The sequence below is a fragment of the Dromiciops gliroides genome, chromosome 5 (genome assembly GCF_019393635.1).
Source record: "Dromiciops gliroides isolate mDroGli1 chromosome 5, mDroGli1.pri, whole genome shotgun sequence".
NCBI classification, from domain to species: domain Eukaryota; kingdom Metazoa; phylum Chordata; class Mammalia; order Microbiotheria; family Microbiotheriidae; genus Dromiciops; species Dromiciops gliroides.
Window position 1 is genome coordinate 289052598 of NC_057865.1, and position 69349 is coordinate 289121946.

The 69349-nt window shown below is 48.3% G+C and overlaps 4 protein-coding genes across 5 annotated transcripts; all 4 read left to right on the forward strand.

Annotated features, from left to right (window-relative positions):
* Positions 1 to 5221: 5221 nt before the first annotated feature.
* Positions 5222 to 32183, forward strand: SH3BP1 (SH3 domain binding protein 1). The gene is made up of 18 exons (XM_043967464.1): positions 5222 to 5490; positions 8188 to 8230; positions 8671 to 8775; positions 11819 to 11895; positions 12111 to 12222; positions 16463 to 16539; positions 18062 to 18197; positions 19381 to 19449; positions 19788 to 19878; positions 22381 to 22526; positions 23531 to 23642; positions 24835 to 24916; positions 25402 to 25482; positions 25624 to 25740; positions 26311 to 26408; positions 28656 to 28788; positions 30350 to 30447; positions 31270 to 32183. Exons 1-18 carry the CDS (start codon positions 5429 to 5431, stop codon positions 31656 to 31658), a joined length of 2028 nt encoding a protein of 675 aa, XP_043823399.1. The 5' UTR covers positions 5222 to 5428; the 3' UTR covers positions 31659 to 32183.
* Positions 32184 to 35163: 2980 nt separating this feature from the next.
* Positions 35164 to 45292, forward strand: LOC122729873 (pyridoxal phosphatase). The gene is made up of 2 exons (XM_043968983.1): positions 35164 to 35821; positions 43883 to 45292. Exons 1-2 carry the CDS (start codon positions 35269 to 35271, stop codon positions 44197 to 44199), a joined length of 870 nt encoding a protein of 289 aa, XP_043824918.1. The 5' UTR covers positions 35164 to 35268; the 3' UTR covers positions 44200 to 45292.
* A 7623-nt stretch (positions 45293 to 52915) lies between these two features.
* LGALS1 (galectin 1) lies at positions 52916 to 57468 on the forward strand. Of its 2 annotated transcripts, none has more exons than XM_043967379.1 (4): positions 52916 to 53175; positions 54797 to 54876; positions 56573 to 56744; positions 57242 to 57468. In XM_043967379.1, exons 2-4 carry the CDS (start codon positions 54800 to 54802, stop codon positions 57386 to 57388), a joined length of 396 nt encoding a protein of 131 aa, XP_043823314.1. In that variant the 5' UTR covers positions 52916 to 53175; positions 54797 to 54799; the 3' UTR covers positions 57389 to 57468. The 2 variants fall into 2 exon arrangements, with proteins under 2 accessions (XP_043823314.1, XP_043823313.1); XM_043967378.1 differs by having other exon boundaries at positions 52921 to 53080.
* Positions 57469 to 65284: 7816 nt separating this feature from the next.
* Positions 65285 to 67527, forward strand: LOC122729055 (galectin-1-like). Its single transcript, XM_043967719.1, has 4 exons — positions 65285 to 65418; positions 66220 to 66299; positions 66715 to 66886; positions 67381 to 67527. The coding sequence occupies exons 1-4, from the start codon at positions 65410 to 65412 to the stop codon at positions 67525 to 67527; spliced, it is 408 nt and encodes a 135-aa protein (XP_043823654.1). The 5' UTR covers positions 65285 to 65409.
* The last annotated feature ends 1822 nt before the right edge of the window (positions 67528 to 69349 follow it).

Genomic DNA, 69349 nt, shown 5'->3' on the forward strand with positions numbered 1-69349 from the left:
TTCATTCACTCAACAGGCATGAGCCAGGTACAAGAGATTGAGAAGGGAATGCTGTCCAAGAGCTGCTTCCCCTAGGTCCTGGTTTAGGAGATGAAAGAGCAGAACCACTACCTGGGAATTCTAGATTCCAGCTTTTCAGTCTCAGGAGTCAGTCTATAATGGACCAGGATTTCACTGAAGGACGTAGGGTACCTGGAGTCACTCTTGGGCCCTGGTACTACGGGATTTCTTCCAGGAAGCCATATCACAGTGTGGAGATGGCCCTGGCTTCTTTTTTTTTTTTTTAGTGAGGCAATTGGGGTTAAGCGACTTGCCCAGGGTCACACAGCTAATAAGTGTTGTTAAGGGCTAAAATTCTAGCTAAACTGTCTAAAATATCTAATGAGTGGTCGCCAATAAATTATAAGCTTTAGCAAGAGTTAGACTTTTAAACATTTATTAAGGAGAATAAGAATTTGGTAAAGAGAGAAGAAAAGGCCTAGATTCCTATCTATTAAAGGGAGAGCACATTTCTAGCTGCCTTCTCCACCAGCATCCCCAGGAAAGAGTCTGAGAACGAGCACCAGTCTCTTCCTTCCTCCTCCCACTAGCCCGTGTCACTTCCTGACGCCAAAGAAAAGACTCCTGGTCTTGCCCTCAAAGACCTTCGCTTCATGGGCGGAACTCTTCTACAGTAAGTCTCCAGCAGGTGGTGTCATTCCAATTGTTACAGTGTTAAGTGTCTGAGGCCGGATTTGAACTCAGGTACTCCTGACTCCAGGGCTGGTGCTCCATCCACTGTGCCACCCAGCTGCCCCTATGACCCTGGCTTCTTATGGGTTGATAATGGTTATAACACCCACCTTCATTTTTTTCTGATAATTTCCTGCAAGATTCTATGTGAATATATATATATATATATTGTGTGTGTGTGAGGTAATTGGGGTTAAGTGACTTGTCCAGGGTCACACAGCCAGTAAGTGTTAAATGTATGAAGCTAGATTTGAACTTAGGTCCTCCTGAATCCAGGGCCGGTGCTCTATCCACTGCGCCATCAAGCTGCCCCTTATGTGAATATATTTTGGATAATAAAAGGTAGTTGAAAGTCAACATGGTCAAATAGGGTAAGGAGGGTCTGGGTTCAAATCATGACTCAGACACTATTATGTATACTGAAGTGCCTACTATGTGCTGGGGAATACAAGAACCATGCTCAAAGAGTTTCCATTCTCTCGGAAAGGTTGCCAGCTCGCAATAGAAGATGGACTGACCAAGTCCCTGAATCCTGGGTTCTGACTCTGCATATTTCATCTTTCCCCCTTCCCCCACCCTGGTCTCAGTTTCCCCATCTGTAAAATAAAGTACTTGGACTCCATCTTTTATTGTGGTTGGTTTTCTTTTGTTTTTTGTTTTTCCCCCCTCAAGGCAATGAGGGTTAAGGGACTTTCCCAGGGTCATACAGCTAGTAAGTATCAAATATCTGAGGCTGGATTTGAATTCAGGTCCTCCTGAATCCAGGGATTTATCCACTGTGCCACCTAGCTGCCCCCTACTTGGGCTCTATTGTAAGGAGGGCCTCTCCATTCTAAATCCCATGATCCTAAGTTCTTGCCCCTGGCCACAGAGTGAGGAATGTGCTCTCTGAAGCCAGGCACTGAGGGCTCCGTTAGTGGGGAGAGGACCCTTCCACACCCACAAAATCAGAAACGCTTGAAGTAAGCCATGAATCTCAGAGCTGGAAAGGATCAAAGAGTTTACTCCTAACCTGGAGTTGGTGAGCTTAAAAAAAAATGACAGCTCTCTAAATATAGCAGTTTCCCTTCGCAATCCAATGTATTTTATTTGGGGCATTTAAAGACATAATTTTGGACAGGCTTCAGAGGTTTCAGCTGGCTGGCTGCCAGAGGGGTCCAGGCCACCAAAGAGATGTGAAGAACTCCTTTATTCATCCGAAGCCCAGAGAGGAGAAAGGACCCACTTGTGTCCAAGATCCCACAGCCCGGGAAGGAACAGAGTCAGAATTCAAACCCAGGTCCTCGACTCTAAATCCCAGCCTCTCGGTCCGACCATGTGCCTGCAAGCAGGGTTTATGACAGAGCTAAAGCCTTGGGGAGGTGGTTTCAGCCTCCTGGGGAAGTTAGCTGGGACCCGCCCTCTCTTCCTTTCAGAAAGGCCTCCTCTATTCTTGGCTTCCACCCTCCACTTTTCAGTGGGGGAAGGGGAATCCACCAGGCGTCTTGGGCTCCTTGCCGGGCCTGGGCCTGAGTTTTTGATCCTCTGCCAGGAGTCCCCTTGGCCCCCCGGGCTCTGTTTTCACACCCTTTGGAGAATTCTGGGGCTGGCAGGAAGTAATTGGTCTGTGACAGCCCTCTAATCAGCATCGGACGCCTCCCCACTGGGGATGCCAGACTTCCACCGAGAAAAGCTCCAGGGTTCCACTCTGCTTTTACTATTGACCGGGTGATTTCGGGCCAAACACATTCTCTCTGGGCCTCCGTTTCTTCATCTATAAGATAAAGGGGTCTAACTAAATGATTGTCATTCATGGAAGGGATTCATTTGTTCCAACCCTCTCATTTTACAGCTGGGGAAACTGAGGCCCATAGAGGCAAAGGTGACTTGCCTACAATCATAGACTCACAGAATGAGAAGCTGGAAGCGACCTCAGAGGGCATCTAGTCCAATCTCTTTCTTTCACAGAGAAGGAAACTGAGGCCTAGGGAAATTAAATGTCTTAAGCAGGGTCACAAAGTAGTAAGAACAGGGGATTGGAGCCAGACTGTGACAGAAGTCGCAGAGAACCCTTTCCACTGTGTTGTCTATGCCTAAGGTCTCCCAGATCCCTTCCAGCTCTGAACACAGGACACCAGGATCCTTCCTCTGATCCAGGAAAGAGAAAAGGAAGAGAGGGGAGGAGAGGGGAGAGCCTGAGAAGGAGCAGCTAAAAAAAAGAGAGAGAGAGAAGGAGCAGCTAGGATTCTGCAACCAGACAGATGAGTATCAGGCTCACCACTTTATCACCTCAAGGCCCAAAGAACCTCTGGCCACACTGGGCAGCTTTCACTAGTGCCAGGTGTGATGGTGAGAGCCCTGGGGTTTCCACTAATTCACTATGTGCCTCCCAGGAAGGCATTGAGGTATTAAGTGCCTTCACTGAATTTTTCTAGACCTTCTGTTCCTCCAGCCCTGACCAGTTACCTATCTTCTTGAAAGTCAATGAGGCTTTAGGGCAACTAGGTGTCACAGTGGATAAAGCACCGGCCCTGGAATCAGGACCACCTGAGTTCAAATTTGGCCTCAGACACTTGACACTTACTAGCTATGTGACCCTGGGTAAGTCACTTAACCCTCATTGCCCTCCCCCCCTAATTAAAAAAAGTCAATGAGTCATTAAAAGGAAGGAGCATTGGCTAGATCCCTGTGAACTAAAGGATGGGTAGATTCTAGATGAGGTTTGGGGGTAGGGAGAAAGGAATCTAGCTCCCACTTCCCTCCCCAGGGGCCCTGATGGGAAGTCCCCTGGGGTCAGTGGTATATTACAGTGAGGCCCACTTCCTCTTCCTGGTACTTGGTGCACACCCCAGGCTTCTGTTGCTTCCCTGCAGCCCCAGCAGCCCCAGCTGGAAATAGGAGGAGGGGGCAGCTGTGGCTGTGTGAGTAAGGGGAAGCCCAGCTCTTCAAGAAGCTTGGTATCCCTGAGCTGCTGTGAGATTAAGTGTATACCCATTTGACAGATAATGAGACTGAGTCCCTAGAGAAGAAAAATGACTTGCTAAGGAGGAAGTGGCTGGCAGTCTGGTCTAAGAACCTGGTCTCCTGGTCCTGTCCTCTTTCTTCCTTTTTTTTTTCTCCTTTTTAAGGTGTTCCTAGTACTAGACTCATCACAGAAGCTTCTGTTTCTTTGGTAGCCACTTAAGGCTCCCAAAGCGCTTTCTTTGAAACAGTCTCCTGAGATAGGGAGATAGTGTAAATATGATTCTTCCCATTTTACAGATGAAGAAACTGAGGTTCAGAGAGTCATAGCAGCCTAGATCTAGAACCGGAAGGAAACTTGAAGGACACCAAATCCACCCCCTTGTTTTACAGATGAGGAAACCGAAGTCACACAAGCAACAAGTGGCAGAAGTAGGTTTAGAACCCAGGACCTCTGACTCCAATTGAGCTCCCTCTGTCCAGGGTCCCAGATTTGGTGTTTATGTAGCCAGTTAGTCAAGGCCAGAGTGGAGAGTCTCTGGGGCCAGAGGCCCTGAGGAATGTAGGAATGAGGAATGTAGGAGAGCTTTGGTGGTTTTCACCTCTGATATTATCCGGGAGATGAAGCCTGGGTCCCTCCTTTTCCCATTCCTCCTTTTGTCGCAGTCAATAGTACTTAGTCAATGAATGCCGGATCTATGGGGTTTGAACCACAATTTCTTCTCTGCGAAAGAAGGCAGGTTGGAGGAGTCCAGGAGGTCTCTATCGCCTCAGAGATCCTCTGGCTCCAAGCCAAATTGGCTCTCTCCTCTTCCGAGGCTGCCCCGGGGTTGCTTCCAGTCTCGATGGAGGTGCGAAAGCTTTCCGCCTGAGGGTCTGGGAATGTGTGTTGGGGGAGGGAACAGCAGGATAGAGACCAGATCCCATCCTGAATGAAGGAATTTTGGTCATTGAATTTGAGCTTGAAGAGGCCTTAGAGTAGGTCTAGAACCCTTCATGTTTACAGATGAGGAAATTGAGCCCGAGAGCGGGGCGAAGACTTGCCCAAGGTCACACTGAAAGTGCTTCGGTGGAGCCTCCAGCTGTCACTCGAGCGCGCTCTCTGCTGCCCAGGGGAGTTGCAGGTCCCAGGAGGCGCCCGAACAGGCCCTTAATCGGAGGGAGTGGATGAGGGTGGGGGAGCTCGGTGCCCGGGTCAGAAGCAGGCCCGGGCCTCGTGCGGGCTTGTCCCCTCGTTTCCCCCTTTCAGGCGGGGCCCAGGAGTTCTTTATGGCCGCCGCAGGTGCGGACAGGAACAGCTAGGGGCACTCGAAGGCGCGGGCAGGAGGCGGGGCGGGGGAAGTGAGCCAGACAGGAGCATCGACAGTTAGGCAGACGGACTGACTTACTGACTGACTGACGGACCGGCAGAGGGGTGGGGGTGGGGGCGGGGGTGCGGTTAGCCGAGGAGGGTGGCGACCTGGGCTAGGGGAGGAGAGAGAGAGAGAGAGAGAGAGGAGAGGCCGGGCCAGGGGGAGGGGGAAGAGGAGGAGGAGGAGGAGAAGAGAGAGAGAGAGAGAGAGAGAGAGAGGCTCCGCCAGGAAGAGACTGCCTCTCTCCTTGCCTCCCCGTCCGTCCGTCCGTCCGTCCGTCCGTCGGTCAGTCCATCTGGCCGCTCGTCGGACTGCCGGGGCAGAACGCAGACTCCCATGAGCAGTCCCGGGGGCAGCGCGCTTCCTCCACCCCTACCGCCAACTGCCCACCCCAGCCCTTCAAGATGATGAAAAGGCAGCTTAATCGGATGCGGCAGCAGCTGTCCCAGACCGGGAGCTCGGGACGGTGAGCGCAGCAGCCCTGGGCTGGGGGCGGCGGTGGGAGATGTGAGCTAGTGTGCGCTAGTGTGTTCCAGTGTGTACTTGTGTGTGTGTGTGTGAGAGAGAGAGTGTGTGTGTTGGAATTAGGGCTAAATCCACTGCCTCAATCCCAGCCAGCGCCACCCCCAAACCCCAAACCTCGGTTGGAACCTCTTCCCTTTACTTTGCTTTCTCTTTCACCCCCCCTCCCCCACTACCCAAAGAGGGCCTCCTGGGAAGGGAAGTCTCGTGAGGTGAGCCCAGGCCCCAGACTCTGTAGAGCCAGAGCCGCACCCCCTTTCAACAAAAGGAGGGGTTTGGAGTCCTCTGCCCATCCCCCCCAGATGTTAGGGAAGGGGATCTGGCCTGGTTGGGAAGAGGGGCAATCTCCACCCATGGAGGAGGGGCCTTGATCTTGGATGGAGGGGACTAGGAACAGAGAGCCTTAACTAGGAGAGATTTTAGAACACAGGAGGTCACAGTTAGGAGGGGCCTTAGAACAGAGAATGTTAGACCTGGAAGGAGACAGAACACAGAATGTCAGAGCAGCCTGGCGCCTCCCAACCCAGATCGTGAGAGCTGAGAGCCTTAGAACAGTGAAGGTCAGAGCTCAGAGGGGTCTTAGAAAAGGGAACTTTAGAGCTGGGGGGCCTTCGAACATGCACACACAGAGTTGGGAGGACTCTTAGAAAAGAGATGTCCGAAGTGCAAGGCATCTTAGAACTTGGAAATGTCAGAACTGGGAGGTCCCTTAGAACAGTGCACTTCAGAGTCTAAAGGACAGGGAAAATTAGAGTTCTGAGATAAGAGAATAGATCACCTAGTTTAATCCCCTCCTTTACATCTGAGGAAATTAGGAACTCTTCCCTGAAGAGACCTCCTCTTCCCTGCCCCCTCCAGGTTTCTGTGGAGTTTTAGAGGCTGGAGTGGGGCTAGGCTGGAGCTGATGGACCGGAGGGTCAGGGACCAGCATAGCTAGCTTCTCACAATACCTGGGACCCTGGGGCTAGTTTTATCCATCCGCCACCCCGATCCCGCCTCAATGATCCAGTCTGGATCAGGTCAAGAATTAAAATTTCAGGACCCTCCCTGGACTCGGAGACTTGGGGGGAGGGGCAAGGGTGGGAAGAGGAGGGTCTAGCCTGACCCTGGTTCCCTGGAGAGAATGACTCCTGGGGGACTTTTTAGGAGGGGTAGAAAGCCTTCCATGGACTGCTCTTCCCATATGTCATTGCTTTTCCTGTTTCTTTTGCCCTTCCCCCTCAGGATTTCAGTCTTTCTCTGAATTCTGCTTTGCTCTTTCCCAGGGTCAGGTAAAAAGCCAGCCCTGTTCCCAGGCCTAAGTTTCTAAACATCTGCTTTACAAAAACCAAAACCAGATGGCCTTGCCCTGACTCCAGAGCCTTCTCCTCCCTGTCCCCCCTCCCCATCCCCTCATGGGACCTGGAGTTTTCCTCTCATGTAGTAGGGGGGAAAATAACTGACTGGGAACCAGGACACCTGGGTTGTAATCCTGTCTCTGCTACTTACTACCTGTGAGACCTTGGACTGGTGACTTCTCTCCAGACCTGTTTGATCATCCGTCAGATGAGGTGGTTAGACTCAATGACTTCTGGCCTTCTAGAATTCTGTGACTTAAACCTGCATTAGATAGGCTGTGCTGGAGAAGCTGGAGGTGAGGGGAGAAGTGAGGAGAAAAGAGAAAAGAATCAGGATTTCATTCTGAGAGGGACCTTAGGGACCATCTAAGCTAAGCCCCTCATTTTTTTACAAAAAGGGAAACTGAGGCTTAGAGGGGATCATGGCTTTCGAGCTGGAAGAGTCCACCCCACTCATTTTACAGAGGGGAAACTGAGGCCTGAAAGGAGAAGTGGTTTAAGACAATCGGAGCATCGATGTAACACTGGCAGGAACCTCAGAGGCCACTTTCCAAGTGAGGCAGTTGGATCGGAGGGCAGGCTGGCCAAGAGCACAGAGACCATATTCAGACCCAGCGTTCACGCTTTGTGCTCTTTCTTTTATCTCCAAACTGAAGCCACATGGATCTGTCTGCCTAGATATGACCCCCCTGCCCCCATCCCCCTCCAACCCCTTCCTCCACCTCAGGGCTTGACTTCAGCCGCTCCCTATCTCCGCAGCCCCCACAGGTTTGGTGTTGGCTCCTGAGAAGCTCTTCCTGCTGCCCTGCCCCGAGTTCCCAGGTGCAGCTCTGGGTGGAGAAGGAAGCGGCCGGGCTTTGGATTCTCGGCTGCTTTGGAATGTGCTCTGGCTGGAGGGGTGTGGGGGAGAGACTGAAATCAGGAGCTGGATGTGGACAGGCCACGTCAGGAGGCCTCCTGTCCTCTCCACCCTCTGCTCAATCCCCCTTCAGCTCTTCGTCAGCTATCCCGAAGTGCCCCCAGTCCCGACTTGGCAACTGATTGTAAGGTCACAGATCTAGAACTCCAAGGGGTCACAGAGACCAGCTAGTCCAACTCCTCATTTAGAGGAAACTGAGGCACAGAGATGGCCAGCGACTTGCCCTGGGTCACCCAGCTAGAGGGAGCCAAGGCTTCAATGTAGATCTTCTGTCTCCAAGTCAGGAATATCATGATGCCTGTCAGGGAGTTCTGGGGGAGCAGGAAGGGAGGTTGGGGAGAGGCCTCCGGCCTCCCCCCTCAACCAGTCTCTCTGTCCCCAACAGTGCCCAAGAGACGGCTGAGTTTCTGAGTGAGGACCTGCTTCAGGTACGGATGGGATGTGGGCTCAAGCCGGGTGATGAGAGGCAGGCCTGCACAAGAGTTGGGAAGGCAGAGGGAGGGAGCCAAGAGAGTGTTATGAGTCACCAGAACCTCCTTCGAAGGAACATGTCACCCTGGGGAAAACAGGGTGCCTGGAGTGGATTGAAGGGGAGGAAGGAAGGAGCAGTGGCCCCGAAGGAGGAGCTGAGATGTGGCCCAATGTTGGGTATGTGGCAGGAAACTACCTGGGGGTGAGGAGGAAAGGGGAAACCAACCAATCAATAAGCGTTTATTAAACAAATCCTTTGTGCTAAAGGGAGATAAAAAGAAGCAAAAGACAGTCCCTCCCCCAAAGAAGCTTCCACTCTAATGGGAACCGTAAGCAGAGCACACAAGCCCCATCCTGCAAACACTTCTCCCTCTCAGCCACTCTTTGTCACCCTCAGGTAGAGCAGAGGTTAGAGCCAGCCAAGCGGGCTGCTCACAATGTACACAAGAGGCTGCAGGCCTGCTTACAGGGCCAGAGTGGGGCAGACATGGACAAGCGTGTGGTGAGTACCCATGGGACCCATTACTCGGTGGGTAGTGGGGTGGGGGAGAGAGGTGGGAGGAACTGAGATTAGAGGAGGTCATAGGATGATGGATCCCAAGCTACAAGAGACCTTGCAGGCCTGCCTCTTCATCTTACTGATGAAACTGAGGCCCAAGGAGTTGGTGACTTGCCCGAGGTCACATAGGCAGGAAGTATTGGAAATAGAATTTGAACTTAGTTCCACAGATTTCAGATCCTGGGATCTTTTCTCTGGACCCCCTTCCCCCATCTCACTTTTTGGATCCAGCTAAAGAACTCTGAGTCCTCTCTCTTTCCCCTGCTCCATCACACTTCACATACCCAAATTGGGTTTGTTCATAATATTCCACAAGCACCTATTTAGTCCCAGGGACTATACAGACAGAATGTTGGGTTACAAAGACAAAAATTAATCAGTGCCCACCCCAAGGGGCTTCTACTCCCAGGGGCTTCTGTGATGGTTTGAGAGACGTCATTTCTGGGTAATTTAATCATTTTATTAATAAGGTCAGAAGGTCATTAATAAAAGGATGGTCATTTGACCATCTCTCTTAGACCAAAGACCCCTAATAGTGTTGGGGTCACAGTTTATATGTCCTTGGAAGAGGAGATGTCCCCTAGAGATGCCTACTCAACTGTGCTTGGTTAATCAAATGGAAGGTGGGCTATCTTGGGGTAAGTGACTTAGGTCACTCAAATCTTGGTCAAAGAAACATCAATTTCTACATCACCTGTCTTGAGAGAATCAACATTTCCCCAGCACCTGTCTGAGCAAACACAATGAGCAGGAATACACCTATTAGCCTAAACTTGGAATTTCTTTTAATGTCTGATTAGATCTTGGCCTGGGTAGATCTCTAAGGAAGATTTCCCACACTGGTTAATTTCTGGATGAGGAAGTAAAAGGGGGGGAACCTTGGTTCCAATATGATAATTCGTTATTAAATATAAATATGCAAATAGTTATTAAATATTAAACATCTCCAGTTTTCTCATCTGTAAAATGAGGGGGTTGGACTCAGAGGTCCTTTCCATCTCCAGGTGTGTGATCCTGAGACCCCTCCCACTATATTGGGAGGGAGGCACTTCAGGTTCCAAGCTCATGTTCTGTCATAGGAAGCAAAGTCGATACAAAGTATTCCCAGAATAGATCCATTGCAACGTGGGGGCTCTCAGGAAAGACTTGTTTTGGGAGCTAGAGGGTTGGCTGAGCTTTGGGGGAGTCTTAGAGGGAGGTAAGAAGGGAGGGCACTTCAGGTGTGCAGACCAGCATGGGCATGGCTGCAGTAGGAGGAGATGGGTCAGCCAGAAAGCCAGCCTGGCTGGAAAGTAGAGTGTGTAACGGCGATTACTTAGGTGTTTAGTCTGCTCCATAGACTGCAGAAGGCTTGAAATGGCTAGTAGAGGAGTCTGTTTAAGACAAAAGGAAGCCACTTCAGGCTTTCTTTAGAGCAGGAGAAGAGCGTGGTTAGATCTGGGTTTTAGGAATATCTGTTTGGCAGCTGTGTGGGCCATGGATTGGAGGATGGAGGGACTGGCCAGGTCATGTTGACAAGCACCACCTAAGCAATGAAGAAACAAAGAAAAGTTTAAAAAAAAAAACAACCCCCCAACGTTTACAAGTTGTTACGAAATGTTTTCAAGATTGTTACTGCTCTTGATTAGACTAAACAAAAAATGGGAGCAGCTGGTTGGTGTAATGGGTAGAGTATTGGCCCTGGAATCAGGGGACCTGAGTTCAAATCCAGCCTCAGACACTTGACATTTACTAGCTGTGTGACCCTGGGCAAGTCACTTAACCCTCATTGCCATGCAAAACCAAACCAAACCAAACCAAAACAACAACAAAACAAACAAACAAACAAACGAAGCAATGGCTGATGATTCCCTGCCTAACCTTGCTCAGATCCTGTCTTCTAGTGTACCTCCCTCCCTCCCAGCCTCCCTCCACCTTTGCATGTGCTGGCCTGGTAGAAAAAATCTTGAGTGGAAGTCAGGGGACCTGGCTATCAGTTCCAGCTCGACACCTGGATTACTTTATACTTTCAGACAAACTACTTGGCCTCTCTGATCTTCAGTTTCTTCACCTGCAAAACAGGGGTTAGAATAATAGAATCACGGAACCAGAAAGAACCTCAGGGCTCCTCTAGTCCCTAGCTCCTAAAAGTGTGGGTTGTGGCCCCATATGGGGTCACATAACTGAATGTGGGGGTCACGAAAAGTTTGGCAACAGTAAAAGGTGATATCCACCTATTTTATATGCCTATATAACTGGGGTCGTGTAAACATTTCTCTGTCAAAAAGAGGGCACGGGTGTAAAAAGTTTAAGAAGTCCTGATCGAGTCCAAGATCCCCAGCCAGTGGGTCATTTCATTCGTCCTCTGCCTGAAGACGTCCAGGGACGGAGAACTAACTCCGTGCCCCTGGAGGGAGCCAAGTCTACTTTGGTCAGCTCTAATTGCTAGGATTTTTTTTCCTTATATGGAGCCCAAATCTGAGTCTCTCTCTCAGCAACTGTCGCCCCTGGCCTGGCCCCTTGCTGCCGGTTCTGCTTTGTGGGGCCGAGTGGGACAAGGCTAAGCTCTCTCCCCCTTGACAAGAGCTGCTCCATGTCAGCCTTCCCCGGGCCTGAGCCTTCTTTTTTTTGGCTGAACAGCCTCTATTCAGACTGACCCCCAGCCTTCTGTCCCCTTCCTCTTCCTTCATCTAAGAATCCAAGCATATGGGCTTGCAGTGCTGAGCAGATGCATTTCTCACGTGCGTGTTTGTGGGTCCATTCTCGACTTCCAGGGAGACTGGGGAGGGGGCACCTCAGGAGGCAGGTGTCTCAAGAGAACGTGGATTCAGATTCCTGCTCTTACGCCCAACGTCCATGTGACCTTGGACAAGTCAGGCTACTTCCCTGGGCCAGCTGCAGATCACTGGGTCTGCGATCCCTCGAGGTGCCTAGGATGATTCAGTGCTCAGTCTTCAGTGGAAGGGACCACATCTCAGCCTCTCACCTGTCCCTTTCTTCTTTGCAGAAGAAATTGCCACTCATGGCCCTGTCCCACACTATGGCGGAGAGCATCAAAGAGTTGGATTCAGATTCTAGCATGGGGTGAGTGAGCTGGGGAGGGAGCAGCTCATGGAATCCCAGGAGCTGGAGCTACTCCCTCCCTGGATGGGCAGAGGTTGGGAGGTTTTGCTTTCCCTAGTAGAGAGGGGGACTAGGACTGGGCTTGTCCCCTCCCACCATGGGGCAGAGGACCGGGGTAGGGAAGGGGATGCCCAAGAAAGGGTTTTGGTCTGACTGTGGTCACTCGGTCCCCACAGGAAGGCTTTAGAGATTAGCTGTTCCATCCAGAGTCAGCTGGCTCGGGTCCTAGCAGAGTTTGAGATGGCCCTGGAGAGAGATGTCCTACAGCCACTCAACAGGCTGAGTGAGGTAACCATTGTCATCTTCATCATCTTAACAGCCAATGAGATTCTGTCAGTGCACTCTCTCTGTAGTAGCCTCGAAATGACCCTGGCTCCAGAAGGTTCTGCTAGCAGAGTATACCTCTGACACAGATCTCATCAAGCTGGAAAGGCTTTGAGAAGGGCCCAGGCCCAGCCAATTAGGAGAAGGCTCTTTCCCAGGGTTCTGGCCCCCAGGTGATGAATTCTTTGTGAAGTACAACACCTGAATTAATAATCACTATTTTAATATTTGTCACTTAGTCCTTTCAAATTTTTATTGATACCTTTTGTCTTTTCCTCACCTAGATTTCCCACTATATCTCTTCTCTATTCCAGAGAGCCAACCTTAGCAAATCACTACATTTTTCTGGGCCTCAGTTTCCTTATTTGTAAAATGAAAGGGTTGGATGTGATGACTGCTGCATTCCCTCCAGCTCTAAATATATGAGCCAGTTAATGAGGAAAAAAGAGGAAAATCAGTTTCAGCAAAAACTAACCAACATATCAACCAAGCACAACATTTTACATATATATATATATATATATATATATATATATAGAGAGAGAGAGAGAGAGAGAGAGAGAGAGAGAGAGAGAGAGAGTTCCATACCTGTCACCTCCCACTTCAGCAAAAAAAGGAAGAAAGTACATTCTCATATCTCTTCTCTGGGGCCATACTTGGTCACATACTTTGAGAGCTTCTGGTTTCAATTGTTTTGTTGTAGTTCTTTCCACTTACATTGTTGTAGTAATTTCTTTTTTTGTTTTCCTGGTTCTGATCACCGTATTCTGTATCAATTCATGTAAATCTTCCCATGCCTCTCTGCATTCAGCATATTTCATACTTTCTTAGGGTACAATAGTATTCCATTACATGTATATGCCATAAATTTGTTTATTCCTTCTCCAAATGATGGAATTCTACTTTGAGTTAATTTCTTTGCTATTACAAAAAAAGTTCTATTATAAATATTTTGGTATATTTAGGGCTTTTTTTTAAACCTCATGGTATATGACTAACAGTGTAATCTCTGGGTCAGAGTAACATGTTAGTTACTTTTAAAAATTCTAAATTGTTTTTCAGGATTGTTAGACTAATTCACAGTTCTACCAACAATTCTTTAATCTGCTAATTTTCCCACAATATTGCCAACATTGTTTATTCCCATCTTTTGTCATCTTTAGTCATTTGTTGGATGTGAAGGGAAACCTCAAAGTTGTTTTTGATTTGCATTTTCCTATGATTAGCTCTATGTGGTTGTTAATAGTTTATGATTCTTCTTTTGATAAATAATTGTTCATACCTTGTACTTATCCAATGGATAACGGTTCTTGCTCTTACATATTTCTATTAATTCACTATATATCTTCACTATAAGGCCTTTGTCAGAGATATCTGATACAAAGATTTTTCTTCCCAATCAAGTTTTTTTCTCTTACCCTGCTTGTATTAATTTTGCATCACCTTCATTTTTTAATCTCTCTCCTCTTTCCCTACCCATGAGCTATTCCTTGCAACAAAGAATAAAAAAGAAAAAGAAATGAGCAGTTTGGAAAAACCAGCAAGCACATTAAGTGAATCTGACATTATCTTCACTTAACCCTATTAAAAGCAATGCCCCCAAACCACCATTATATAAATAGATGCAAAAAAAAAAAAAAAAAGTTTTTGACAAAGTTCAATACTAATATATGCTGGGGGAAAAAAAACCCATCAAAACCCTAAAGGTATAGAAAGGAACTTTTTTTTTGGTAGGGCAATGAGGGTTAAGTGACTTGCCCAGGGTCACACAGCTAGTAGGTGTCAAGTGTCTGAGGCTGGATTTGAACTCAGGTCCTCCTGAATCCAGGGTCGGTGCTTTATCCACTGCGCCACCTAGCTGCCCCTGTTGTTTTGGGGTTTTGAGGGGAAATTTTTAATATGATTAAAAGTGGATATAAAAACCCAAAAGTTTGTCTTATGGGTAACAGAAGAACAATAGAAGTTTTGCGGGTAACTATAAGTGTAAAGAAAGGATGCCTTCTTTCCCTAGTGTTATTTGACATAGTTCTAGAAATGCCAGTTATAGCAGTAAAAAAGAAAGAGAAATTACATAAAAACTATTTGATACTGGTTAAAAAAATAGAGAAGCAGATCAGTGGAACAAACTACATAAAGAAGAATCAGAAAGAATTTAAATTTTAAAACTTAGTGTTCTCTACACCCAAGAACATAAATTATTCAGGGAAGACTCTTCTATTTTCCAGGAAACTGGAAAGCAATCTGGAAGAAATGGTGTTTAGAACTACATGTTGCATCATATATCACAATAAGCTCAAAATGACCCGAATATCAAAGGTTACACTAGAAAACAGTTGAAACAGAAACAGATTAGGTATCTTTCACAGTTATGGACAAAGGGAAAGGTATGATCACAAAAGATAAAATATATCATTTTGATTACACACAATTGAAAAGCTTTTGAGGAAACAAAATCAATGGGATGAAGTTAAGAGTGGAAGTTGTTGGTTGGAGGTGGGGGGAAAGCACAACATACCTTTGCGTGTCTGGCAAGAATCTGATATCCAAGATATATAAAGAATTAATAAAAATATATAAGATCAAGAGCCATTTCCCAAAGGATAAGTAATCTAAGGCTATGCACAAATAGTTCTCAAAAGAATATCAAACTACTAAAGCCATTTGAAAGTACTCAAAATCACTAATACAAGGAGAAATGCAAATCAAAATAACTAATGCCTCACCTCAAACCCAGCAAATGGGCAAAGATAGGAACAATCAATATTGAAGGGATCATGGAAGACAATAACACTACTATACTATTGTTGGAATTTTAAGTTAGTTCAAATAAACAATTTGGTATTGGTCTTAGAGAGTGACTAGATGGTATAGTGAGTAAAGTGCTAGAGTTGGAGTATCTGTCCCCAGAAACTTACTAGTTGTGTGATCTAGGCAATTCACTCAACATCTGTCTACCTACATTTCCTCATTTGTAAAATGGCTGGTTCCAGGGTGGTTGTGAAAATCGAATGAGAATATTTGTAAAGCTCTTTGCAAACCTTAAAGCTCTATATAAATGTTAGTGCTTCAACCCAGAAATCACACTGCTAGGTTATATAGTCCTAGAGGTCAAAGAGAGTAAAGCTCCATCTATATTCAAAAATTTATAACAGTACTTTCTATAGTAACAAGGAACTGGGAACTAAGGACATTATTCTTTTTCCCCAACCTCTCTCTCTCTCTCTTTTTTTTTTTTTGGTGAGGCAATTGGGGTTAAGTGACTTGCCTAGGGTCACACAGCTAGTAAGTGTTAAGTGTCTGAGGCCGGATTTGAACTGAGGTATTCCTGACTCCAGGGCTGGTGCTCTATCCACTGCACCACCTAGCTGCCCCTCCCCAACCTCTTTTGAAGAATGACTATATAAACGTTGGCACTTGATTATAATGAAATATTGCCATGCCATAGGATTGATGGGTATGAAGAATTCAGAGAAGCCTGATTTATATGAACTGATACAGAGTGAATAAACAGACCCATGAAAACAATATATACAATGACCAAAATGATGTAAAATGAAGGATGAAAAGGAGTCCAAACTGAACATTGCACAATTATAATGACCCCACTTGGTCCCAAAGAAAATATTAGACAAAGAATTTCCTTTCCTTCTTTGCAAGGGCAGGAACTGTGCGCCTGGAGTGTTCATATACTGTCTAATTTAGTTGACATATTAGTTGGTTTCATTCTCTTTTTTACTCTGTTACAAAGCATGGCTCTCTGGGTAAGGGAAGGATGAGGTAGTTTCATATTTCCTATATTCAGAAGTCAAAAGGATTTAAAAACAAAATAAATTTATAATTTTTAAAGAAATCAAAGGTATCAATATTGGCAAAGGAGAGATGAAGTCATTTGTTTGCTGATAACTGAATGGTTTATTTAGAAAACTTCAAAGAATCAGCAAAGAAACAAATCGAAACAGAAACAATTTTAGTCAAGTTGCCATTGCCTTTGTCTCCACCTTGGAAGGAGGGGGTCAGAAAGCCTCTGTTCAAATCCTGGCCCCATCACTTCCTTGCTGTGTGCCCTTGGGAAAATCATCTAACTTTTCTGGCCCTCGGTTTCCTTTTGGGGGGGGCGGTGAAAAACAACTGAAGGGCTGGCCTAAGAGCTATTAAAGTCTCCTTCCTCGATGTGACAATCTGTGCCTTTTGTCTGATCCACCAGGAGGAGCTTCCATCCATTCTCAAGCACAAAAAAAACCTTCAGAAATTGTTTTTGGACTGGAATGCAGTGAAGAGCAGGTGAGTGGGTGGGGTTGACCTGGGGTTTGGACCCACACAAACTAGGTGACCCATGTTGGGCTTTGCCTCCAGTGGGCTCTGGGATCAGAGCAGGGGCCTTTCTCCCAGCTCACTTTGCTCTGTTTCCCAGCCACAGGCCACAGTCTTGATATCACCCTGATCATCTCAACACCCCACCCTCTGACTGGAGGGGACTTAGGGGAGACCACCCGTCCAGCACCAAGTGTCTGTTCTGCTGATAATAGTAGGGCTGCCTTCCCACACAAAGGGCAAGGCATTTTTATAGTGTGTGTGTATCCTTACATGCACATGTGTGCTCATGGGTATAGTGTGTAGATACACATGTATATACAAGCATGCTATTGTGTGCTCATGAGTGTTCACTTGTGTATTGTGTGATTATGTACAAATCTGTTGAGGTTTTGTGCAAATGAGTGCATGTGACCACATCATGTGAGTTATTGATTACATATGCATCTATATGTATACTGTGCAGAAGTGAGAGAGCATGCCCAACGGCTGTGTGGACCTGCCTATGCATGGGTATACACACACCTGTTTCTGTTCACACATGTGTAAGCATGTATACACCATGACACAAACATGAATTGTTCCACATAGTACCATTGTGTCAAAAGCTCTGGATCTGGAGCCAGCAGAACGAAGATGCAGTTCTGGGCTCCACAGATTCCTAGCTGTGTGACCTGGAGCAAATCACTTCCTCTCTCTGAGCCTCAGTTTCTTCCTCTTTAAAACAATGACAGTAATAATGAAAGTTATGACAGCCCCTGTCTTTGTTGCTTTTGGAGGCTGACCCAGCACTTTGGGGACCCATCATATCTCATTCCATTTGTAGATAAAGAAAGAGGCTCAGAGGCTAGTTGATTGTTCAGGGTTATACAGCAAATAAGTCTGGGGAGCCTTCTCTCCAGATATACTACGCCTGAAATACAGGATGTTTGAGACCATTTTCTTATCATTGTGTATGTGCCTGTGTGTGTGATGGTGAGCACCTATATTCTCGTGCCTGTCTCGTGTTCCTGATGAGGGCACATTTTTTTGCATGGTTTGTGTATGGGTACTTTGGATGAGCTAATCGGCTGGGCACCCAGACCCTCTGTGTCCCCTAGGGGAAGGCTCTGACCAGGCTGTGCTTCCCAGGGGCCACAAGGGGGCGCCTGGTCCCTCTGTGGTCCCTAGGGGAAGGCTCTGACCAGGCTGTGCTTCCCAGGGGCCACAAGGGGGCGCCTGGCCCTCTGTGGTCCCTAGGGAAAGCCTCTGACCAGGCTGTGCTTCCCAGGGGCCACAAGGGGGCACCTGTCTCCTCTATATCCGCGAGGGGAATTCTCTGACCAGGATGCACTTCCCCGAGAGCCATAGGGGACAGCTTTGCTTGCAGCCCTTTCCTGGCTATGGGGATACTTAGGTGAGCTCATTGGGACACCAGGATCCCTTGTGAGCTGCTAGGAACCTGTATGACTTCATTGGTCATTGTGTCTTTTTCCTCCTGACCCTTCTCTAGGCTCAGTCAGATGGCCAAAAATTCAAACCTTGGACCGGGTGTAGGGGGTCCTGGGAGTCACAACGCTGCAACCAATAAGCTGGAGACCCTGAAGGAAGAGGAAGAAGAACTGAAGAGGAAGGTAGAGCAGTCCAAGGTGAGGACCTCAGAGCTCCCATGGCTCTTGGCAGAGTCATTATAGTCAAGTCATTGCTCCTCTCTGAGCCTCAGTTTCCTCTTTTGTAAAATAGAGAGAACTTTTTTTGTACTCACTAGAAGCCAAATGAAGCACAAAATACCTTGAAATAAAATTATAAAAATATTTTTTAAACCCCAAAGAACTAAAACAAGTTCACAGGCTCAGGATAAGAACCCGTGATCTAGAGCCAAAAGGAACTTCAGAAGTCTAATCTAATCCAGCTTTCCCATTTTACAAATGAGGAAACTGAGGCCTGTCATTTGTCCTTGATCACATGGGTAGTAAACGACAGAGGCAGGATTTTAACTCAGCTCCTCTGCCTCTAAATCCTAATTCCTTTCTACTGTGTACCACTACCCCCAAGGTGGTAAACATTAGAGGTATAATTTGAACCCAGGTATTCTGCCTCCAGAACAGTCTTTCTGACCACTAAACCTAACTGATGTTTATATTGCGCATTAAGGTTTGCAGAGTTTTTTCTATCCATTCTCTCTTCTGAGCCTCACTATAACCTCAGGGAATAAGGGGGCTATTCTTGTTCCCATTTTTCAGAGGAGGAAACCGAGGCCAGGGGAGGTTAAGTGACTTTAATCAGTCAATAAACAGTTGTTAAGGGCCAGGAACTGTGCTAAGCATTAGGAATACAAAAAAAAAAAAGGCAAAAGACAGTCCCTGTCCTTGAGGAGCTCACTGTATAATGGAGATGTACCTAGGGTCACAGGAAGTGCCCTGGGCTAGATTTGAACTCAGGTCTTCCTGAGTTCTATCTATTAGGTTCCAATGTCTCTCAAAGTATCCACACTGACAAAATGATATATCTTTCAACTCCTTTCAAGCATTTATTATGCTTGGGAGTTATATACAAGCACTGTGCTAGGCAGTGGAGACACAGAATGGAGGTGAAGTGATTTGTCTAAAGTTGAATGGCAAGGAAGTGATGACTCTGGGAGTTCACTTCAATTTGACCCTGTATGCAGGGTCTTGTACTAGGTGCTCGGAATAGAAAAACCAGAACAAAGTAGTCAGTGTCTGCAAAGAACTTATATTCTGCTTGGGGGATGGTCATCATGGGCTGGAGTGGTGGGGAGGAAGAGAGGGCCTGGCCCCAGAGCTGTTTGGAGCCCTGCTGCATCTCCCCCAGGATGAATATCTGTCGGATCTATACCACTTTGCTACGAAGGAAGACAGCTATGCCAACTACTTCATAAATGTAAGAGCCTCCAGCAGTCTCCTCTCCATCCCTGCCCTATGAGGTGGTGCCAGAATGGTGGGGAAAGGTCTGGGGGGTGGGAAGAGGGTGCTGCTTCCTGGCAGAGGAGCCCTGGGGAAAGGGAGGCAGAGGGCACCTGGACCTTTCCAGTTTGAGCAGGAGGGGGAGTCCACAAAGCTCCCTACCAGGGCTCAGTGACTCTCACTCTGCAGTCAGAGGTCTTCTCCCAGGGTAGGGTTGGAGGAGGTTGGAGAGGGGCTCTGACAAAGGGGAATCCCTGACTTCTTGCCCCCCCAGACTCACCTCATGGTCCTCACCTCACCCCTGCTTTTCCACAGCTTCTGGAGCTGCAGGCTAATTACCACCGCAGATCCTTGAGTTCACTGGACACAGCCTTGGCTGAGCTGAAGGAGACCCATGGCCACACAGGTATTGGTGACAGAGGTGACAGCCCCCTCCTGCCCCGCCCAAGGCATCTGGGCTCTGACCTCTTCCCCTTAAGGCCCATGTGACCTCCACCAAGTCACTTTCCATCCTTATCCGCAGTTTCCCTACAGCACAGTAGAACAAGCAATGGCTCTGGAGACCCAGGAGCTGGGTTCAGATGCTGCTTCTCATAAGTAATACTTGTGTGATTTTGGCCAAATCACTTTCTAGGCCTCTGTTCCCTCATCTGTAAAATGAGAGGGGTTATACTAGATGGCCTTCAAAGGGGGAGGGGGACTTCCAGTTCTAGAACTATGATCTAGAAAATATAGATATTTTTTAAATTTTGTTTTTGTTTTTTACATAATTTTTATGGGCTTTGATCATTTAAAACTACACTAAAACTCTAGGGACTCCCTGTATGTCTCAATATATCTTTCCTTCCTCCTCTTCCCAGAGAGCCTTTACAACAAAGAATTAAACAGGCGGGGAGGGGAAATTGAGCAAAATGAATGAACGTATCAACCAAGTTTGGCATTAGACGAGGTATGAAAACACTTGCTCCAACTAGCTCATAGAATATAAGCTGCTCCAGGGGAGGCACCATGTCACTTTAGTCACCCAACAAGGTACCTGGGACAGAGGAATCCCTTAATCAATTCTCATTGGATGGAATTGGATTGTTGAATTGTGGAGTGCTGGGCTCTGTCCGAGGTGCTGGAGACAGAGGCAAAAATGGGGTCCATTCCTGCCCTCCAGTAGCTTATGTTGACTGGAGAAATTAAAGGCAACACCGACTATATACACAGTAAATATTTTTTAAAAATGCCACAGGCATTGGAGGATTTATTATAGGATACATTTTGTTTCTGAATGAACAAAGTGACTTTAGACCTATAGCAGATGCTAAAAAAAAAAAAAAAGAAAAGAAAAAGAAACAAGGGAAAAAACCCAAACCTTCATTCTGCATACAGGACATTCCAAAAGTCTACTAAAACTTGAAATTGTTAGGACACCCTTTTTTCCTGAATTTTCCATGCATTCTCCATGCCCTCTCCTCCTACCAGCTGCTTCCAAATTTCCAGAAATTTTACACGTGGTCCTTGACTGAGGGGAGGAAGCATGTGTTGGGAGGGAGGGAGGGAAGGAGAGGAGGAATGGTTTTGATTTGGGTCATCCCTGTGGGGCTGCTCTGGGGGCCCAGAGAAAACCGCCTAGAAGCAAGGGATGTTGGGGAGGAGGGATTTAAAGGGAGTGGCGGTGGGGATGGGGGATAGGGGATGGTTACAGTGGAGGATGAGTGAGGGAAGCCTTTCCCCCACCCCTGCCTTTTCCAGATTTCAGATTCGCCTCAATTCTTTGTAGTGGAAGGAAGATTAAGGAATTAGAGTAAAAAGAGAATTTAGAGAATATTTAGCCACTCCCTCCAATCCAATAAACTTTTGTGAAGTGCCTAGGACTCTGTCAGTCAATGTAGGCTTGGGAAAACAGAATTGATGCCTCCCTCTCCCTTACTTGACAGATAAGGAAACTGAGGTTCAGAAGGGCAAATGACTTGCCCAGAACCCCACAGCTAAGCTAGGATTCAAACACATATTTACTGATTCGGAATCGTGTGTGTGTGTGTGTGTGTGTGTGTGTGTGTGTTTAATGAGCACATTTTTCAATCCACAAGGCTTTGTTTTCACCCATTCCTGCTTCCCTCCCACTGGGGGAAAAAAAAAAAAAGAAAAACAATGCCTTGTGACCACGAGCTGGAGGCAAAGACAGAGTGGCCTTTCTCCTATGCTCTGACAGGGTCATGGCTTTTCATGTGGGAGGGACTTTTGAAGCCAACTAGTTTGCTCCTCTCATTTTACAGAGGAGGAAAACTGAGGAAGAGAGAGAAGTGGAACAGATTATATAAGTAGCAGGGTCAGGATTTGAACCCAGGCTCTCTGGCTTCCCTTCTAAGCTGGGGCTTCTGAGTGGAGCTGGAGGGAGGGTGACTTGAGGGAACAGGAAGGACAAAGGGGGAGGGTAGGATGATCTTTTAAGTCTCATGTCTTGCCTCCTAGGCTGCTCTTTCATTTTTTTTAATCATAAAAGTGTTTTTATTATTTTCCAGTTACATGTAAAGATAGTTTTCGACATTTGTTTTCATAAGATTTTGAATTTCAAATTTTTCTCCCTCCCCCCTCCCCAAGACAGAAAGCAATCTGATATAGGTTATCTATGTACAATCACATTAAACCTATTTCTGCATTAGTCATGTTGTGAAAAAAGAATCAGAACAAAAGGGAAAAACCTAGAAAAAGGAAAAAAAAAGGTAGAAACAGTATGGTTCAATCTGCATCCAGATTCCACAGTTCTTTTTTCTGGATGTGGAGAGCATTTTCCATCATGAGTCCTTTGGAATTGTCTTGGATCATTGCACTGCTGAGAAGATAGGCTGTTTTTTCAGAGGAGGGAAAGCTGAGGCACTCCCTTTCTTCATCCAGTCCCATCTCATCTTCTCCCCGACAGATAGCAGCACCCGGGTGTCAGATGCCCCCTCCAACAAAGTATATGGGGTAGCCCTGAAGACCCATCTGCAGGAGACAGGCCGGGACATTGCCTTGCCCCTGGAGGCCTGCGTGTTGATGCTTCTGTCTGAAGGCATGAAGGAAGAGGTAGGAGGAAGAAGGACATCCACAGGACCCACATCACACCTGGGAGGGGCTGGGGAAATTGTCCTAGATAGCAAAGTAAGGATACTCATCCCATGTGGCTATAGAGAATCACAGAAGGAGTACTAGATTAATTCTTTTTTTTTTTTTTTTGTGAGGCAATTGGGGCTAAGTGACCTGCCCAGGGTCACACAGCTAGTAAGTGTTAAGTGTCTGAGTCCGGATTTGAACTCAGGTCCTTTTGAATCCAGGGCTGGTGCTCTATCCATTGCACCACCTAGCTGCCCCTACATTAATTCTTAGAGATTGGCGCATCCAGCCATTTTACAGATGGGGAAACTGAGGCCCAGAGAAGGGAAGAGGCTTGTCCAAAGCTTCAGGTAGTGAGTGAGCAGCAGGGCTGGGATTCAAACCCGACATGTTTACAAAGGGCTTTCACATACATCTCTCAACAGCCCTATGGAGAGTGGGGTTGGGCTTATTCTCTCCCAGGTAAGGTGCCCTGAGAGGTCAGGTGATTTGGCCAAGGTCACACAGCAGATTAATGACACAGCTGAAACCCTCTGTGAGCCACCTCTGCCATCTATGGGCTTGTCACTAGTGTTGGGGATTCTGTCATCCAGGTCTTCAGGCTAAGAACATGGTGCTCCTAGGAAGCTTAAGCCCTTATTAGTCATTTCCACCTTGGTGTGAGTGAGTGTGTCGGATCTCTTCCTAGGTGCATGATATCCTATAGGGAGGCTGGAAGGCACATTCCAACTTTAGAGCCTTGGGGGTGCAGGGAGCATTGGGCACAGGGTGTCCAAGGCCTGCCTTGCTGCTTCTTTCCCTGTTTTCCAGGGCAGTTAGTCTCACCTCATCCCTTGGCCTGGATTCACTTCTTCCCTTCATCCATTCTCCTCTTCCTCAGACCTCCTTGGGATTCTAGCATCCCCATAGCTCTCTTTCCCTTGGCCTCTTGGCCTCAATGGGCAGTTCTCCACAACAGTGGCTTTCCATTTCCCTAGGGCCTCTTCCGCCTGGCAGCAGGGGCCTCCATACTCAAGAGGCTGAAGCAGACGATGGCCCTCAATCCCAGCAGCCTGGAGGAATTCTGCTCTGACCCTCATGCTGTTGCTGGTACCAGAACCATAGGCTGGGCTGGGCATGAGGGCTGGCTGGGCACCTGCTAGCTCTTCCTTCCTTTCCTTTCTCTCCCTTCCTTCCCTTTGGAAAGAAAGGGACTTCTTTCCTTCTTTCTTTTTCTTTCCATCTTCTTCCTTCTTCTTTCTATCCTTTTCTTCTTTCTATCCTCTTTCTATCCTTCTTCCCTTCTTTCTTCCTATCTTCTTTCCTTCCTTCTTTCCTTTTTTCTATCCTTTTCTTTTTTGTTTCTTCCTTTCTTCATTCTCTTCATTTCCATCACTCTCTTTCTCTCATTTTTCCTTCTTTCTTTCTTAGTCTTTATTTCTTCCTTCCTTCCCTTTCCTTTCTTTCCCTCCCTTCCTTTCCTTCTTCCCTCCCTTCCTTTCATCCTCTTTCCATCATCTCTTTCTCTAATTTTTAAATTTCTTATTCTTCCTTCCTTCCCTTTCCTTTCTCTCCCTCCCTCCATTCCTTTCCTTCTTTCCTTCCTACCTTCCTTTCTTTCCTTCTCTTTCTTTCCATCCTCCTTCTATCCTTTTCTTCCTTCCTTTTCTGCTTTCTATACTTCTTTCCTTTTTTCTTCCCTTTTCTCTCCCTCTCTTCTTTCCTTCCTTTCTCTTCCTTTTCTTTTTTTCTATCCTTTTCTTTCTGTTTCTTCCTTACTTCCTTCTCTCTTTCTTTCCACCATTCTCTTTCTGCTTCCTCCCTTCCTCCCTCTCTCCATCCTTTCTTTTTACCTCTGAATTTGTCTCTTTAGCTTTTACACCACTTTCATTTCCCAAGATATCCCTCCTCCTCCCCCACCCTGTGGACCATTCCTTATTACAAAAAATAAAAAAGAAAGGCAGAGTGGGGCGGGGGAAGTAGAGTTTAGTAAAACTAATCAACAAACCCAAGAGGATGTGTAAGTCACATCTGGGGCATCACTTCAGCAAAGGAAAGACAAAATCTAGATAATTTTACCATTGATTTAAGGAGTTCTCTGGACTGAAAAATACATAGCTCACCAGCAGCTAATTCTACCATCCAGGCTTCATTCCTTTGGATGCAGCAGATCCCCTGTTGGAATGCCAGTGAGAGGCTGCCCTAGAGTAGGTTTGATGGGGGTGGGCCCAGGCTGGACAGATGCCCAGCCGAGGAATCTGGGCACAGGGATGACATTGCCTCTCACTCTCCCTCTCTCCAGGGGCTCTCAAGTCTTACCTGCGGGAGCTTCCTGAACCCCTCATGACATCAGAGCTCTATGAAGACTGGATGAAAGCCGCCACGTGAGTGGGGGCAGAAAGCTGGTTGAGGCAGAGTGGGCGAGGGAGGCACTATGGGGCAGTGGCTAGAACCCTGCAGTTGTATTCAGGAAGATCTGCGTTCCAATCTTGTATCAGACACTCCCTAGCTGGGGAAGTTTAGCCACTCCGAACGACAGCTCAGGGGGGTTGGGCTCAATGGCCTCCAAGTCCATGTTAGTTCCAGATCTAGAAGTTTATGAAAATTAATGGGGAATGCGCTAGGGGGCGCAGTGGATAGAGCACCGACCCTGGAGTCAGGAGGACCTGTGTTCAAATCCGGCCTCAGACACTTGACACATACTAGCTGTGTGACCCTGGGCAAGTCACTTAACCTCAACTGGCTCACCAAAAAAAAAAAAGAATGGGGAAGATGGAGGCCTTCCCTTCAGAGCGGCTTGCCCTTCTCCCCTCCCCCCACCCATCCCACTGCCTTTTCCAATTTGTGCCCCTTCTTTCTCTGCTTCCAGTCTGAAGGAACCCGCAGCCCGGCTAGAGGGCCTTCGAGAAGTATGTGGCAAACTGCCCCAGGAAAATCTCTGCAATCTGAGGTGGGTCCCACAGTGTAGTCAGAAGACTGGGTGTGAGTTCTCCCTGAGTGGGGAAACAGGGCTCTGGGAAGGCCACTCACATCTGGAAGAGGAGGGGCTTGACCACCTGATTTCCTCCCTCCACTTTCCTCTCCCACCCAGGTACTTGATCAAGTTCCTAGCCCAGCTGGCCAAGGAGCAGGAGGTGAACAAGATGACCCCGAGCAACATCGCCATTGTCCTAGGGCCAAATCTGCTGTGGCCACCCATAAGAGAAGGGTAGGCATGGAGAACATAGGAACTTTAGGCATATTAGGGAGCACCTGACTAGGGAGGGACCTTAGCAGAGAATACTGGGATGTGGAATGTCAGAGCTGGGAGGGGCCTGAGAACAAGGAATGTCCTAGCTAGAAGGGGCCTGAGAACAGAAAGTGTCAGAGCTGGGAGGAGCCTTAGAACAGAAAGTGCCAGAGCTGGGAGGGGCCTTAGAACAGAGAATGTAAGAGCTGGGAGGGGCCTTAGAATAGGGAATGTCAGAGCTGGGAGGGGCCTTAGAACAGGGGATGTCAGAACCTACTACAACCTTTCTGAATCCAGAATCTCTTCCAGAACATGGGATGGTATCAGAGGGAGGAAGACTTCGGTGGAGGCGAGAAATAGATTATTTGATTAAAGGCAGGACTGAAGTCCCACCATCTGCCACAAAATCCCTTCAGACAGTGTACACTTAGGTGCTGTCCCCACTCTGAGCCTTGCCTTCCCTGGGGAAGGCCAGGTGGAATCCTGGAATAGGGGCTAGGACTGGGAACCTTGGACTGATGCTAAGCTCCTCTCTCCTCCCTATCTCAGGGACCAGGCTCAGCTGGACACAGCCTCCATGTCCTCTATCCAGGTGGTAGGTGTGGTGGAGGCACTGATCCAGAATTCAGACACCCTCTTCCCAGGAGGTAAGGTCTTCTCTGTCTCTGTCTGTCTCTCTGTCTCGTGTGTGTGTGTGTGTGTGTGTGTGTGTGTGTGTGTGTGTGTGTGTGTGTGTGTGTGTGTGTGTGTAAAATCATGGGAAGTAAGATGATCCAAGGCAGGAACAGCTCTTCAGCCATAAAATACCCCATCTCCTGGGACAAGGACCTACTTCACTCCCCCTTTTGTTCCTACTGGATATTCCTACTGTCCCTTCCCCAGCCCTCTAAATGTGCAGCCTCCCCCTGGCACAGTGGAAAGAATGAAGAATCAGAAGACTAAGTGGTTTGGCAGGAACGAACTTTTAGATCTTTAGACCAACCCCATAAACCCAGAACCACAAAAATCAAATCAAAATACACATGATCTTAATATTAAAAGTTGGAACATTTTTTAAAGAGAGAGAATGAAGTCACATAAAAGGACATGCTTAAGGAGTGATTTTTTTTTTGGCGGGGCAATGAGGGTTAAGTGACTTCCCCACGATCACACAGCTAGCACGTGTCAAATGTCTGAGGTTGGATTTGAACTCAGGTCCTCCTGAATCCAGGGCCAGTGCTTTATCCACTGTACCACCTAGCTGCCCCAGGAGTAAATTCTTAATCAAAGAAGAGAGAGATGTGATCACAAAAGACAAAACCCTTCATTTCAGTTCCATGAAATGGGAAGATTTTGGCAGTAACAGAGTGAATGCAGCTGGGTTAAGCAGTAAGTTGGGAAGAAAAAAAAAAAGCAAATCTTTGCATCACATATCCCTGAGGAGGATCTGATATCCAGGATCTATAGTAATTAACAGAAATAGGGAAGACCTAATGCCCTTTTCCAATATACAAGGAGTGAAAGGCAATTCTCAAGACAGACAGTTCTCAAAAGAAAACTGAATGAATAAATGAATGCATGAAGAACCATTTGTTAAGTGCTCATTAATGGGCAAGGCTTTTGGAGACACATACAGAAAAGTGAGCTCAGCGCATGTGGTTGTAAGGCACAGAGTCTTTAGGGCGCAGTGGCAGAGCAGATGGCAACAATCCATTTTCTTTAGCGTCAGTTCCAGGAATAAAACCAGATTGGTTTCTGATGATGAATCATGGGACATCACAAAGAGGGGAGGGGAGGACAAAGAAAGTCAGTAGACCTGGGTTTGTGTCTCCTCTCTGGCACTATGTGTGTGACTTGGTTAGTCCCCACCTAAGCCACACATTTTTCTTCTGTAAAATGGATACCCGTATTGCTCCCTTCACAGGGTGGTGGGGGCAGAAATCTTAATGGATTATAGAAGTGTGAGCTGTCATTTTTTCTTCTTCTCCCTACTCTGTGTCAGGCCCTGGGCTAGGTGCTAAGGATACAAAAAGAGAGAAGGAAACTGTCCCTTTTCCTCAGAGCTTCCATACTAACTGACGCAGACTTTGAAAAAAATTGCCTTATTTTTATGTCACATTTGTTTCTGAATATATCCCGTCTGCCATTCACTGCCTGTATGACCTTTGGCAAGTCCCCTCCCGGGCCTCAGTTTCCTCATCTGCAAAAGGAAGGGGTTGTACTTGATGGCCTGTGAGGCCCCTTCCAGCCCTAGATCTATGCCCCTCCCCTGTCCGGTGAGAAAGTCCTTACAATAGATTTTAAAAAGAAAGAGAAAAATAGCAATTCAGCAAAATTCACCAGCACTTAGTATCTGAAAGTGTATGCAGTGTTCCTCACCTATGTTCCCCCACCTTGTCAATGAAAGGATAGAGGTGCTCAGAATGGACTATAAGCTCGAGGGTGGGGACTGTCGCTTTTCATCTTTGTATCTGCCCTACCCCAAGCCGTCCCTGGCCTATGGTAGATAGCTGGGCTTTTTTTGTTTTTGTTTTTTTTTGTGGAGCAATGAAGGTTAAGTGACTTGCCCAAGGTCACACAGCTAGTAAGTGTCAAGTGTCCGAGGCTGGATTTGAACTCAGGTCCTCCTGAACCCAGGGCCGTGCTTTATCTACTGTGCCACTTAGCTGCCCCTAGATAGCTGTTTAATCAATGTTCACTGATTTAAGTTGAATTGAATTCAGTTCAGTCTACTCTGTTACAGGAGGTCTTTGAAACTCCCCCCACCCTTTTTTTTTTTTAAGTGAGGCAATTGGGGTTAAGTGACTTGCCCAGGGTCACACAGCTAGTAAGTGTTAAGTGTCTGAGGCCGGATTTGAACTCAGGTACTCTTGACTCCAGGGCCGGTGCTCTATCCACCCCCCTTTCTTTTGCAGATCTGGATTTCAATGTCTCAGGCTTGTTCACTTCCCCTGGTATCCTGTATCAACCCCACCCCCAGGAAAAGTTTGCTGACAGTCTCAAGCCAGAAGAATTTCCACCCACACCCCCTCCAGTAGTTAAGGAAGGGTAAGGACATCTGGACACCAGAAGAGCTTCAGGGGCCACCCCAGAGTCACTCAGCTCAGGTTTTTGACAGGTTGGACCAAAGGACAACTGGTGTCTTTTCCAATTCTGAGCATTCTTTCTGGGTCACAGAGGGAGGAAGGGAGGGATGGCCTAGTGGGTCTCCCTTATGTTTTAGAAGGTGCCCCCAGATATCTCCAGTCTCTCTCATTGCTGGTGGTGGCAACAGCAGCAGCAGCAGTAGTAATAATAATAATTGCTACCATTTCAATCTCATTTAGTCCTCAGGATCACCCTGGAAGGTAGGTGCTGTTATTATCCCTATCTTACAGTTGAGAAAATTGAGGCAGATAGAGGTGAAGTGACTTGCTCAAGGTCACGCAGGTAGTAAGTAAGTGTCTGATGCTGGATTTAAATTCAGAGGTCTTCCTGACTCTGGGGCCAGCAAGTTCTATACTGCACTACATAGCTACCTACCTCAGGGATGGATAGCTGATGTTATAGACCCATTATTCTGAATTGCTCCAGATCTGTTGGGAAATTTATATTACCAGTTAGTGGGAGAACAGTTGAGATTGGGCAGGCCCTGGGGCTGTGGGAGGTCACACCCTGACCGGTAGGGTCAGACCCTACAGAATCAGAGGATTCAGGGCTAGAAGAGACCATAGGGACCAGTTAGTTTGGCCTCCTCTATCCTCTGCTGCATTCTCAGTTGGTGGCCCTCTAGGTCCCAGGGTTTGAGATATTGCATAGGATTATTCAGGATAAGTTGCTGAGGCACAAGGGTTTTCTTCTGACTTAATGAATCCAAGAAGAGTCTGGAATCCAGAGCTATTGAGATATCCTGTCCCCAAGTCTAGAACCCTAGACTTGGAAAATATTACTGTGTCTCTGTAAAATGAGAGGATTGGACTAGATACTCTGAGGTTCCTTCCAGTTCTATATATGACTCTATACTCCTGTGATTTTTTTTTTTTTTGCGGGGCAGTGAGGGTTAAATGACTTGCCCAGGGTCACATAGCTAGTAAGTGTCATGTCTTAGGCAGGATTTGAACTCAGGCCCTCCTGAATCCAGGGCCAGTGCTTTATACACTGTGCCACCTAGCTGTCCCCTCCTGTGATTTTCAACATCACAGTCTCCCATCTAGGCTAGGAATCCCTTCAATCATCTTCCTAACAAATGTTTGAACATTTAGGTTGATGGGGAGCTCACTACTGCCCCAGGCAACTGTGATTGTTATGTTAACCTGAACTTTGCCCACATTCACTTGTGAGGTCACCTGCCTCCTTCTGACTGGCTCTATTCCACTAGGCCTTTGGCAGGCTTGCCTGTTTGGCCCTCAGTCCTCTGACTGGGGGTGGGGGGGGTGTCACCAAAGGGACCTTCTGCTGGAATCTGCAAAGGTACATCTCCCAACCATGGCTACAAGGCAGTCATATGATCCTTCACATGACTGTTTGTTTGGAAAGGTGGTCAAAAGACTCAGAAAGCTGCCTCTGGTGGGGGGGGGGGTCTCTGTTTCTGGCTGAGACCTATATTCTCACATCTCTCTTTATCCCTTAGTAAGGTAGAGTTTGAACCTCCATCAAGGCCTGCCTCCCCAAAGGTGAGCAGGAACCCCACAGAAACACCTGCACCAGCTGAGGATACAGCCCGAAAGAGTGAGTTTCCCTATGGCCAAGCATTGTCGGGGGCACAGGAAATGTGTCCCGGAGAAGCACAGGTTTCAGGGGGCTGAGATCTTGTTTGGAAATGGGGTAGAGACTGTCAAATCCTAGTGTAGATGGAGAAATGCAAAATGAGCAGTATAAAATGAGAGAGAGAGAGAGAGAGAGAGAGAACTGAGCAACTCAAAGAATATTGGCATGTCCGTGCTGGAAGGGACCTGAGAACAGAGGCTCCTTCAGGGCCAAGAATAGTCTCACAAATGTGGCATTTAATAGGTAATGAATGCTTCTTTTTTTTTTTTTAAGTGAGGCAATTGGGGTTAAGTGACTTGCCCAGGGTCACACAGCTAGTAAGTGTTAAGTGTCTGAGGATGGATTTGAACTCAGGTACTCCTGACTCCAGGGCCGGTGCTCTATCTACTTCGCCACCTAGCTGCCCCGTAATAAATGCTTCTTGATTGATTGGAAATATAAGGATGTCAGGGCTGGGAGGGCCCTTAGTCTACATGACCATACTGAGGCCCCTGGTGAGGAAGTGCTTTGCCCAATGGCACACTGAGATTTTGTCAGAGCCAGAACTAGAACCCAGGGTTCTGGCCTCTTCCGACAGGCCCTTTGTGCCTGCACCCTGTTCCACTGTGCTGGAGAGTCCACAGGTGCTGGGCAAGGGCAAGGGGAGGCCAGAGGGGATTAGAATAATCAGGGAAGCCTTGGAGGAGCAGGGCCTTGAGTGATGACCAGACCAAGGGCAAGGGTCAGGGTGGGAGTGCCTGGAATCCCTGAGCTAACCTCCTTTCCCTCTGATTTCCTCTCTAGCCAAACGACCGGCCCCTGCCCGGCCAGTGGTGCCTCCGCCCCAGGTCCTGAATTCCCAATCTTCACCCCCAAACATCCCCTCTCCAGCTCCACCCCCGGCGCAGCCTCAGCCCTCTACCCTAGGGAGTCCAGCTACTCCCAGGGCCCTCCCCAGACGGCAGGCGGGCAGCAATATTAAGGCCCCCTCTGTGCCACCCCCCTTGCCTCCTCAACCTCCACAGCCTGTTCCCCGGCAAAGTCGACCCTCCCCTGCTTCCCCCAACCCCACTGCTGAGACTGAGGTCCCTGGGGAGCCCGGAGGTCCTGAAGGGGACAGCTGTGCAGCCCAGGGAGGGGTCAGCAGCCCTCCCCAGCCCCGGCCTAGGGCTCTCGCCTCAGAGACCGACTGAGCCCGGGGCAGCCTGGCTGCCTCCCCCCTCCCCCCTGCAGTGCACTGCCCCTCACCGCCCCGCCCCCCTTGCCTCTTCTATTCCCTGGGGCCCCTTTTCCCTCATTCCATCAGGAGCTCCAATGACTCAGCCCTCTACTGCCCATGAGACAGGATGGAAAGCTCCCAGCCACAAGTGCCTCTGGTCCCCAGGCCCAGCTGGCCTGGTCCGTTGCCTCAGGAGCTGAAGAGGAGCTCAGGCCTTGTCTCCCCCTTCTCCTGACGCCCCTGGTTCTGGGTGTTCAGAGCTTCTCTCCCCATTGCCTGGCAGGGTCCAGCCTGGGAGCAAAAGAGAGGAGGAACAGGGAAGGCCTTTAGTTTGACTTCCCTGGGAGAATATCCACTTGTCTTTCCCAGAAACGTTTTGGTTTAGGTTTAGGTATGGCTCGTTAAGTTATTTTGGATTAAACTGGAGCCCACTCTTTGTACAGCTAGCCAAGTTCCCCCTTTTGTTCTCCGAATAAAGGTGATTATTGAGATGGAGGCAGCTGCTTCTGTGACTGCTGGTCTGGCTTATTGTGCAAGAAGCCATCGAGCCTTGTTCCTTCCACCTTGGGAGGATCACAGGTCATCTGTTCACCGAATTCATTTGGCTACAGAGCATCCCTGGGAAAGGCTCCCACAGCCTGTTCAAACACCTCAGGTGATGGGGAACTCACTGGCTCCTGACAATCATCACACTGATGGTTGTAGGTAGCACCTACCCTGTAACAGGCACTATGCTAAGAACTTTACAGATATTGTCTCATTTGATCCAGGATGACCCTGGGAGGTAGGTGCGGTTATTATCTCCATTTTACAGTTGAGGAAACTGAGGTGAGAAGTTAAGCTGATTTTTCTCAAGGTCACACAGCTACTGTCTGAGACCATATTTGAACTCTTGGGTGCTAGCATACACTGCCACCTTGCCACCAAGCTACCTCTATTATATGGTATATGTATGTGTATATATAGGTATATGTGTATGCACACGTGTATAAGATGCATAGTTTATAACTATTATTATAGACACATATAATTACTATTACCTTTCTGTGTATGCATGTATATATACACAGGCACAGTGTGCATATATGTATATACATATATACACAATGTGAATATATACACAAATACAATGTATATACACACAAATCTATGTATAGATACAATGTATGTATACACACATGCTAATATATAGTTATATGTAGACCAACATTGTACACATATACGGTGTGTATACCCACAAATATGTTTGCAATTGTCATGGGGTGCACCCCAGAATTTCTCTGGGGCACACCGAGGAATCTTGTCCTTGAGAGACTAAACCAGAGGACAGATACACCTAGAGAGATAAGTGGAACCAAATCAGACTGAGCTAGCTTCGATCTCCACCCTTCGTTCTGGTCTCCCTTACCCCAGGGGTAGCCACCCCTCACCCAATTCCTCCAGTCACTGCCAGTAGGGGATGGTCCTCCCTCACTAAAGGAACTTTCCACAGACAGATGGTCCACCCCCATCAGTCCTCTATAAAAGTACCTGCCTTTCTCCTGCTTGAGGAGATTGGTACCTCTGAGCCACGTGCTTTGTGCCTATCTCCCCATGAGAAGTCCAAGGATTTCTGTCATGGTTTCCCTCCCCCACTTCCCTTCCCTTGCCCCTAAATAAACTACCACCTTATTCTAATTGCTTTTGTGTGCAAGAAGATGTAATTCTTTAAAGAGGAATTCCTAAGAATCCCAACCCCTAACCCAAACCCGTACCCCATTTCCCCATTACACAATGTATATATACATATATATACATATAATTTGTGCGTATTATTTATGTACACACACATATAGACACATCATATGACAATATCTTTTTCTGTGTTCTTACCACTAGGTACAGTGCTTGCCACATAGTAGGGGACAAACAAATGCTTCTTTGCCTTCCCCTCACCCCCCACCCCATCGGGTTTAAATGAAACCAAAATAGTTGCTCCGCGTCCAGCCTCAAGGAGAGGCCCCCTTGCTCTGGGCTGGACGCCCAGCCCAAAGTCCCAGGAGCCACGGGGGCAGAAAGGAACGAGCCAGCTCCCCACCCCTCCTTTCCCGCGGCGGCCACGTGGCCCTGCCCACCCAAAGGCATTTTCCCGGGAAAATCTGACCCTAGTTTAGCAACTTCTCTCCCTCGCTCCTGATTGGCCGCTTTATCTGGCCGACGCATCTCTTCTAAGCCGCAGTTGATTATTATCGTCTCCTGATACTTATTGGACAGTTTCCTCCCTCCAAATCGACCTTTAATAGGTGATGTTGGACGTCAATCCCAGCTCAGGCCCGCCCTTAAAGGCAAGCCCACGAGGAACTGAAAATTCTAAGTGCCCATTGGTCAGTTCCGTCGTTCGTCCACCTCTTCACCCCTTTAAGTTTCCCACGTCTTATTCCAGGCTCGCAGTCATCGCAGGCAATTGGGGTTAAGTGACTTGCCCAGGGTCACACAGCTAGTAAGTGTTAAGTGTCTGAGGTCAGATTTGAACTCAGGTACTCCTGAGTCCAGGGCCAGTGCTCTATCCACTGTGCTACCTAGCTGCCCCTCAACTTTTTTTTTAAAGGGGTTTTCCTTCTCCGGAGAATGACCAATAAAGAACTAAGGAAGGGGAGGGAGGCTCGAGGTGGCAGCCAATGGGCCACCTTCCTTAGTTCTTTATTGGTCATTCTCCGGAGAAGGAAAACTAGTCACGGATTGATCAGATTTTTGAGTAAATATCCGCGTTGGCCCCGCCCCCCAATTACACTTTTCACTGCTGTCGCCGTCATCCCCTGTCCATTGAACATGGCCTCACGCAGTGGCCCGAGTTCTCCGATACCACATGCTCTTTGGCCTCTTCCAAGGGGAGCGCCCAGGGGTACCATCACAAAGCTAAGAACGCTGCCCTTCCCTAAGAGGCTGGAGCCTATTGGTCAGTTCTATCATCAGTTTTGGCTTTGATCCCGCCTTCCTGCAAAATAAAGGGTCTGGGAAGTGCATCTTTCTTTCAGCCTATTGGTCCGTTTTCCCATTGTATTGGCAATGGTCCCACCCACCCAATTCCTCTCCTAGCTCGCAGCTTTGTTCACCCTTTTGCTGTCACTTCGAGCCGTGGCCCAACCCCCTTCTGACAGTAAGCGCCCATTGGTCTCTTTCTGCACCGAGGCCGAAATGTATCTGTTCTGGAGCCAGCGGGGGGGGGGGGATACTATCCGCCCATTGGTTAGTTCTTTCAGCCCCCTCCGTGGATTGGTTCCTCTCCTCTCTCTCTCCTCCCCTAACCAGCCTCAGGGCCGCTGAGGCTACTCGAGTGGAGGTTAGGTCACCGGGGAGAGGGCGGTGGAGGCGAAACTCTTCGCCCATTGGCCCACTGTTTTTGAGCCCGTTGTAAGTTTCTTGGCCGTCCCTCCCATTGGCCACCACCCCTTGCTCCAGGCCCGCCTCCCCCGGACACTTTGTGCCCATTGGCTCCGGGGCGCTGGGTGGGGCGGCGGGCGGTGGCAGCGACGTGGTCATTCCCGCGGGAGAGAACCCGGTGGGTAACCTGGGCTTGGCCGTGCCGGGCCGTGCCGGGCGGCTGTATGGCGGCCTGTGAGCGGCTGGGAGGTGGCGTCCTGCGGGATCTGCTGGCCCGCACCCAGGGCCTGCTGTTCGACTGCGACGGGGTGCTGTGGAACGGGGAGCGCGCCGTTCCGGGCGCGCCGGAGCTTCTGGAGCGGCTGGGCCGCCGCGGCAAGGCGGCGCTTTTCGTGAGCAATAACAGCCGACGCTCGGTAGCCGAGCTGGCGGGCCGCTTCGCGCGCCTCGGCTTCCACGGCGTGGCGGCCGAGCAGCTGTTCAGCTCGGCGCTGTGCGCGGCGCGCCTGCTGCGCCAGCGCCTGCCGAAGCCCTGCCCACCGGGCGCCGTCTTCGTGCTGGGCAGCGACGGGCTGCGCGGCGAGCTGCGGGCCGCGGGGCTGAGCCTGGCCGGCGAGGAGCCGGGGCCCGTGCGCGCCGTGCTCGTGGGCTATGACGAGCACTTCACCTTCGCCAAGCTGAGCGAGGCCTGCGCCCACCTGCGCGACCCCGACTGCCTCCTGGTGGCCACCGACGTGGACCCGTGGCACCCGCTCAGCGACGGCCGCACCACCCCCGGTGAGGGCCGGGGGGCGTAAGGGTGCAGGGATCAGCCCGGGAGGGATGGACTGACCTCGGGATCCGGGAGGGCAGCCCCAGCTGCAGGAACACTAGGAGAGAGAAGGGAGGGGAATATAGATCTGGGATGAGGGGAGTCAGGGGCTGGGGGGGGGGGGGTGCCAGGCTATATTCAGGGCTCAGCTTAGAGGAAGGAGGTCGTCCAGGATTCTGTAAAGTTATGGGGGCTTGGTACTTCCCCAGCTGCAAGATTCCTGGGAGAGAGGAGAGGAAAGGATGAACCCGGAATGGAGGGGAGTCAAGGGGCCGTGGGCAGGGGGCGGTGCCAGTCTAAGGTCGGAACTCCCAGTCTGTGAGAGAAAGGGGAGGGAGGGACCATGGGATACTTGGAGGAAGACCTAGGAGGTGGAACCTCTGCAGGGGACAATATCCCTGGGGGAGGGGGGAAGGGAGCATGGATCTAGGATAGGAAGAAATCAAGGCGGGGGGGGGGGGGCGGCGCAGTACTATCCTAACATCTGTGCTCAACCTGGGAAGGGAGGGACCCCAGGATTGGCCATTAGCCCTGATGGGATGGTACCTTTCCAGCTATAAGATCCCCAGGGGGAGGGAACAGTAGACTTCAGATGGGGAGAAACCCAGAGCCCCGGGGGTGGGGGTGGGTGCAGGCCGAAGGTCAGAGCCCAACTTGGAGAGGGTGGAGTCCCGGAATCGGCTGAGTCAGTCCCGGGGTATGGTATATCTTCTTGTTGTAGACTCTGTCAGAGGGGAAAAAGCTGGACCTGGGGTGGGGGTGGGGGAAAGCAGAAAAAAGCAGTGTTTGGGAAGGGGATGGGGAATAAAGGGAGCAGTGGATACCAGGGATGGAGAGAATTTTGGCTGGAGCACTGCACAGCCTAAGGTGAGAGGAACCTGAGATGGGGAGGATGAAGTCTAGGATCTGGAAGAAGGTCGGGGAATTGCCCTTGCTTATCTGCTGGGGCTCTTTTGGCCCCCCTTTTAGATCCACTGTAGCAAGGCTGCCAAGGGAGGGAAGGGGGAGGAGGGTGGGGTTGACACCTGTTTCAGGCCCTCCTGGGATAGAGGCCGAGCAGGGTCAGGGAGGACTAGGGCAATGCAAGACCCTAGCCTCAGGTTCTTATCCAGTCAGCTCAGACAGGTGTCTGGTGAGATGGAGCAGAGCTAGGCCACCTATGGCCAAAAGCTCTGCATGAAGTCATGCAGATGGAGTGGGGTAGGAACTCCAGGCTTCTCAGTGATTAGTGGGTGCCCAGGATGGTGGCAGGGGCAGCACCCACTGGGCAACATTGCTAAGAGCACCTGGGGCAGGCTGAAGTGAAGTTGGCCCCAGGCCCAGGAGGTGACAATAACCATCAGTCCCTGGGAAACATGAGTGGGAAGGCCTGGATATGTACCCAAAGCTCTCCTTTTTACACCACCTTCAGGTTTACAAAGCACTTCTCCAAGACAGCCTAGGGAGTCTATAGGATTGCTGTTAGCAGTCCCATTTTTGCAGATGAGTATTGGGCGTAGAGGGGATAAGCCACTTGGCCCAGGGTCACAGTGTCAGACCTGCTGACTAATACCCAGGCTCTGTCCCCCACACCCTGCTTTGGCAGGATCGATTTAAGCCAGATGCCTGTAATAGCTTTGGTCTGTATCTTATGCCAAGCACCTGACATAAGACAGTGCCTATCATAAGCACTGATATTTTTTGCATGAACACACAGCTTTGTGACTTGATCTGCAATGAGGTGCTAAGAGATAGAAGAGGAGTGACCCTGGATGGGATGAGTCAGATGAAAGGGGTGAAGAGGAGGGCCTGCCTTCAGTCTGTGAAGCTCCTAAGAGAGAATTTAATTTCTCTGTGTATCTTTTGTTATCTATCACCATCATTTCAAGATTATGTTCTTTACCTTACACCCAGTAAGCTGTTCCTTATTTATTTATTTGGGTGGGGCAATGAAGGTTAAGTGACTTGCCCATGTTCACACAGCTAGTAAGTATCAAGTGTTTCAGGCCATATTTGAACTCAGGTCCTCCTGAATCCAGGGCCCGTACTTTATCCACTGTGCCACCTAGCTGCCCCCTAAGCTGTCCCTTATTACAAAGAATAACAGGTAGTACTAACCCACATATGAATTCAGTCTGACAGTGTAAGTAGTGCTCAACCCCCATAGCCCCCCACCTCTGTAAAGAAAAGAGGGAAGAGAATTTTTCCCATCTTTTTTCTTGGGCCAAGCTTGACCATTATGTATAGCTTCCTTTTGATAAAGACTTCTTAATTAAATGTTTTCTTTGAAACAACTTTGCAAATTGATATGTAATACAAAATTTTAAAATTTTGAGGAGAGAGGATTGCTTCCCATTCAGAGCATCCAGCAAAGCTTTATGGAAGAATTCTAATGGAAGGGAAGAGACCAACATGGAGAAGGTGGGTGGGAGTGGGAAGGGCTTTTCTGGACGAAAGACCAGAAAGGGGCTCTTGGGTCCCCTTATCTGGAAGCTGACAATTCCCTAACTCATCTGACCTCATCACTCCCTTGTTCAGTAAACTCCATTGTCTCCCTATTATCTCTAGGGGCAAATCCAAACTCTTCTGCCTGGTACCTAAAAAAAGTCTTTCACCATCTGGCTCCAGCCTTATCTTACACTGTTCTCCTTCATGCACTTTGCTTTCTGGCCAAACCATCACACTTACCAAACAACAACAACAACAAAAGCCCAATAAATTTTTATATGTTTTTAACAAAATTTCTTCCAGTATTCTTCCCCTTCCCGGGGGCCCTCCTATAGCAAATAATATTTTCAAAGGGAAATTATTTGCTCCTAGAGCAAATAATATTTTCAAAGGGAAAGAAAAGGGAGAAAATAGCAAAAAAAAAAAAAGTCAATACATTGAAGAAGTCTGAAAATAGAGGCATGGTTTCATAACTGTGGACCTCCCACTTCTTCGAAGGAGTTGGGGAGTAATGTCTCCTACTTCTTTTAAGTAGTCATGCCTGTTTGTAATTTCAAAACATTCGCTTTGGATTATTTTATGTTGGTGGTTGTTTCCATTTTTATTGTTGGAGTCATAGTATTATTGTTTTTTGGTTCTGCTGACTTCACTTTACATCAGGTGCTGTAAATCTTCCTAGACTTCCCATTCATTGTGTTCTATGGCACAGTGATATTCCATTACATTCATTTACACAATTTATTTACCATTCCCCAGTTAATGGTCATCTACTTTGTTTCCAATTCTTTTCTTTTCTTGTTTTTTGGTGAGACAGTTGGGGTTAAGTGACTTGCCCAGGGTCACACAGCTAGTATGTGTCAAGTGTCTGAGGCCAGATTTGAACTCAGGTCCTTCTGACCTGGGTCCTTCTGAGTCCAGGGCTGGTGCTCTATGCACTGTGCCACCTAGCTACCCCCTCCAATTCTTCTTTACCACAAAAAGTACCACTATAAATATTTTGGTGTGCATGGAAATTTTCTTATGAATGAAATCCATGGGTATAATGCTACTAGTTGAATCTCTGGGTTAAAAGGTATGAACTTTTTAGTTACCTTATTTGCTTAGTTCTGAATTGTTTTCCAAAGTGGTTGAACAGCTCCACCAAGAATGTACTAATGTGCCTATCTTCCCACAACTCCTCCAATGTTAATCTATCTTTCGTCATCTTCACCAATTTGCTGGATGTGTGGAAGAAACCTCAGAACTGTTTTGATTAATATTTTTCTTAGTGATCTGACAGGTTCTTTAACAGGGTTATTAATAGCTTTCAATTTTGAGAGCTGTTTCTTCATTCCTTTGAGAGCTTAACTATTGGGGATACCTTTTGGTTTTCTATCTGTTAGTTGTCTGTATATCTTGGATATGAAGAATTATCTAGAAAAATTAATGCAAAGATCTTTCCCCATTCACCACTTCCCTTCTTAGGTGCATTAATTTTGTCTGTTGGGTGGCTTTCAGTTTCATGTAATCAGTTATCTCTTCTGTCTTTTATGTTGCCTCTATCTCATTGGGTCAAGAATATATCTTCTACCTATAGCTATGAGAGGTATATGATGTTTATAGTTTAATCTAAAATATTTGTTTCATGGTAGTTTCATATTTTTCCCTTAGTTTCCTTATATGTAAAACAAAGAGGTTGGACTCCATGTAGCGCTGCATATGGTCACATATCCATTTAGAACATATTGTGGAGTATGGCGTAAGGTATTGCTCTAAGCCTAATTTTTGCCAGACTGCTTTCCAGTTTCCCCGGCCGCTTTTATTCATTAGCGAGTGATTTTCCAAGTAATTTCTGTTTCCAGTTCGTCAAACCCTGGGTTATTGAGTTTCATTGTTCTCAGTTTTCCTCATCTAGTCTTTTCCATTCACCTATTTTTTCCATCCATCCTTCTATTTACCAATACCACTTGGTTTTGGCGGATGCTGCTTCACAGTATAGTTTGAGGCTGGCAGGTGCTAGTCCCCTTCATTCTCCCTAAAGGTTTTTTTCTAATTCATTGCCTTTTGCTTTCTGTCTCCATGCCTTTGCATAGATTCTCTGCCAAGTTTGGAATACCCTCCCTTCTCACTTTGGCCTCTTAGGACCCCCAGCCTCTTTCAGAGCTTGGCTCAAAGACCGCCTCTGGGATGCTCTTCCTGATCCCACTGGTGCCTCCCCCCAGATTCACTGTGTGTACACATGGTACATGCACATTGTTTTCCTCCAGTGGAGTATCAGTTTCTTGAAGTCAACATCTATACTTTTTGTCCCCATCACCCCATGCTTAGCACAGTGCCTGGCCCATCTTTGTTATTCAGTAATTTCAGTCATGTCTGACTCTGTGACCCTTTTAGGGTTTTCTTGGCAGAGATACTGGAGGGGTTGGCTATTTCCTTCTCTAGCTGTGTTTTTTTTGTTGTTTTTTGTTTTTTGTTTTTTTTTGCGGGGCAATGGGGGTTAAGTGACTTGCCCAGGGTCACACAGCTAGTGTCAAGTGTCTGAGGTCGGATTTGAACTCAGATACTCCTGAATCCAGGGCCGGTGCTTTATCCACTTCACCACCTAGCCGCCCCATTCTCTAGCTCATTTTGCATTCGAGGAACTGAGGCCAACAGGGTGAAGTGACTTGCCAGGGTCACAGAGCTACTAAGTGTCTGAGGCTGGATTTGAACCCAGGTCTTCCTGACTCCAGGACTTCTGACTACTCACTGAACCACTTAGCTGCCACCTGGCCCATCCACAAGGACTACTAAATGCTTTATGAAATGAATGAATACTGTGACCAAGATAGGCAGGAATGGAGGGGAAGTCTTAGAACCTACTTTTTGCCCATTTTTATCCTCCCTCCTCTGCCTTGGATCCTACAACCTTTGAAGGGCCTCAGGTTACCTTGAAGAGAAGGCCACAGCTGACTTAGACTCCCTTATGACATTGTTAAGCTTGACCAACAAAGGAAGCAGCTGGGTGTTAATAAAGACCTAAGACAAAACAGGCCTCCGCTCTCATAGGGAAGATTTGAGGTTGGCTATCAGGCAGAACTTCCCAACCCATGGATTGCATGTGACCACACTGCTTTAGGTGGCAGGAGCCTTGGAGCTCAACTTTTTTTTTTTAAGTGAGGCAATGGGGGTTAAGTGACTTGCCCAGGGTCACACAGCTAGTAAGTGTTAAGTGTCTGAGGTCAGATTTGAACTCAGGTACTCCTGAGTCCAGGGCCAGTGCTCTATCCACTGTGCTACCTAGCTGCCCCTCAACTTTTTTTTTAATGTAAAACTTTTTAACATGTAATTGGGAAATATTTAATTATATATGTCTATGCATATATAATTCATCTGTCTGTCTATCAGTCAATCATCTATCATCAACTATCATCTGTCCATCCATCCATCTGTCTCTGAATAGGGCACCCAGTTGGCCATGATGCTCTTTCCAGCCCTGGACCGTGTGCTGGCCTCTGTGCCTTTATGATCTCTGGTGGAGTTAAGCTAGATGGGGAACTAAAGATGTCAGAGGACATCAGGCTCCTCTGCAGCCTGAGGGAAACAGCTTGTAAATGACTCATCCTTTGAATCTAAGCCCTGTTCTAGGTGGCTGAGCTTGTGTCCCTGCATGGCAGGGGGTGGGGGGGAAAGGAGAGCATTCACACTTCAGGCATCGATTTAGACCTCCTCTCAGTGTGGCAGGTGCTTCCCTCCAAACCTCCCCTATGTCCTGAGCTTCCCTTACAGATGGAATTAATGATTCTGTTCTCTTGGTCTCACCGAGATAGAGATGAGAGACCATTGTTATTACGTTTGACAATCGAGGAAACTGACTCAGACTCAAATAAAGCCCAATTGCTCAGATCTCCTGGTAACAGCAATACTTAGGACTTTAATGGAGGAAGTTGCTAGCTGCTCTTCCTTCTGATGGGAGCACATGTTAAAACAGGGCAGAGAAGCCTGGTGGGTAGACGTGGAGTCCTGTAGCCAGGCAGGCTGGCCACAGAGGGGTAATGAGAGCAGAGCATCCTGAATCTAGACCTAGAAGGGACCTCAGATGGTGACGGGTCCAACCCCCTCATTGTACAGAGTGGGAAACTGAGGCCTTGAGAGATTGTAACAAGCCAAGGCCTCTCGAGTAAGTGTTGCAGCTTCCATGAAACTTTGCCACTCTAGCCCCTTCCCACAAGCATAGAGACTTTGTAGCCGAGATTGGTCCCTCTGTTACTGATGATGGGATCCTGCCTGGAGAATTGAAGCTTCCCTTCTCTTAAATCTTTGGCTGTTTTTTGCCACAGTTTCCAGATAGCTCCCTCCTCCCAAAGAAGAAAGAAAAGCCTGACTGTTTATGCAGTTTTCTACACCCATATCCCACCCCCACTCCCCTTTCATTCCATCACTGCTAGGAAGAGAGGAACACTTCCTCATCCTTTGTAGGGAAAATCCTAAAGGGGTTTCTCCTCTAAATCCTGAAAGAGCTTTTTCCACCCCCTAGGTCCCTCCCTGGGAATTGGGCAGTGCCAAGGGAAGTTGATCTGGACTTGGCCCTGGGGGTGACCAGCTCTGGCCCTGCCAGCAGCTGCAGTCCCACTCACCACATCCAGTCTCCCCACAGCAGAAGGGGCTGATCAGTCTACACACATCTGTGGATCACTCAGGCTAGGCCAGGCCTATTGTCAGAGGGAGGAGTGAGCTGCACGCCCAGCCCTGGGTGGAAAGAGGCTCAGGGTGCCTGGAGATGCAGAGATGAAGGCCAGGTTGCACTGCAGCCTGTGCTGGGAATTGTCTGTGTGGCTGAGGCCAGGCCTCAGGATGTCTCTGAGCCTGCTTTCCTGAGGCAGATGGTGGACTTAGGTCATGAAATGCACTTAGGGCACATTGACTCAGCTTCCCTGAGCAGAACCCAGCACTGGGAGGGAGACCAAGAGGAGCTGGAGGTGGGATTTTGATGTGGGCACTTCCAGAATGAGAAAGCCCCTCCCTCTACCAATGCAGGTGAGCAGCTTCCCTGCCTGGAGGACAGGGAAGTTCAGTAACTTGCTCAGGGGCCATTTGGCCAGTAAGTGTGGGATGTGGGATTTGAATCTGGGTCCCACTGGGCCCAGAAGAAATTTTAGGGAACACTCTTACAGCTCCTGATCTAGGGGGCAACAGGGCACACAGAACTCTGAGGATCACTTTCCCCAAAATGCACCTTTGCTCCTTTTCCTAATAGAGGGGCCTGGGGGCACTGAGAGGTTAGTGACTGACCCATGGTCACAAGGCCCTGATCAGAGGGAGGAGGGGAGGCCAGGTCTCTATCCATTGCCCCACACTGCCTCTCAGGAGTATATTAGGCACAGTAACTGGCCCTAGGCGTTCCCAAATGAGAGAGCTCCCTCTACAGATGCAGGGCGATCCCCTCTGGGACCCAGAAGAGGGGGCTCAGGCAGTCTGTGTCCCAGGTCTTCTTCAAGGGCAGTTCTCAGGTCAGGAGGCCATGCTGCATCTCCAGGATCAATCTGAGATGGGTGGGTGACATGAGATATGGTGGGGGTCAGACTTCCATTTCTCCTGTCCCATCCCCAGCTCAGCCTCCCTGTGTTATCTCCACCCCACAGGGACCGGGAGCCTGACTGCAGCAGTGGAGACGGCTTCAGGGCGCCGGGCAGTGGTGGTGGGGAAACCCAGCACCTACATGTTCGAGTGTATCACGGAGCATTTTGGGGTGGACCCAGCTAGCACCCTGATGGTGGGTGACCGCCTGGAGACGGACATCCTCTTTGGTCACCGCTGTGGCCTGACCACTGTGCTCACCCTCACTGGAGTCTCCAGACTGGATCAGGCCCAGGCCTACTTGGCTGCAGGCCAGCTTGACCTGGTGCCCCACTACTACGTGGACAGTATAGCAGACTTGATAGCAGGCCTGGAGGACTGAGGCTACCTGACCAGAGGCAGGGCAGCCAAGAGGACAGGCTGCCATCTTATCCCTGTTTCTTCTCCCTGGTCCCTTTCCCCCTGTGGTCATGAGGGGACCCCTTCCCCAATCCCCATGTCCTGGCCCAGGTTGGATGTTTCCCTCCTCCCAACCCCACCACAGCACACATTCTCCCTCTTCTGGGATCAGTAGGTCAGGACCTGGGTCCCAGCTCCCTAAGGGACTTAGTTCTCTCTTCTCTCTTTAGATTGGGCTAAGTGTCCTCTCCCCCTATTGTCTCCTGCTCCCTCCAGTGGGTGCCCTTTTCCAGTGGCAGCATCCCCTCCACCATCACCCCAGGGATCAGCCCCCACTTCCCCTTCTCTTAGCTCTGACTTGGTCGATGCTGCCTTAACTTCCCTTCTTTCTTCCTACTTTCTCTCTTCTTGACCCAGGAGTTAAGACTCTGGGGCGGGGGGAAGGGGCACCTCAGTGTCCTTCTCTGCAAAAATGAGAGTGTTGGACTAAGTGACCTCTGCGGCCCCTTCCGGCTCAGAATCTATGATGCTAAGGGGCTCTTTCTTGGAACACTCTGTGCCATTAATTCCCAAACCCCTTCTTCTGCCTGGTTCAGGGGCTCCCCCTCTCCCATATGCACACACCCTCCAGTGGATTGAGCTTGGGACCCTGGATCCCGCTGAGCCAGTCAGCCTACTTCAAAGTTCTGGAGCATCAACCATTGTGGGTCATTGAGTCCTGTCTCCAAAGGGACCAATCAGAAGGCTGGAATCCATTGATCTTCCAGGTTCTCGTGGGCCAACGGGAGGGGGTGCCCTGAGTGCCCATTTGAGGAGCCATGTGGCTCCTGCCCAGATTTTCGGTGGAAAGAGGACCCTGCTCCCCAAGTGCTGTGATGGACGTGGTGGGACCCGAGATCTCTTTCCCAGACACTGTTGATGTGTGTGTCCCCTTGTGCCAGTATTTATTTATTTACTACTTTATTTATTAAGGTGTTAGGATGCTCCAGGAGGGGTCACCATGACTCCTTCAAATGTATGCCACTCCCCTCTTTCACCCAGAACTTGGAACCGAATAAATTAAGCCCTGAAATTCCTGTGTGTGTGGCCATGGGGTGAGGTGCCCTTTGCGGGGGGAGTCTAAGTTTTCCTCAGAACTGCTGTGCCCTTACTGAGCTGGACACCTTAGGAAGTGGCCAAAAGCATGGTCTTCACAGTTACAAATACAGGGACAACCTGAGGTTGGAAGGATCCCAGTGGTCTGGAAAGGATTTCCTAGGGTTTGATTTACAGCTAGAAGAAACCATACCCTACCTTCCCCATCCCCATTTTACAGATGAAGAATGAGACCCAGAGTTGAGGCTTGTGGAAGTTTGAAGTGGCCAAGGTGGAATTTGACCTTGTGTCCTCTTCCTCCATACCCAGTCATCACAGCATCCAGGGGAAGTAGGGGGAGAAACTGAAGGGTTTTGGACCAGTTCCCCTAAGGGATGGAATGGAGTAAGCTGATTATCTGGGACAACAAGAGTAACACCAACCTCATGTTTCTGTAGCACCTGAAAGTCGGCTTGGTTCTTCTTGGCTCTAGAGGTCAGAATGAAGAGCATTTGGGGCAGGCGGTGGGACCATCGGATCACACATAGTCTTCAAGCTGGAAGTTCAGTCTTCTCGTTTTACAATTGAGCAGTTGAGTCATTTATCCAAGGTTACAGAAGAATTCTGCTGGGGAGCCAGTATTTGTTATTTGATTTTGCTTTATATTGATTGGGTCTCTCTATCTCACCCAGGCTAGAAGTGCAGGTGGTATTGATGGACCTTGTCCCTCACTGATCAGCACGGACCTTTGACCTCTTTCCTAAGGAGCCTGGTGGCCTTAGGTCCCCACCAGTGGAGCTCACCATATTGGTGTTTGTTTTAGCTCAGACACCTGCAGCTCAAAACTCCTAAGAATGGCTGGGGAGGCTTCTTTTTTTTTTTTTAACATATAAGGTATTTTATTTTTTCCGTTACATGTAAAGATAGTTCTCAACTTTTGTTTATACAAGCTTTACAATTTCAGATTTTTCTCCCTCCCTCCCCCCTCCCCTAGACAGCAGGTAATCTGATATAGGTTATATCTATATATCTATATACACATACATATATATATATCTATACACACATATATATATCCATAATAACATTAATCCTATTTCTGCATTAATCCTGTTATAAGAGAAAAAATCAGGGCAGTAATGCAAAACCTCAAAATAGAAAAAAAACCCAACAGCACCCAAAACAAAAGAAATAGTATGGTTCAATCAGCATCTATACTCCACAGTTCTTTTTTTTTTCTTCTTGGATTTGGAGATCCTCTTCTATTATGAGTTCCCTGGAACTCTTCTGTACCATTGCATTGATGAGAAGAATATAGTCCATCACAGTAGGTCAACACTCAATGTTGATGATACTGTATACAATGTTCTTCTGGTTCTGCTCATCTCACTCATCATCAGCTCACATAAGACCCTCCAGGTTTCTCTGAACTCCTGCTCATCATTTCTTACAGCACAATAGTATTCCATTGTATTCATATACCACAACTTGTCCAGCCATTCCCCAATGGATGGGCACCCCTCAACTTCCAATTCCTTGCTACCACGCAAAGAGCAGCTATAAATAATTTTGTACATGTGGGTCCCTTTCCCCTTTCCATGATTTCTTTGGGAAAAAGACCTAAAAGTGGAATTGCTGGGTCAAAGAGTATGCACAGCTTTATCGCCCTTTGGGCATAATTCCAAATTGCTCTCCAGAATGGTTGGATCAGTTCACAGCTCCACCAACAATGAATTAGTGTTCCAATTTTCCCACAGCTTCTAGAATGGCTGGGGAGGCTTCTTTTTTTTTTTTTTTTTTTTTTAGTGAGGCAATTGGGGTTAAGTGACTTGCCCAGGGTCACACAGCTAGTAAGTGTTAAGTGTCTGAGGTCAGATTTGAACTCAGGTACTCCTGAATCCAGGGCCGGTGCTCTATCCACTACGCCACCTAGCTGCCCCAGGGAGGCTTCTTGATATCCCCAGAAGCCCAGACTCCAGGACTAAGCCACCACATTTGGCTGAAAACAAGGATTGGAACTTAGTTCCCCTAACTTCAAATGCAGGAATCCTTCTATTATTATGTGAACTGTATTTGCAAAGAGGCATGTTTCAGCTAGATGGGAGGAGAGGCTTCTTAAAAACTAGAGGTTTCAAAATGTGAAATATGCTGCCTTGGGAAGCAGTGAGCTCTCTGTTAGTGGATCAATCAAGGTAGAGACTGATTGAGGCCAGATTGAGGTCTTTGACTTTCATACAGGGAGGTGTTGGTGCCTAAGGATGGAGCTAGAACTGAATCATGTAAGGTATGTGTTGAGGGGAGAGAAGCAGGGAGTTCAGGGTTGATGGAGGCTGGGAGGGACTGGAATTTCTTTGGAAGAATACTAGTGTAACCCATAAGGAGTAGCAGCCAAAGTCCAGCATGTGCGGGGGTGGAGGAATTCTGGCGTGCACAAAACCTCAATCCCATGATGGCCCAAGAAAGACACAAGAGCTCAGACTTTTGAAGGTCATCTGGCCCAAGCACCCTCCACCCCCATCCCTGGAGGAATCCTCTTTATAGCAAGAAAAGAGAGTGGGAAAGATGAAACAGAGAGAGGCAAAAGGAGAGAAAGGGTGATGGAGGTCACATGTTTATAGTTGTACGACTCAAAAGGACTTCAGAGGTCAAGCCCTTTGTTTTACAAATAGGGAAACTGAGGCCCAGGGAAATGGGACGGATCATCTATGGTCACATCAACCCACCACAGAGTCAAAATTTTCATCCATTATTCCTGACTCCCGAGACAACATTCTTTCCACTATACCATATGGCCTTGCTGTGATGGAGAGGATGAGGAAAGAGACAAGGAATGAGAGAGATGATAAACAGTGGGGGGAAGAGAAGAGCCAGGAAGAGCGATGGGAAAGACTGAAAGAGGTAAGGTGAGGAGAAACAGAAAGTGGATGAGATACAAGATAGGGAAAGGGAGAGGCAAAAGATAAAGGGGGAGATGGGGGATAGTGGAAAGGAGAAATAATGGAGAAGGAAAGATGAAAGGAGTGATGAGAGGATGAAGAGATGAATAATGGAGGAGAGAAGAGACAGAGAGAAGAAGAATCTCAGAATTTTAAATATCTAGTTCTGCCTTCTTTACACAATATAGAAATGTCTTCCACATGAGAACCAAGAATAGGAAGGGAGAAAGATGAAGGGAAAGATGAGAGAAGATGTAATAGGGGACTGGCCAAAAGTAAGGTGAAGGAAAAAGGACATGAGGTGAGGACAGGAAGAGAGAGACAAAAATAGAGAGGGGAAAATAAGGAGAATGGGAGAGGAAAGACAGAAATGAGAGAATAGCAATGATGAATAATGGAGGAGGAAAGATGAAGGGAGAGATGAGCGAATGGAAGAGATGAATAATAGAAGAGAGAGAAGAGGCAAAAGAGAATCCCAGAATCTTAAATATTTAGTTTAAACCCTTCTACTGAATGGAGAAATGCCTTCCAGATGAGAAATAGGAATCGGGAGAGATGAAACATAAAGGAAGAGATAATAAAAAGGAAAGGAGAGGAAGGAAAGGGAGAGATGAAGGACAGGGAAAGTGAAAGATGAGGGAGAAGCTGTTTGGGAAACACATTCTAAAAGAGAGATGACAGGGACACGGGGAATTGGGGAAAACTAGAGACCAAGATGGAGAGATGAAAACTGAAGAGATTAAAGTCAGGGAGAGGGAAAAATCTGAGAGACACAGAGCTAGGTAGCTAGAACCTCAAGTGAAAGTGGGTCTGTGGGCAGGGACATCAGAGCTCAGGTCTGAATAAACTGAGTCCTGAAGGGAGATTAGGCCTTAGAGGGGCTCCAGCAGCCATCCTAGGTAGGCTGGGCAGCCCCAGGACAGGTCACCCAATGCCTGCTTCAGACAGAGCATATGGTCACTTGTTGGAAGGAAAGGATGACTAAGGCCAGTCAGAGAGCCCTGACTGGGGAAAGGCATCAACCAGAGGAGGGTGGGAGATCTCCCAGGACCCCTGGAGCTGCCCTATCTCACCCTATGAGGAAGAAGAAGGTAGGAGAGACCTTGGTTAGAATCCTGGCACTGGGGCAGCTAGGTGGTGCAGTGGATAGAGCACCGGCCCTGGATTCAGGAGGGCCTGAGTTCAAATTGAGCTTCAGACACTTTACACACTTACTAGCTGTGTGACCCTGAGCAAGTCACTTAACCCCAATTGCCTTAAAAAAAAGAATCCTGGCACTGCCCTCCCAGCTGTGTGACCCAGAGGAGTCACATGCCCACATTGAACCTCACCTTCCTCCCCTCTAAAATGGAGATATTAACACAGGAAGAGGGACTGACCTCTCAGATTCAAGGCTGTGGACACCCAAAGCCATCTCCTCCTCTAGCTGGGGAGGGGAACAAGGTCAAGGCTGAAGATTCACCTAGCCCAGTATTTAATCAATCAACCATCTCCTAAGCACCCACTCTGTTGTCCCAGGTGTGGGGGATACAAATAAAAAGCAAACAGTTCCTACCCCCAAAGGGCTTATGTTCCATCACATGTCATTTTGTTGTTACTGTTATTGTTTTAATCAAGATTGGATTAAATGATTTGAAAGAAATGTATCCTAGGGTCCAGAGAAGGGATGTTTTCCACCATTTAAAACAACCATTAGTGACCACCATGGTTCAGCTCTACAAAGCGCTTAGAGGTGACTCATGGGTTCCACAGTTGGCAGCACAGTGCTGGGAGATGATAGAGTGGAGCAGTGTGACTTGGAAGGTTCTCTCCAGTGGCTTCTCAAGTCCCAGCCAGACCTAAATCCCATGATCCTCTGTAGGACAGAATCTCCTGGGCTCTTATTGGCTGGTAAAACCAAACAAAGAACTTCCAAAGCAGAAGAGTTACTTGCCAGTGTAGACACTGCTTGAACTGAATTCCTGCTAAGAGGGGGAGAAGCCTCTCTAGACCTCAGTTTCCCATTATGTAAAGTATCAGTGTTTAGCACATGATGTCATAGTGGAAAGTTGCCTTTTGAAAAGCGTAGTGTGTGTGTGTGTGTGTGTGTGTGTGTGTGTGTGTGTGTGTGTGTGTTCAAAGCTGATAATTTACCCCTAGCCCTTCTAGGTGGAAAGTGATATCCATGAGGTTGGACTGGGTTCTAGCTGTACCACATCTGGTCCCCACCCCTTCCCTATAATAAAGGTTTCTTGAAGTCTTGAGTGAGGAAAATGTAGCCTTCCACCAGCCTATTCATATTCTGCCCAATAGTAATGTGGTCTTTGGGGGGGAGGGGAGGCTATGCCCACAGAGGGGTCTGCAGTTGGAGCCCAGTCCTGCTTCCTCCCTCTTTCATCTTCCTCCAGCATCCTTGGGGAGGTGGTGGTGCAGGGAGCCCTAAAAGCGAGCTCAACGTTGCCAGGACTGTGGGGGAAATGGAGGGGCTGGAATCAGTCTCAGGATATGAGTCACTTGGCCTTCCTGGGGTCTTGGGAGGAGGGGAGCTGTGTCTGTTCTGCCCTGTTGGCTGCTGGGACCTCCCTCTGCCTGGGGATCCTGTTTTTTGTTTCTCCAACCTCTCTAAGGTTTCTGCATTGCTTCTCTTGCCCTTGAGATAGATGGAGGGAGAAGCAATAGTTAGGGGTATTGGCTTTGGCCACATGAGCCTTGCCTGCAAGTGCAGAGGTCTGTGCTACAGGAGAGAATATAGCCTGGTCCTGCTCAGCCCCAGAGGCAGAAGCAGGAGGAGTTTGGGAAAGGTGCAGAGGGACCTGTCCATTCAATGCAACAGTAGCAGCTGTCCAGAAGTGGAGCCACCTGATGCCATGGGGAGGGAGTTTCCCATTGTTGGAGGTCTTCAAAGGGAGCCTAGACAACCACTTTGGGGGAATGTTTGAGTGGAATGTATTATTTAAATAGATGTATTACATCCCTTTTAAGTGGAGATTTGATGATTCTGTGAGGGGACAGGAATAGGAACCCAATCTGGGATGACATTTTATGCATAGGTAACTCCCATGGGAGTCAATCTCCCCTCATACAAGTCAACACCTTCTCTGTACCTTGGAGTCTTAGAGTAGAGACCCTTTGACTTGTTTGTGTTACGGACCCCCCTGAGCAATCTGGTAAAGCTCTTCTGAGGAAAATATTTTTTAATGGTAAAAGGAAATAATACATTTCCAATAGAGTACAATGAAAATGAAGATGCAAGTTCTTTTTTCTTTTCCTTTCCAGGTTTGCAAATCCCTTGTGATCTATCCATGCACCCCAGGGGATCTGCGAACCCTACATGAAGAATCCCTGTTTTAGAGAATTACTGCAAGCACTGAGCAGTTAGGTCACCTGGGAGGTGGGATTTGTACCCAGGCCTTCTTGACTTTAATAGAGTGGGTCTCTATCCATTATGTTGCCCTACTTTTAATTCTATTATGATCCCATTTACAGATGAGAAAACTGAGGATAGGAGAATTGAAGAGACTTGCAGAGTGAAAGAGTAGGCAAGATGGGGAAAATAAGCTTTCTTCTTTTCACTCAGTGTCTAAAGAGAGTGTCACAGACTTCTCTGGCGCCCCTAGCCTGGGCCCCATTCTCTGGCTGCACCCTGGGTCCCACTGGGGACCCTGCCAATCCCTTCCTTGGGCTGGCATGGCAGCGCGTTCTGAGGAACCTCAGTCTGCCCCCCTCCAACTTCGTGATGCAGACAGAGCAGAGTGCTTTCTGACAGCTGGCCAGAAAACCACAGGCTCAGCCTCGGGCACCTTGCCAGCCTTTCTCTGGTTATAATTAAAGGCAGAGGTTGCTGACTGAAGTCATCCATTTTGGGGGAGGGAGGACAATCCCCAGACAGCATGGGGCTTGCAGGACTTCACGGCAGTTCAATAAGGGTAGAGAAACCCACAGACCGAGGGGGATGTGTCCAAAGACATTGGAGAGACTCATAGATCCCTCATTCCCAATGGAGACCAAGCTGACTCCATTCCCTTCTGCCACCCATCTCATTCTTCAATGAACCATCTCAAACTAAGCAAAAGGTTGCCTTGGGTAAGTCACTGTCATCCCTGCATCTCAGCTTTCCTGTTTATAGAACATAGATGTTTAACCCTGTGATGTGGTGGAAGGAACTCTGGACTTGGGATCAGAAGACCTGGGTACAAGTCCTGGTTCAGCTTCTCACTGCCCAAGTAACCCCAGGGTCTCAGTTTCCCCATTGGTTAAGACCCTAGATGGTTTTTTAGGTTTTCCACACTGTGGCATCCTCTGTTTTGGATTTCCCCCTGCAGATGGACTCTTTGTAGACCAGGGGGCTGACTCTCACCCAGACCGGAATACGACCTTCCCCTTCAGCGGGCCTCCAGCCCCTTCCCGCCACTATCGGATTCCATTTCATTCTAAAACTATTTTTCCATTTCTCCCTCAATCTCCCCACCACTCTCCCCCACCCCCATCCCCCAAAGGACAGGGTTTTTTGGAGTTTGGATGTGGGGGAAAAGACTAGAAAAGGGCGGGGCTTGATGTGGGGGGGGTGTGACCAAAGGGGGGTGTCTCCTCCTTGATTGGCTGCCCCTCTAAGAAAGCCTTCAAAAATTCCGCTGGCCCCGCCTCTGAGATACGACCCCGCCCCTTCTGCGACTCTTGATTGGCAAAAAGTGCGAGAGGGAGGGTCTGGGGCAGAGGGAGGAGGGGTGACTCAGCCAAGCCCAGAGTGGGGACCTGCTATATAAAGGGTCGGACAACGCCCTGAATCACCATCTCTGGAGCTGGACGTTATCCTTCGGCATCCCATCGGAGCCAAGAGAGTCGCCGGACCATTTCTTATCCTCCATCATGGCCAGTGTGAGTGTGCCTTGTCCAGGGTATAGCCTGAGGCTTCAGGAATGTGGCATCGTCTGACTTTGAAGCTTTGAAAGCAGTCGGAAGACTTGAGAAGGGTTTGTTGGGGAGGGATTCTGTACGGGCTGCGTCTTCCCTCCTCCTTCTCGAACCTCCCACCGTGCCCACTGCAGTCCTCGCAAGGGCTGCCCTTCCCTCCCCTCCCCCTTGCAGCTGTCGGCTATGCCTGGCCGCTGGTCCCAAGAGCTTTGACAAGATGCCAAGTGCAGAAGGATCCTGGGGAGAGGGGAGCAAGGGGGAAGTGGGATTTGGTGTGGATTAGAGTTAGGGTGTCCTCTGGCTCTGAGGAGCCACATCTGCATGTGGGGGTGCGGGTAGGATGTGGGGGAATGCCATTCCTTGAGTGGAGACCGAAAGGAAAGCTGCGAAGCGACGGGGAGGGGGCACAGGGGCAGATTTGGATCTTCTGCCAGAGGATCAGACTTTCTGGAATGAATGACAGTCTTAGAGTGAACTCCAATCCACCCTGATGGGATAGAAAGAGTCCAGCTTGAGGAGGCTCCGTTGGAAAAGGAGATGGCAGAAGTGGGGCAAGTCATTCCTCAGGTCCTTCCAAATCCTGGCTCCACCCCTTTAAAAATAGCACCGCATAAACTCACAAATACACTTCTTGCCTCTTCTCTAGGAAACCAGCTCATTAAGATAACTCTCCCCTTGCCCCCCAATTACTTCTCCATTAATTTACAACAGCAAGCGAGGGGGCAGCTAGGTGGCGCAGTGGATAAAGCACCGGCCCTGGATTCAGGAGAACCTGAGTTCAAATCCGGCCTCAGACACTTGACACTTACTAGCTGTGTGACCCTGGGCAAGTCACTTAACCCTCATTGCCCTGCCTCCCCCCACAAAAAGAGAACAGCAAGATACCATACATTTGTCCTAGCCTGCTTCCTTTACTTGTTTCCTAAAGGGGGTGGGGGTGCAGACAGGAGAAGTAAATTCCTTCTGCCAAGGTCATGCTTGATTCCCCATTCCTTGTGAACTTCCTCTTCTCTTACTTATTCCCCTTCTCTTCTGCCTCCTGTCCTTGATTGGGACTAGACTTAGCTCTGGAGAATGGGGGAAGCGCTTACTGAAAACTTTCCCCGGGGAGGGGTGGGGTGGGGAAGATTTCCTTCACTGCTTAGTGAGAAGAGGGCAGCTTTGGGGGAATGAGGAGGAGGGCAGGATATGGGGAAGGCAAAGAAGGTTGACTTGGCTGCCAGGGAGTTTCCCCTTTGTGCTATGGTCTATCTCCTACCCTTGGGGTAGAACTTCTGTTCTCCCTTCTGTCCAAGTTCCAGTGGGACAAAGAGAACATGGGCCTGGGACTCAGGAAAATTTTGGATTCCATTTCTGATTCTGCCACTCACTTGTGTGATCTGGGACAGTTCACTTCTTCATTCTTTGTGCCTCAGTTTCCTGATCTGTAAAATGAGAAGTGAACTGGATCAATCATCTAAGTTAGTTCCTCATTGAACAGATGAATAAACTGAGGCCCAGAGACATGAAGGATTTTCCCCAAGGTCACAGAACTTGGGACTGGCCCCCACTTCAGCACTAACTAGCCAGAGGAGTCTGCTTTCTTGGAACCTTCCTGGAGGGTGGCCCCACCCCAGCTGGAAGCTCTTGGTGGCCTCAGCTCCTAGGCAGCCCTAACCTTGCTATGCTTGGTCTCTTCAGGAAATGGTTGCCAGTAACTTGGACCTCCGACCTGGAGTGTGCGTAAAAATAGTGGGAGATGTACTGCCTGATGCCAAGGGGTAAGTGGGGATGGGAAGGATCAGACTGAGAGGCCCAGATGTGGGTCCTTGGGCTCTGTTGGGCTTCATCAGCCTCCTCTGCAGAAGCCAGGCAGGCAGAGGGTGTGGCATGGGCAGACTAGTGGCTGCAGTTGGCCAACTCAGGTTTGGGGGGGGGGAGGATTGAAAAAGAAAGCAGCATCTTCTAGAATGAATCACTTCCTGACAAATCCTTGCAGGGCCCTGGGTTTCCTCTCTCCAGCTTGTCCCCCACCCATTGAGAAGTCAAACAATATCACATTGTGAATTACAAAGTTGATTTGAAGGGTATTTTGAGTTGTGTGATCCAAGGATGAAGAGGACTCCTGGTTCTGGCTACCAACCCCCTTAAGCTTCCTTCTCTTGGTTATGCTTAGCAGTAGCCACCTGCAAGGACTTCTGGGAAGTTGATTCAAACTTGGAGGAATGGGCGACATTATCTAGACCTGCCCACTCCTTACATAGACTAAGAAGGCTCTTAAGATAAATAAGACAAGATCCTTGCCCTACAGAAGTGTATAGTTTATTTGGGGTATGGAGAGAGATTCATATGAAGCAGGTATGTAATAATCATGAATAATTATTTAATTTAGCAGGTTTTTAAAAAAGGTTTGCAAAGTCTTTTCCTCATAACCCTGAGAATGATCATATACCACAGAATATCTGACCTTGGAAGTCATCTCATATAACCTTTTTTTGCAGGGGGGAGGGGATTAAAGGAAACTGAGTCTCAGGGAAAAGTGACTTATCCAAGGTCACCTAATGAATGAGTCAGAAGCATAGCTGGTTTGTCCTATAAACCACTTATTTCCCCTGGCTCTTAGCCCACTCTGCTGCCAAATAACCTTACCACTCACCAAGACAGCAGCTTGTTCAGAAAGCTGCAAGAGTTCAGAGTAGAGAAAGGTCACTGTTAATGAGGTAATTAGGAGAGGCTTCCTAGAGGATGAGGGACTCAAAGCTCAAGCCTCTCAAAAAAGAGGAAAAGCTGTTCTACCCAGAGATGGTTTTTCTTCCAACCACCCTCCAACAAATGCACAATACAGTTCAACAAACATTACATAACTGGGGGGAGGGGGCAGGGCTTGCTGTATTTGAGGAGGGATTTCTGAGGCTAGCACCCAGGGAAATACTGGTAATATTTAACAACCCAGTGAGGGATGTTTACATCATACTTTTCAGTTAAATTTTCATTATTCCATCTTCTCCATAACTTTCTTAAGTCTAGACAATGAACAAAACAATAAATTCCATCCTGATTTGTAGCCCTTGCCAATTTCCAAGGTGTCAATACACACGCCTAATTGAATCCTGGGGGAGAGCTGAATCATTTCCTCACCTGCTTGTATTTGACCCTTGATTGGAAGCACCAAGCTGGTTTGCCACAGCCCCAGATGACAGGGCTAGGACCCCAAACGTCCTAACAGAAGTTTCCCAGTAGCTGGAAAGGACAGTTTGGATAGTTCGTGATCTCACTGTCACTGGAGGTAGTAAAATACGTAAGATGGCTTCTTGCCAGACAAGGTGGGCTAGGAGGGGTACTGCAGAAGAGAAGGCTTTGGGTCAGGATTGAGCAAGAGTCCCTTTGGCAAGCTTCTCAGTCAGGGATTCTCTGAGTCGGGGGTTTCCAAGGTTCTGGGATCCATGCCAGTGATGGAGATGTGTTCTTGATTCCCAGCTTTAGGCTGAACCTGGGACAAGATGAACTTAACCTTGCCCTACACTTCAACCCACGATTCAGTGAATTTGATGATAACAACACCATCGTCTGCAACTCCAGACAGGAAGGCTCCTGGGGCTCAGAACAAAGGGAAAGCAACTTCCCCTTTCTGCCAGGGACCACTGTGGAGGTAAGAGCCCAGAATCAGAGCATGGACTGTTCCACCTGGGAGGGACCCAAGGGCTCATCTCATCCATCCCTGGCATTTGACAGAAGAGTCCTGAAAACAAACTGTGATGGGGGAAAGATGAAAAGCTAGAGGGGAAAGGTGTCAGTGGCTTCCCAAAAGTCATTTCCAAGAAGTCCAGCATCCTTTGAGGTGGGGTGGGGGGAGGAAGGGAGGGAGTTGGGAAAGGCCATAGCCCCAATAGGATAAGAGAGGACTCTGGGGTGTCCCATAACACATAATAGGACCCCAGATTTAGAGCTGGAGAGAACATCAGGGGCCATGTAGTCCGAAACCCCTCATTTTACAGAGGGGGAAACTGAGGCTCAGAATGAAGAAATGATTTACCCAAGATGACAGGGTCTGCTAGTGAGTGTCTTGAGATGAAATTTGGACCCAGATCTTCCTGTCGGCAAGCCCAGGGTTCTGTGTTCAGCTCTTTCTGCCTTCTCCCCATTCAGGTTTGCATGGCCTTTGAGGGGAGTCAGTTTACTGTGAAGCTGCCTGATGGCTCTCAGATCAATTTTCCTAATCGACTTAACCTAGAAACAATTAACTACTTTCAAGTTAATGGTGACTTCAAGCTCAAAAGTCTGACCTTCGAGTGAGCCCTTCAATCAAGCCAGCTTAAGACCATTCTTGACTCTTGGATTTCTCTTTTTACTAATAAAAGTGCTGGTGATGATAACAAGGGGCATTTTCTGTTATTCCGGTCCTGGATATAGAGAGTTGGGTTTGGGGTTGGGAAGGATGGCTGAGTCACCCTGGGCACATCCTTCTTCTTCTTCTTCTTCTTCTTCTTCTTCTTCTTCTTCTTCTTCTTCTTCTTCTTCTTCTTCTTCTTCTTCTTCTTCTTCTTCTCCTCCTCCTCCTCCTCCTCCTCCTCCTCCTTCTCCTCCTCCTCCTTCTTCTTCTTCTTCTCCTTCTCCTTCTCCTTCTCCTCCTCCTCCTCCTCCTCCTCCTCCTCCTCCTCCTCCTCCTCCTTCTCCTTCTCCTTCTCCTTCTCCTCCTCCTCCTCCTCCTCCTGCTCCTCCTCCTCCTCCTTCTTCTTCTTCTTCAGGTTAAGTGACTTGCCCAGGGACACACAGCTAGTAAGTGTTAAGTGTCTGAGGCTGGATTTGAACTCAGGTTCTCCTGAATCCAGGGCCCGTGCTCTATCCACTGTGGCACTTAACTGCCCCCATCCTTTCACATCTAATGCCCATTGGTGACTCTCTAGGACAGGGGTTCTCCACCTGGGTCTATGGGTAATTTTCTGATGTGAAAAATTGTCATCTTGATTGTTGCTACCTTCTGGTTTTCCTAGTCTTCATCTGCATTCTTACATGGTTAAGACCATACTCTACTTGAGACCATATTACTTGTCTTGTAAATGGGTGAGGGAAGAGTTGGAGGGAATGAGGGAATTTGGAATTCAGAATTTTTCAAAAAAAGAATGTTAAGAATAAAATTTTAAAACCTGGATAAAAATAAAAAAGAAAGAAATAAAGACAACACGTGATTCTGAGGAGAGGTCTCTGGGCTTCCCTAAAGTGTCAGGAGCCCAGGCCATCACACACAAAAAAGGTACAAGCACAGAGCAGTCCTAGTCAATGCCTGATTAGCAATGGTGAAGGGCTTTCCCATGGGAGTAATTGCAGGGAAACCTCTGTTTCTTAGTGAAAGGAAGGGACCAGGCCAGACTGTGGGCAAGCCCCCCTGCTGGAAAGATGCTGAACACAAACCAGTGAAGCCCTGGGTCCCTTGCAGAACCAGCCTAAGGGAGCTCAGAGCTATCTGGAAGCAAGATGGGAGAAGATTGGAAAGACCTTGACTAGCTTTGGAGTCAGAGGTATTGGGTTTGAATCTGACATCTGATGTTCTTGGCCTAGGGGACCTTGGAGAAGTCCCTGTGCCTCAGTTTCCTCTGGGGTGAAATGAAGAACCTGACCTCCAAGGTCCATCCAGCTCTCTACACCTATGCTACTGGAGGCCTGAGTCATTCTCCCTGCCTCAGTTTACTCCTCTGTCACACGAGGAAGTTGGACTAGATGGCCTCTGATGTCCCTTCTATGAGCCGGTGACCCCTCCTCTCCACTTCTGAAGAATAATAAATTCCTTGAGTGTCTCATACATCCTTGTGAACCCCACCCCCCACAAAGCTCAGTGCCCTTTACACACTTTGACCCTTTAGAAACATTAGAACCTAGATTTAGGGCTACAAGGGACCTCACAAGTCAAAGGCTATGCCCTGAATTTTACCACTGAGGAAACTGAACCCCCAGGAGGGAAGTGACTCACCCAGCTTGTAAGTCCCTGAAATGGCATTGGAACCCAGACCCTCCTCACTCCAAGCCCAGCACCCTACCCACTATGAATCAGAAAGGCTGGTTCTGAGTCCTAGCTCCCAAACATGGCAGCTGTGTGAGCACAGACCATTCACTCAACCTTTCTGAGTTGTAAGGTCCTCATGCATCACATGGGGAAAGTGGGATTTCCTGGCCACCTACCAAATAAGGGTTGTTATGAGGAAAGTGATCCAGAAAGAGTAAGAATGGGAGCTCTTACTACTGGGAGTAGGGAGAGCCATGTTCAGATCCTGACTCTGCCATTTACTGCCTGCAGAGATCCCACCCAGGCAGAAATGTTCTCTGTAAGCCCCAGGACAAGCCATTGCTTGAACATCATTAAAATGGGGGGGGGGGGGCTCAATCAGTTCCACTGTCAGGGAACTTTGATTCTGAGGAAGTTCTTCCCTATGTTGAGGCAAATCCAGCCTCCCTGTAACTCCCACCCACTGGTTCTCCTTCTGAGGCCATGAGCAATGAGGCAAATTCCTCCTCCATGTGACAAGCCTACACAACACAGGTATAGCCCAGGCTCTGGGCTCCCTCTCCTTACTCACAGTCAGACCAGAAGGTTAGGGCCACATTGGGTGGCTACTCTCTCTCCCCTCAGGGGTCTAAGGGAAACCTTGAGAGGTGGAAGGTTTGAGCCCCTTATATCTGGTTACCTTCATTTGCATGCCTAAACAGATTTCTACTTGTCCTTTCCAAACTGTGCAAATCAGAATCCAAGAGCACTCCAGCTGTGGCCTGACCAGGGCACAAAACAGTGGGAGCGGGGCAGCTAGGTGGCACAGTGGATAGAGCACCGGCCCTGGATTCAGGAGGACCTGAGTTCAAATTCGGCCTCAGACACTTTACACACTTACTAGCTGTGTGACCCTAGGCAAGTAACTTAACCCCAATTGCCTCACAACCCCACCAAAAAACCAAAACAAAAAACCAGTGGGAGCACCAGACCTCTACTCACTGGCTATTATCCCTCTCCCAAGGCAGCCTGAGATTGCAGAATCTTTTGCAGGGGGGCTTCCATGTTATGCTGTTGACTCATACTGGGCTTGAGGTCCACTGAGATCCTCATATTTTTTCACATGTATCATTGTCTAATCCTATTTCCCTTAGAAATAGCAGTGGGGGCAGCTAGGTGGTGCAGTGGAGAAAACTTCAGCCCTGGAGTCCGGAGTACTTGAGTTCAAATTTGGCCTCAGACATTTGACACTAGTTGTGTGACCCTGGGCAAGTCACTTAACTCCAATTGCCTCACTAAAAAAAAAAAAAGGAAAAAAGAAAAAAAAAGAAATAGCAGCAACTTTAAAAAAGAAAAGAAACAGCACCAACTGATATTTCTGTAGCATTTTAGGGTTTGTTAAGCACTTTACACATAACCATCTTTTTCATACCTACTCTGGGAGATTCGTTAAGCCCTTTTCTGGTCATGTTATTTGAACTTCAAACATCAGTTTACTTAAGAGACTGTTTTAGAGACCACTCACACAGGATGAGCTCTCACACAGAGGTCAGAAGAAGTAATACAAGGACACTCTCAAGCTCTCTCTGAAGAACTTTAGAATGAATTGTAAAACCTGAGAGACCCTGGCACAGAACCAGCCAGCATGGCTTGCTTATATCAAAGAAGGTCCTGTGGTCTACAAAGGAAGCAGAATTGCAGAATTGCACCAACTCGGGGCAGCTAGGTGTCACAGTGGATACAGCACTGGCCCTGGATTCAGGAGGACCTGAGTTCAAATCCAGCCTCCGACACTTGACATTTCCTAGCTGTGTGACCCTGGGCAAGTCACTTAACCCCAATTGCCTCACCAAAAAAAAAAAAAGAAAAGAAGAAGAAGAACTGCAGCAACTCAAAATAAAGTCTAGATACATACATTTAGAGACATCTCCACTCCAAATGATCAGATGTACTATTTTTGCCAAACCTCTAGTAGAGTGTTCCAAGTTGATATTCGTCTGATCAGCAACAAGCCAAAAGACCACAACTTGATCTAAATGACACAGTGATTTCATTGTGGTCCTCTTGTAGCCCAAAGGGCAATACCATGTAACTACAGAAAACTCATTCAAAGTATCTGAGCCTCCCTTTGGTGATTTTTTAAGTGGGCATCCTGATTAAGCTTCCTTTATGTGCTTGTTGTGAGGACGAACAATCCCATTGATAGACAACTCTTTAAGGTCTGCAAAGCATTTTGCAAATATCTCATTTGATCCTCACAACAGCTCTGGGAGGTAGGGGCCAGTATTACACCCATTACATAGGTGGAGGAAACCGAGGCAGGCAGAAGTTAAGAAACTTGGGGGCAGCTAGGTGGCACAGTGGATAGAGCACTGGCCCTGGATTCAAGAGGACCTGAGTTCAAATCCAGCCTCAGACACTTGACACTTACTAGCTGTGTGACCCTGGGCAAGTCACTTAACCCCCATTGCCCCACAAAAACAACAACAACAACAACAAAAACAAAAACAAAAATAAATTAAAAAAAAAAAAGAAGTTAAGAAACTTGTCCAGGATCAGAAAGCTAGCAAGTATCTGAGGTACCTCACCTCAGGCTTTGCCTGACTCCCAATCCAGGTCAGTGTGCACTTTGGCACCCCCTGTTGGTGTGTGTTTAATGTTATAGCCTTGCACTTTGGGTTTCATTGTGTCTCATCCTCAGGGGAAGTATCCATAGGGTGTAAAGGGAGGGAGTGGCAGGGACCCCAAGGCCCCCCCCCCCGGGGGCAGCCAGGGGATGAGACCCAGGCTAGGGGCCCCAGAGAAGTCTCTGACCCAGTGTCCTTTTAGACACTGAGTGAAAAGAAGGGATCTTATTTTCCCCATCTTGCCTACTGTTTCAACCTTGCCTGTTTTTCCTCTCCTGAGGGAGAACTGAAGCACCTACACCTACAAGGCACTCCAATTCTCTCATCCTCAGTTTCCATAAGTTGGAGTCATAATATAGTTAAAAGTAGGGCATTGTGAGGGACATAATTTGATATATGGAGCGTTATTTGGATCACTCACCAGAATATTGGGGTCCCGGAAATTTAGGTTCCCCCTCCCGTCTGAACTGAGCTTTTTAGATATTTCTCCCAGGCCAATAAGAATGGAGCCTTACAGCTTTAATTCAAAGAAGGATCAGATTTTATTACTTGGGAATTAATTAAACAACAAAGGAAAAACTAATAAAAATAAAAGATAAGGACATAGAAAAATAGAAATACAGATAAATACTCTTAACTCTAAACTTAACCTATGTGATCCCCAGACCGTTTCCAATTAAGTTATTTCAAAGGAATTTAGGGTTTTCTGTAATTAAGTCACCAGAACCTGGACAGTCTTCAGTTGCTCGAGCCACCAGGAAAAGACGCCGCCCCAGACCCAGAGAACTCAAGCCACCACAAAGGGAGTCGCCAGACAGAGAGAGCATAAAGGTAGATAGAGATGGCCTCCCTCAAAGTCAAGAAGACCTGGCTTCAAATCCCACCTCCCAAGTCTCCTAACCTCACTACTTCAGGGAACTCTCTGAGATAGGGGTTCTCAACCTGGGGTTCACAGATCTCCCTGGGATCCATGGAGAGATCACAAGGGATCTGTGAGCTGGGAGGTGATAAAAAAATAGTTCTTTCATTTCACTGAACTACAAATGAAATGCACCTTCTCCTACTCTCAAGAAAATCTATTTTCTCAGCAGGACTTCACCAGAATGCCTTGGGGTCAATGACACAAAGCAGTCAAAGAGGGCCTGCTCTAAGACTCCAAGTTGCAGAGAACTTGCTGACTTGTGCTGAGGAATGGGATATTACTCACCTGGGAGTTCCCTATACACACAATGTCATCCCAGATGAGGGCACTCTCCCTTTCCCCTAACAAAATCATCAAATCTCCACTTAAAAGGGAGTTCATACATCTATTTAAATAATCTGTTCCATTCAATCATTCCCCCCAAGTGGTCACTGGGCTCCCCTCCAAGAACTCCAACAATGAGACACTCCCTCCCCTTGGCATCAGCTGACTCCACTTCTGGGAAGCTCCTGCTGTTGCAGAGAATGGACAGGTCACTCTGCACCTTCCCCAGATTCCTCCTGCTTCTGCCTCTCGGGCTGAGCAGAACCAGGCTAAATCCTCTCCTGTAGCACAGGCCTCTGTCCTTGCAGGCAAGGCTCATGAAGACAAGCCCAACTCCCTTAACTATTGCTTCTCCCTGGACCATCTATGTCCAGGCCAAGAGCAGCACTTCACAAACTTTGGAGAGGCTGGAAAAGGAAAAATCATGATCCCCAGGCAGAGGGAGGTTCTAGCAGCCAACAGGACAGAATAGACACTTGTGGCTCCTCTTCTCCCAAGCCCCAAACCAAGCCCAATTGCCTCCCCTCCTGAGACTGATTCCAGCCCCTTCATCCCTCCCACGGTCCTGGCAAAGCAGAGCTCCCTTTTAGGTCCCCTAACCCCCCACCCAAGGATGCTGGAAGAGTATAAAAGAGGGAGGGAGCAAGGCTGGGCTCCAGCAGCAGACCTCATTGGCTGTGGGTGTGGCTTCCCGTCCCCAACAAAGATCACATTGCAATTGGACAGAATGGGAGGTGGGTGGTGGAAGGCTTTATCTTTCCTTCACTCAGGACTTTGGGAAACCTTAATTGTAGGAAAGTGAGGGTGAGGCCAGATGTGATACAGTTGGGATTCAATCCAGCCCCATGGATGTCATCTTCCCCTTAGAGGGTTTAGGAATGAATGGGCAGCTTTGAACACACACACACACCCGGACACCCCCTTTTAGAGAGCCAACTGTCCACTTTGTGGTCATGTCCTAACACTGGTACTTTACATAATGGGAACCTGAAGGCTAGAGAGGCTTCTCCACCTGTTAGCAGGAGCCCAGTCCAGGCAGTGTCTACACTGGCCAGTAACTCTTCTGCTCTGGAAGTCCTTTGTTTGGTTTTACCAGCCAATAAGAGACCAGGAAATTCTGCCCTACAAAGGAACATGGGATTTAGGTCTGGCTGGAACCGGAGAAGCCACAGGATCAGACAATTGGGCTGGAGAGGACCTTTCAGGTCAGTTGCTCCACCTCCATCATCTCCTGTCTGTGGGAGGCTCCAGCTTTATTGAACCCCATGGATGTCCCCCATGCCTCCAGTTCTAAGGAGAGAAAGTCTGTCCAGGTGCCTGAAGCTGAGCTGCTGTCAGAAAGCACTCTGTGCCCTGTGTGCACATGAGGCTGGAGGGAGGCAGGCTGAGGTTCCTCAGAAAGCACAGCCATGCCAGCTGAAGGAAGGGAGTGGCAGGAATCCCAGTGAGGCCCCTGGTGCTGCCAGGCTAGGGGAGGCAGGTAGCCTGGGACACAGCCTCCCCTCAGACGCCCTCAGCCCCTCCCTCTGACACTGAGACCCAATGAAAGTAGAGGTACAAGGGGAGACTTCATGGCCTCCCCTTTCCAAGGAACTTCAGCCTGCCTCCCTCCAGCTTCATGATGCAGACAGGGCTTCCTGACAGCAGGCCAGAGAAACGCAGGCTTCTCTGGGTCCCCTATTCTGGAACCTGATGGGAAGAGCAGTGGACTTGGGGTCAGAGGACATGGGTACAAGTCCTGGCTCAGCTCCTGGCTGCCCACCTGACTCCAGGGTCTCAGTTTGGTGAAGAAACCAAAGGGTTTCTTAGGTCCTACCACGCTATGACATCCTCTAATTAGTGTTTCCTCCTTCAGAGGGACTCTTTGGAGGCCAGGGGGCTGACAGTCACCCAGACCAGCATAGCTATATATATATATATTTGTGGGGCAATGAGGGTTAAGTGACTTGCCCTGGTTCACAGGGCTAGTAAGTGTCAAGTGTCTGAGGTCGAATTTGAACTCAGGTCCTCCTGAATTCAGGGCCGGTGCTTTATCCACTACATCACCTAGGTGCCCCCACCAATCTCTAACACTCGCCCTAACCCCATCCCCCAAAGGACAGTTGTGCGGGATTAGCTGTTGCGGGAAAAGCTAGAAAAGGATGGAGCTGGATGCTGAGGGATTGTGACCAAAGGGTTGTCTCCTCCTTCATGGGCTGATCGCCCAAGAAAAACTTCAACAATTCTGCCAGCCCAGCGCCTGATCTGTGCTCCCTCCCCTTTTGTGCCCTGGATTGGCGAAATGTGCCAGAGGGGAGCACTGGGGGTGTGTCGGGGTGTGGACTCTGAGGAAGCCCTGCGCCCGGCCGCCTATTTGAAGGGCCCTACAGCTCCCTGACTTACTGTCTCTGGTTGGAGTTGGACGTTATCCTCCGGGGTCCCAGCGCAGGCAGGAGAATCTCAGGAGCATTTCTTATCCTCCGTCATGGCCAAGGTATAGGCTGAGGGGAGTCTTATCCTGGGCATAGGTTGAGGGTCCAAAAATGGGGGCTGTGAAATAATCCGGGAGACTCGAGACGCGTGCGTTCGGGAGAGGGTAGGAATGATCTACGCCGCCCCCCCCCCCGTACGCTGGGGTCCTTTCTCTTCTCCTCTAACCAACCCCTCACTCTCCCCTCCCCAGCCCTGCTAAGGGCTGCCCCTTCCATGCCCTCACACTTGCAACTTGTCTTCTACAAGTCGGTAAGTTCAGACAGGTCTTGGGGAGAGGGGAGCAAGGGGCAAGTGGGAATTCGCATGAGTTAGGGGAACGGTGTACCCCGACTCTGACGGGCTACATCTGCGTGCGGGTGTGGGTGTGTGGGTAGGATGTGGGGAATGCCCTTCCTTGACTGCAGACGGAAGCGAAAGGATCCAGGTGGCAGGGACGGGGAATGGGAGTAGAGATGAATCTTCTCCCGAGGATTAGACATTCTTGGATAAATGACTGTCTAACCCAGCCTGATGGGACAGAAAGAGGCCAGGCTGAGGAGGCTCCATTGGAAAAGGAGGAGGCTAGAGATGGCAGAAGGGGCAAGGCAAGGGCAAGTGATTCCTATGCCCTAGTGCCCCCCCCCACCTTAAAATAATACCTAATTGACCTCACAAACACACTACTTCCCTCTTCTCTAGGAAACCAGCTCATAAGATTCCCTCTCCCTGAACTGCCCCCCACCCCCAATTACTTCTCCTTTGATTAAGAACAGGAAAATACAACAAAGCTATAGCCTAATTCTGCTGTGCTTCCTCTCCTCAGCCAATGTTTTGCAGAAAATTGAACCTGACACCTGGAACAACCATAAACGTAGTAGGAAGGATACCACCTAGTTTCAGGCAGTAAGTGGGACATGGGATGGAAAAGACACAAATGAACCCTGGGTGAGAGCTGAAGCCTTTCCCCACCTGATTACCCATGACCCTTGATTAGAAGCAGGAAATTTGTTTTGCCTCAGCTCCAGATGGCAGATCTAGGACTCCACATAAGGAAAAAGTTCCCCACAGGATCTTCCCTGTAGCCAGATGGGACCATTTGGATAGGTAGTGAGCTGCATGTTTCTGGAGGTAGTCAAATGGGTCCAATGGTCACTTGTTAGACAAGGTGAGGGTACTGCAGAAGAGAAGCCATGGGGCTTCAGGTCAGGATTGGGTGAGAGTCTCTCTGGGGGTCTTTTATCTCAGGGATTCTCTGAGGGGGAGGTTCTCAAGTCTCTGATGCTCATGCCAATAATGGAGATGTGTTTTCAATTCCCAGTTTCAGAATAGAGATGGGAAAAGATGGGAGTAACCTTGACATGCACTTCAGCATACGCTTCAACCACGAAGATGATTTATGCAAGACTGTCTTTAACAGCATGGTGGATGGGAAGTGGGGCGAAGAACAAAGGGACTCGCATTTCCCCTTTACAGGAAGAACTGTGGTGGAGGTAAGAGCCCAGAATCAGAGCAGGGACTGTTCTACCTGGGGAGGACCCAAGGGATGATCTGATCCATCCCATTTGACAGAAAAGTCCTGGAAGCAAACTCTGATGGGAAAAGATGAAATGCTAGAGGAGGAAGGGGTCAGTGGCTTTCTCAAGGTCATACCCAGGAAACCCAGGATCCCTGGAGCTGTGGAGAGCCTGGGGACAAAGAGGGAGCTGGGAAGGGACCTGGTCCCAACAGGATAAGGGAAGACTCAGGGTGTCCTAGCACACATAATAGGACACCAGATTTAGAGTTGGAGATGACCTCAGGGGCCATATAGTCTGACCCCCTCTTTTTACAAAGGGGGAGCCAGGCTCAGAATGAAGATAGGATTTGCCCCAGGTCACACAGTATCTGGTAATAAGTATCTTGAGGTGGAATTTGAACCCAGGTGTTCCTGTGTCTGCAAGCCCAGGGTTCAGTGTTCAGTTCCTTCTGTTCTCTTGTCATTCAGCTTTCCGTGTTGTTTGAGGAGGATTACTTTACAGTGACACTGCCTGATGGCCATAAGCTGAAGTTCCCAAATCGCACTAAAGCAACCAAACTCGACTACTTGGGAACTGATGGTGACATCCATGTCTCAAAACTGGCCTTCTCCTGAGCTCTTCCATCAAGCCACCTTCACATCCTTCTTGACTTGTAGGCATCTCTTATTACTAATAAAAGTCCTGGTGATGATAGCAGGTGATATTGTCTGTATTATTCTGGTCTGGGGGGCAGAGGCCTGGGTTTGGGCTTGGGCAAAAGGACTCTCTAGGACAAGGGTTCTCCACTTTGGGTCCTTTAGTAATTTTCAGATGAGAAAAATTCCCATTTTGCTTGTATTCATCTTCGTTTTTCATATGCTTAAAACAGGATTCTACTTGATACCATATTAAGTGTCTTTTAAAAGGGCAAGGAGGGGCAGCTAGATGGCACAGTGGATAGAGCACCAGCCCTGGAGTCAGGAGTACCTGAGTTCAAATCTGGCCTCAGACATGTACTAGCTGTGTGACCCTGGGCAAGTCACTTAACCCCAATTGCATCACCAAAAAAAAAAAAAAAAAAAGGAAAGGGCAAGGGATGGGTCAGAAGGAAGGAGGGAATATGGATCTAACAATTTTTAAAAAATAATATTAAAAATAAATAAAAGGGGGTGCAGCTAGGTGGCCCAGTGGATAGAGCACCAGCCCTGGATTCAGGAGGACCTGAGTTCATATCTGGCCTCAGACACTTGACACTTACTAGCTGTTTGACCAAGGGCAAATCACTTAACCCCAATTGCCCCACCAAAACAAAAATAAAGAAAGAAAGAAATAAACAAACAAACAATAAATAGATAGATAGATAAATAAATAAATATAAGGACAGCTACATGGCCCCGTGGATAGAGCACCGGATCTGGAGTCAGAAGGACCTGAGTTCAAATTCGGCCTCAGGCACTTCATACTAGCTGTGTGACCCTGGGGAAGTCACTTCATCGGAATTGACTCACCCAAACTAAATAAATAAATAAATAATGAAACCTTTATAAATCTAGAAAAAAAAAGACATGTGCATCACCTGATTCTGAGAAGAGATCCCTGGACCTACCCAGATTGGCAGGAACCCAGGCCATCCCACACAAAAGGGTGACAAGCAAAGAACAGGTCTAGTGAATGCCTGATTAGCAATGGTGTAGGGCTTTCCCATAGGAGTAATTGCAGGGGAAGCTCTGAATTTTAGTGAAGGGAAAGGACCAGACCACAGACTGTGGACAACATCTCCCCCCTGCTGAAAGGATGCCAAATACAAACCAGTGAAGCCCTGGGTCCATTGGAGGATCAGCCTAAGGAAGCTGAGAGAGATCTGCAGCCAGGATGGGAATAGAATGGAACAAATTCACTGGCTCTGGGGTCAGAGGTTTTGGGTTTGCATTTGACCTCTGATGCTCACTGTCTAGATGACCTTAGAGAAGTCCCTGAGGCTCAGTTTCCTCTGGCATAAAGTGAAGAGCTTTGCCTCCAAGGTCTTTCCAGCTCTCTACACTTAGGCTCCTATAGGGGGAAGTCATTCCCATGCCTCAGTTTCCTCCTGTGTAACATGAGGAAGTTCTACTAGTTGGCCTGCAAGGTCCCTGCTGTGAGCCTGTCATCTCTCCTTTCATCTTCTGAAATATGATAAATCCCAGTATTTCTTCCCACCAGGACTGGAAGAAAGCAAGAGATCAGCTCTCAGACATTCTGTATCCTAACTGCTTCTGGCTCAGCACCCACAGGCAATGGCCAAAGGATGCTGTATGTCCTCAGAAAGAGAGACCAGGGCCCTCCACTGTGCATGCCCAGAGATGGGCTAACCAAGCCTGGATCTGGACTTGGCTCTGGGGGTGACCAGCTCTGGCCCTGCCACCAGCTGCAGTCCCACTCACCTCATCCAATCTCCCTACAGCAGAAGGGGCTGATCAG

Excerpts from the sequence above, each read along its gene's own strand:
- SH3BP1 (XM_043967464.1), top strand. The coding sequence starts at position 5,429 with ATGATGAAAAGGCAGCTTAATCGGATGCGGCAGCAGCTGTCCCAGACC. Across the intron at positions 8,231-8,670 it reads TGAGTGAGGACCTGCTTCAG|GTAGAGCAGAGGTTAGAGCC; the intron begins GTACGGATGGGA and ends TGTCACCCTCAG. Across the intron at positions 8,776-11,818 it reads CAGACATGGACAAGCGTGTG|AAGAAATTGCCACTCATGGC; the intron begins GTGAGTACCCAT and ends TCTTCTTTGCAG.
- LOC122729873 (XM_043968983.1), top strand. The coding sequence starts at position 35,269 with ATGGCGGCCTGTGAGCGGCTGGGAGGTGGCGTCCTGCGGGATCTGCTG. Across the intron at positions 35,822-43,882 it reads CGACGGCCGCACCACCCCCG|GGACCGGGAGCCTGACTGCA; the intron begins GTGAGGGCCGGG and ends TCCACCCCACAG.
- LGALS1 (XM_043967378.1), top strand. Across the intron at positions 54,877-56,572 it reads GTACTGCCTGATGCCAAGGG|CTTTAGGCTGAACCTGGGAC; the intron begins GTAAGTGGGGAT and ends CTTGATTCCCAG. Across the intron at positions 56,745-57,241 it reads TGCCAGGGACCACTGTGGAG|GTTTGCATGGCCTTTGAGGG; the intron begins GTAAGAGCCCAG and ends CTCCCCATTCAG.
- LOC122729055 (XM_043967719.1), top strand. Across the intron at positions 66,300-66,714 it reads ATACCACCTAGTTTCAGGCA|TTTCAGAATAGAGATGGGAA; the intron begins GTAAGTGGGACA and ends TTCAATTCCCAG. Across the intron at positions 66,887-67,380 it reads CAGGAAGAACTGTGGTGGAG|CTTTCCGTGTTGTTTGAGGA; the intron begins GTAAGAGCCCAG and ends CTTGTCATTCAG.